Here is a 68,719-nt window from a genome sequence, read left to right as displayed (position 1 = left end):
CCCTAACCTTGCCAGGCCAGACAGGGCTGTAGACCCTGGGCAAGTGACCATCATCTGGTGATTGCCCTGTTACAACGGTTAAGAACAGGCCTGTGCTAAGAAACATCTCAAAGCCGCCCTCCCCACAAAACTCCCTGTCCACACACCCTCTTCCTCTCCCGGGCCGGGACAGGAAGCAGTCCCGGTGGAGTGTTGGCAAGCATGGCTCACCCCCACCACTGCCCTGAAGGGGAAGGTGGGAAGCAGAGGCTGGATGGGGAGGGCGCAGGGTCCCTGGTCCTTCCAGGCTCTCTGGCTGGAGGCTCGGCCCAGAGTGCTCGCAGAGACCACCGAGGTCCGACACGTGGTGTCTGGGAAGGAGCCGAGGGTCTGTGCGCTTGGCGGACACACCCCCGGGCGGGCAGACCCGGGCAGCGCGAGGGCGGGGCGCGTCGAGGCCCGTGGCCTGCTGCACGTAGGCCCGCGTCCCGGGGCGGAGTCTGGGGACAGGGACCCGGAGCCGCGGAGTTCAGGCTGGAGGCCGGTGGGGCCTCGGATCTCCAGGTCCCAAGGCGAGGGGCGGTGCGTGAGCCCGGAGGACCCCCGAGGACAGGTAGAAGCCCACGATCCGCCCGTCCACGCAGCTCCCGCCCGTCACCTTGCGCATCGCCGCCGCTGGTCAGCACGCCGATGGCCTTGCCGGCCCCCGACATCCGCAGCTTCTCCAGGTCCACGGTGGCCATGGCGGCGGCGGAGCCCCGGAGCCCCAGCTCCCCTCTCGCCGCGCTCGCCGTTCCGCGCCGCCGTCCTGCGGCCCCGCCCTGCGGCCCCGCCCCGCCCCGCCCCGCGCAGGCCCCGCCCCAGCGCAGCGTTGATGGACGAGCCCGGGAACCCGGTCCCCTGCCTGTGGCTGCCGGTGGCCCGGAGCTGCTGCTGGAACGCGACGGCCTGGAGGGCGGAGCGCGCTGCTGCCCACTCGGGCCTGCCCAGCGGTCCCCCGACCCAGGGCTTCCCAGGCGCGCATCGGATCCCCAGACGCCCAATAAGTGGGGTCACGTCCGCTCCGTAGGGGCCCCGGGCCCCGGGCCTGACTGTCCAGCTTTATGCCTGTTAAGGGAAGCCTGTAGCTAAGTCTCACGGGAGTTTTAAACCCCACTTGGCCTGGATCCTGGGCCTGCTCGGGGCGCAGGTGTGGCTGCGGGTGCGCAGCGCATTCCTCAGATGCAGACCTCTGCTTGCCGGCGCCTCGTTCCATCGGAAAAGATAGGCAAAAACTGTAGTTGAAGCTGGGAGCTCTCCAAACACTGCAGTGGACACAGTCACCCTCCCTGCACCCCACCACGACCCAAGACAAAGCTGCCGGGTATACTCCGAGGGGGAACCAAGCTGCGCGCGCGCGCGCACACACACACACGCCCCACCGCGTGTGAGGAGCTCTTGTTTGAAAGGAGGATGGCCTCTGCCTGAGCCATGGAGTGGGTACCTAGCCCCATAGGGTTGGTGAGAGGAACTTAAAGCTGGTGGGGGAGGGACATGAGAGATATCTCAGCAGTTAAAAGCACTGACTGTTCTTGCAGAAGACCCAGGTTCAAATCCTAGCACCCACGTGGCAGCTAACAACCCTTGATAACGCCAGTTCCAGGGGATCTGACATCCTCTTCTGATCGCCATGGCCACACAAGACCCAGGTGGACTTACATACATGCAGGCATAATACTCATACACATAAAATAAAAATAAATAAAAGAATTTTTTTTAAAAAACCTGGTGGGGGAGTGACTAGGTCCAGGGCTCTAAGGAAAGATGCCACAGATCAAGAACTTGGATCTGGGGTGCTGCCAGTGAGGGTGGACTGTGGGAGTTCGGGAGGAGTGAGGTTTGAATGATGATGACATGGGTGTTTTATGAAAACTTGGCCAGCTGACCCCTATGATCTGTGTTTTTCTCCTGCATGTGTTATGTTTGAATAAAAACATTTGCAGAGAATCGACCCATGTGTAAGAGGCTGCAAGGATGGGCCAGAACTAGTAGACTCTTCGTTTAATTGTAATGGGTTCAAAACACCCAGCACCCAGAAAAGAGCACACACACACTTATGCTAAGGCCACAACTGGCCCTGGCTGACGTTTTTGGTCATTATTCACTTACTTTTCTTGTAATCTTTAAAAATTTACTGTTTTTCAGGTGGGGACACACGCCACAGCACACATGTGGAGGTCAGAGGGCAACTCTCAGGAGTCATTTCTCTCCCTTCATGTGAGTCCCAGGATCGAACTCAGGTCATCAGGCTTGGCAGCAAGTGCCTTTACCTGCTGAATTATCCCGCCAGCCCTTCCCTCATAACCTTGTCATCTGTGTGTGCCTGTTATGGAGGCTTAAAAATATGATTTAAGCCCGAAGTGGTGGCACACACCTTTGATCCCAGTGCTTGGGAGGCAGAGGCAGGAGGACCTCTGTGAGTTCAAGGCCAGCCTGCTCTACACAGTGAGATCCAGGCCAGCTGGGGCTACAAGGAGCCCCTGTCTCAAAAAGACTGCTCTTGCAGAGGACCCAGGCTCGATTCCCAGCACCTACATGGTGGCTATGAACTATCCTTAACTCCAGTTCCAGAATCCGAAGCCCTCTTCTGACCTCTGCGGCATTGCACAACACAGGTACACTCACATACATGCAGGCAGTACACTCAAAAATAATAAAGAAAATATTTTTTTAAAAAATATATGATTTAGCCAGGAGATTCCACCTCACACTCATTAGGATGGGCTCTATCAATCCATAAATGACAGGCGCTGACCAGGGTGAAGGGTAGTTCCAGCCCTTAGGTGCTGCAGGAGGAGTGTGAATGATCTGGTGGGTCCTCAAAAACTTAAACAGAATTACCACCTAACGCAGGTACACAGGACAGCGCTCTGTCCCTGCTTCTCCGTGCCACTGGTACGTCAGCAGTCAGTCTCCGCCCCTTGCTGCATCCCAGACCCTTGGAGGACTGCTCTGCTGGGGTCTTTCCTCCGCCCCACTGTCCTGTGAAAGCCAGATTCTGCTTGATTTAACTTGTGTTCTGTCTCATGAACTCCGGAATCGGTAAAACCCGCAGCCTAAGGTATGGGGTACTGAAAGCTGGGCCTCCCATCCTGTGGTTGGCACAGTGACGCCTGTGCCATCTAGAATGCAGTGGGCGGCCTCCTGGGAGTTAGCAATTAGCTAACTTGCCAGCAGTCAGAATCAAGTTGCTAAACACGCAGGAGGAAAGGGATAAAATCCGCCCCTGAAGGATCCCAGAGTGGAAGCTTCTGTGCCCTGTTTCAAAACGGCCAGCAGACCTTCCTGGTTGGGGTTGGGGTGGGGGTGGGGAAATGTGCCAGGCTGTCTGGAGCTTGGGACACAGGCCAAGGTCAAAGGACCCAGTCCTGCTGCACTTTTGGCAGGGTGGCAAGGGGGCGGGGCCTGGCTGTGGTGTGCTGTAACCCTGATATCAAGCCTGTGTTTGGTCAGGGAATGAGTGCTCCATCCTCTTTCTCAACACAGGAAGGACCATCCAACTCTGAGGAGAAGGTCAAAGCCAGCCCTCAAGGGATGACCATGTCCTCACTGCTCTACAGAGCAAGGGGTGGGGGTGGGGTTTCCTCAGATAATCATGCTGGGGCAAGTCAAACACAGGTTCTTACTCCCTTCTTGACCTGGTCTAGAGTTAAGCTGGAACAATGGCAGGTCACAAGCCACCGTCAAGCAGAGTGCCATGCTACACACTGCCTTCCGTCAGGTTGCCCCAGGGCAGCCTCGCTCTCCCTGACAGATGGTACTCACTGACAGGTGGCCCTCCCTAACTGACAGGTGACCCTCCCTGACAGGTGGTTCTGACAGGTGGCCTTGCTAGCAAGTACATGGAGCCATTCTGGGATCTGCAGTGTACTGGTTAGTTTTAACCATCAACTTGGCACAACCTAGAGTCACCTGGGAAGAGGGTCTTAATGAGGAATTATCTAGACCAGACAGACTTGTGGGTAAGTCTGTGGGGGATTGTCTTGTTCATTAAGGTGGGAAGACCCACCCTAAATGTGGGTGACACCATTTCATGGGCTGGGTCCTGAACGGTGTAAGAGCAGGCAAGAAAGCTGAGCACACAGGCAAGCAGGCAGACGGTGCATTCTCTGAGCTTGACTGGATGTCATGTGACCAGCTGCTTGAGTTCCTGCCCTGACTTCTCCTCCATGGACTGTAACCTGGAATTCTGAGCCAAATAAACCCTTTCTTCCCTAAGTTGCTTTTGGTCAGGGTCTTTTATCACAGCGACAGAAATGACACTAGACCTTACAGTCATGGTCTAGGTCGCCGGCCTCCACCTTCCTGCCCTAGTCTGTATGTGTTGCATCCCAGCAGGTATTCCGAGACCCTTAACTGCTTCATTCAGATGCTTCATAGAAATGTGCTGTACACAGACTCGAGAGCTCAAGTCATTTGTCCACAGGTTTGGGAAGGCTTATGCTCAGGTCTCTTCAGTCATTCTGACCCCGAATCTTTGGCACGTGTGTTATGGAAATCAGGCAGTCGAGAAACCGAACATTCACTTGATGAGATGGAGAAGAACCTAGACCTTTTATTTACAACAGCAGTCCCAGAGGAGAGGGTACTCTAAAGTTACAGAAATCTCCATTTTTTTATAGGTCTCCGTGCATCATGTCTTAAAGGCCACAACATCAATAGATTCACATTGTAGCCTGTGTGACCACCGGCACAGAGGCTAATGTGTTCCAAGGCCACCAGGGAAAAATTCCTCTTGGAGATGTCTTGACAGAAGCAGATATTAAGGAATGTGGGATTCAAACATTCCTTACAATAAATTGTATTGCTGACACCTCATCAGGCAGGATAACTCCAGACAGATGATCTACCAGCTAACCCTGGCACTCTCCAGATAGCACTGAGGTCTTCAGTGTTCTCTGTTTTAGTAAGCAATCACAAAACCATTATAAGGTGAGCACTGTGTTCTAACGTACAAAATCGCTCCTTAACTGATAAAAACAATACCAGACTTACAAAAGTCATATTAAATACATAGGTATATTTCTTTTCCTATTCGCATGACCTAAGTCTTTCTAGAAGTCATGGACTGGCTTCTCTTGAGTGTTGTAAATCCCACTGGAAGCAGTAACAAGTGGGTCTGCTACCCACACCCTGAGTGGGCATGAAGGCCTTCCCGGCTTCACTGACTCCTTCACTGATGACTTCCTCTTGCCCTTAGCCTTTCTGGACTCCTAGTGTGTCTGTCCTGGACTTCCTGAGTCAAGATTCGGCCTCTCTTTTTACTTACTTATTTTTATTTTATGTGTTTGAGTGTTGTGCCTGCATGGATGTACTGTGCCCTGCAGTGCCTGTGGAGGACACAAGAGAGCATCAGATCCCCTGGGACTGGAGTTACAGACTGTTGTTAGCCACCATGTGGGTGCTGGGATTCAAATCCAGGTCTTCCGTAAGAGCAGCCAGTGCTCTTAACTGCTGAGCATGTCTCCAGCCCCAAGATTTGGCCTGTCTTACCACTCCTCTCCTAGCCCTGGCTCGTTGTTCCTCTGCTTTCAGAATGATGTTCCAGCCATGCATACTGGTTTCCATGGCTGCCTCATGGCTTTCCCAGTGCTGTTTCTACTATTCTCTGACTGTTCCTTTTTATTTAAGGACGAGAAGCTGTGTAGCCCAGTGAAGCCTTGAACTTACTTATGTGGCCTAATCTGCCCTTGATCTTGGGGTCCTCCTGCCTCAGCCTCCCCAGTGCTAGAATTATACTGAACATAGCATCTGTATCCAGTTACCCTTGTTACTCTCCTCAAAGTTCCTAGTGGCTGGCAGGGGGCAGGGGAGAAGAGCACCTTCACAGGGGACTTGGGCTGTCCCATGCTTTGTGGAAGCCTATGTTTATGCCTGGGGTCCTCTGGAAGACTGGAGAGGGCAGGTTGGCTTGTGTGGGGAGACCCTCTGGCCTGCTCTGGTCCTGACCTTGCCCAATTCAATCATTTTCTTGGCTGGAGCAAAGCATCCAGACGCCGTGTGTCATCTGGGTATTGCCCATGATGACCCTGTGCTCCCACAAGAAGCCTGTCTCCATGCTCTGGCTCAGATCCTGGTTTCAGGACACCTCAGAACATAGGTACTGCAATAGTGATGCCCAGCCCTGTGGAGCAGGGTTCCTGAGGAGGGCTCCCTCAGGGGAGCAGCTGTTCTTGCTGCCAGTTTTATCAGGGAAACTGACCTTGCCCCGCAACTCAGTGGAGAGCTTTCCAGGTTTTGGTTCAACCTGACTTTTATTTTGCTCTGGAGAATTTCAAGGATGGGTTAGCCAGTGATAGGATGGCCTGTGCCCTTTGGGAAGCAGCTCTGGGAATGGGCTAGGAGGGTGGGGAGGGTGGTACATGAGCAGTGCTGGCTGTTCTAGGGAAGTGATGGTACAGACGGTGGGGGGCCAGGGCTTGATGAGTGAGAGGAGCTGGATAGTTATCTAGGAGCCTGGGATGGGGAGAGTCAGGGTACCAGAGGGCCTAGTTCACACCACACAGAGGACAGGGGCCAGGGCTGGAAGTCCTTTCTCATCCCTGAACGCTCAGTCCAGAAGCCCTGTCACTCAAACAGGACTGCTGTCTCCACTTCCTCCCAGGTGTCCCCTCTAACCCTTTTTGGGAGTCATGGGAACAAGAGAGCCAGGACTAACTGCCATCTCCCCACAGACGGGGATGTGCAGATCTCACAGAGCTGTGCTGAGGTTGCCCTGCCCTGGACGGGGTGGCCACTTGGGACACCAGGCTCGGTAGACACAGTTCAGCTTCAGTGTATAGCTACATGCCGACCTGGCCACAGGCCTCTGTTGGTCATTCCTGTAAAACCATGTTTGAAGTCACCTAAAAATTAATAACAAGGTGGGCACAGTGGCTCATGCCTGCAATCCCAGCACTTGGGAGATGGAGGATCAGGAGTTCAAGATCATTTTCTGCTGCGTAGCAAGTTGAAAGCCAGCCTTGGCTACATGAGATTCTGTCTCAGATCACTCATCAAATAAAAATTTTACAAAACAAAAAATCATTCATAAACTGTGTTTTCTTCTACTGTCTTGGTAATATATTAAAATATATGTACATACGCACACGTTTTCAAAATTCTTAATTTTCATGCTAGGTGTGGTAATGCATCTGTAACCCCAGCCAGAGGATTAAGAGTTCAAGACCAGGGGCTGGAGAGATGGCTCAGCGGTTAACAGCACTGACTGCTCTTGCAGAGGACGTGGGTTCGATCCCCAGCACCCACATGGCAGCTACAAACCATCCTTAACTCCAGTTCCAGGGGAATCCAAAGCCCTCTTCTGACCTCTGAGGCATCGCACGACACAGGTGTGCTCACATACATGCAGGCAATGCACTACACAAAATAAATTTTTTTTAAAAAAGTTCAAGACCAGCCTGGGCTACGTGAGACTGTCTGAAAACAAAGAACAAACTTAGTTTCTATCTGTGTTCACCCACCAAGTGTGTCATGTCTTTATTTTTACTGACTAGATAATATCCCAGTTTGTGGCTACACCGTCCCTTCTTAGTCTCTTATTATTGATGATTAAATTTCTTTCCAACCCTCTATGTGGCAATTCTAAGTACCGACAGCTGCCCCCTGGTGGTGCTGCAACTCACTTCAAGCTGCAGCCCTATGGACCTTGAAAGGTGTCCTCCAGACACCTGAGCAAGATAAGGTGATTACTCCAGCCAGCTTTCCCTGTGGGTATGTCTTTGGGGTGAGGTCAAGGACAGCCCTCTGCTGGGCTGAGTCCTGCACACTCGTGGGAGAGTGGACTCTGCCCAGTCCACACGCAGAGCAGGGAAGCTGATGGGAATAGTGTCCATCCTAGCTCCTGGAGGCCTGAACCCAGTGCCTCTGCCTGGGCACCCCCTGCAGTACTCGCCCTACCTTCCCAGGGAACCCTGAAAAATCCTCACATCCCTGAGAATTTACAGAAGCCCATGCCTCTTCCAAAGACCTCCTCAGACGGGATCTGAGGGTTCTGGTTACAAGGCAGGGCCTACGTATGCTGTGGCTGGTCTGGTTTTCCATCCAGGGATGACTCAGAGCTGGGCCTATATCCCTGCTCTGCTATCTGGAGGGGAATGATTTCCTAAAGTGCTGACTTTGCTTCTACGCCGTGGGCTCAACACTTTTCTTTCACCTGCTTCCTCACAGTGACCTTCACTTGGTCACTGGAGTCCCACGTGGGTTCCTCAGTGAGGGCAAGAATTGCTTGTAAACTGTTGGTTCCCAATCCTGGACAGCTGAGCTCAAAGCCTAGTGTAGATCTTGTCACCCAGCTTGTGGCAGCCTCCTGCAGATGGGAGATCTGGCTTTAGTGGACGCATGGAAGACAGGCATCTACAGATCTCAGAGAAGACACCCAGACTGAGATGCTGCAGTGAGGGAGGGAGGGAGGGAGGGAGAGAGAGAGAGAGAGAGAGCGCTGATCACACTCGGGAGTAGGACTCTTCAAACTGACTCAGCAATTCTCTTGCTAAATTAGACTAAGTGGGACACAGACAGAGGCCAGGGCCAAGTTTAGAACTCACCAGAGCCTGACTAGGGTTTGGGAGAGTGTGGTATAAACATGTGTTGAAGTCCTAACCTCAATACCTCAGAATGAGACTCTGTTCAGAGACAGGGTCTGAGGTCACTTGGGGGGACTTAATCCCATCTGTCTTTTTTTTTTGGAGGGGGAGGCAGGGGAGTCTTTTTGAGACAGGGTCTCTCTGTAACCCCAGCTGGCCTGGCATTTGTTATATGGACCAGGCTGGCCTCGATCTCAACAAAGGTCCACCTGCCTCTGTTTCCCAAATGTTGGGACTAAAGGTATAAACAACACCCAGCTCCATGTGTCTTTTTAAAAAGAATTTTATTGCTTTTCTTGGGGGCCGGGGCACAGAGCGTGTCAAGGTGTGAATGCTCAGGTCAGAGGATAACTTATGGGAATTGGTTCTCTCTTTCTACCATTGGGCTCTGGGGATCAAACTCAGGGTGTTAGGCTTGGCAACAAGCACCTTTACCCGCTGAGCCATCTCACCAGCTGTCTTTTGTTTAAGATTCTTCTTATTTTTGCAATATCATTCCATATAATGGCAATAGAAATGGAAGTCTTTGTTTAGTGTTTGTTTCTGAGACTGGTCTCCTGCAACCTTGAATGCCTACCTGATCCTCCCGCCTCTGCCACTGAAGTGCTGGATTACAGGTGTGCACCCCTGACACCCAGCTTAGAAATGTAAATCTTTTAAGAAGTTTACAGTTGAATACTCTAATAGAAAATCTGTACACAGTCATTTACATCAATATGACATAGTAAATTGATCTTTTTAAGAAAATATTTCATTTTTATTATTTTTATTTTACGTGTATGAATGTATTGCCTGCATGTATGTGAGTGCACCCATGTCATGCAATGCCACAGAGGTCAGAAGAGGGCTTCAAATTCCCCTAGAACTGGAGTTAAAGAGGGTTCATAGCCGCCATGTGGGTTCTGGGAATCGAACCCAGGTCCTTTGCAAGAGCAGTCAATGCTCTTAATCGCTGAGCCATCTCTCCAGCCCCTGATCATGTTTTTTAATGTTCTAATTCCTTTCACTACTTCAACCCTTAGAGTAGGAGAGGTTAAGATCCTGCCTGCCCTGATTGTATGACATATAAAATCCAGTAATAGAAACAATGCAATTTAACTCTGTTCAGAGCTCTCTTTGAGGGAGAAATCCTACTTTGATATATTGATAAAAGATCAGAAAATGAGTTTCAACAAATCATTGGATCTGTGTGCCAGATACTTGTCAGTTATCTGTAAAGAAAGCTGACTCGGCTGGAGAAATGGCTCAGCAGTTAAGAACACTGGCCGGAGACCGACTGCTGCTGGGTGAAGGAGAGTATGCCTTACATACGGTCTCTAGATGGGCTGACTGTGCTCCAGTGGAGGAATTTACAGTGAAGGACATTTGGGTACAAATGCCTGAATGGATAAGACTTAACGTGTATGGAGGAACACGTGAGGTCCAGTGGGGGGATGGAAGAGGCGTGGATGGGGAGGGGGTCTAAATTTGATTAAGAACTGTTGTATGAAATTACAAACGCTCAATAAAAAATACTTATATATTTTAAAAAAAGGACACTTCTTGCAGAAGACTCAGATTCGAATCCCAACACCCATATGGCAGCTAACAACTGTCTGTAATTCCAGTTCCAGGGGATCCAATGGCCTCTTCTCTCTTCCTTGGGCATTGCACGACACGGTTGCACTTACATACATGCAGGCAATACATGCATACACATGAAATAAAAATAAGTAAAATATTAAAAAAAAAGAAAGTCGACTCTAGATTGGCTCCGTGAGTACATGGTTTAATCCACATCAACCCATCTGTCAAGTGGCAACTGGAGCCTCAGATTCTAGTGGCAGATTGCCTAACATACACCTGTGGTCTCACTTGGGTGGGCAAAAGACAGTAAGCCATGAAATGTTACAGACGACAGGGTTCAGTCTTCCCTGGACTGAACTCCAGTTACAACTTAAAACACATAAAACACACTTTGCATAAAAGTAAGGCAAAAATAACAATTCATCAGAGATAATGAACTCTGAAGAGAAACAGGTCCCGGAGCAAGCGTTCAGAACCCGGCTCCAGCCTCCCTGGCCAGGCGGAGGAACTGTTTCTCTGGGTGGCCACCAGGTGGCACTGAGCTCAAGAGCACTTAGTCTGGGTGTGACTGGCATGTGGCAGGTAAGCCACCATAACACATCAGTCACCCTGAGGGCCGGCCTGAGACTCAGAGCTGCCTTCTGTGAGTCCTGTTTCTCTGAGGTCTACAGGTGTTTCTTGCAGACTGCATCCTTCCTCAGCCGGGGGATTGCAGGGCTACCTTCTGGAGTTGATCCCTGGTCCCACGACCAACTGCCTATATTTCTTCGATTTGTGGGGAGCCTTGGGATGTCAATGTGGTGGTCATGGGCATCAATATTCCTTCCAAGCTGATATGCTCTGTCTTCCTATCAGGACACCTGCCTGTCTCCCTAAAAGCCAGTGCTAGAGGCAGATGACCCTGAATCAGAGCTCCGCGTGCCGTTTTTTTTGTTTGTTTTGTTTTTTGAGTTTTCTACATCGTGCAATCTCTCTGTGTTACTGTCAGTCTTCACGTTACCTTCTTCACCTGTGCCTGTCCAGACTGAACATCTAGAGTGGAATTAGGCTTTAGGGAGTGGCGACAAAGCTTTTGGGTCTGGGCTCAGTGGCCAGGCACGCGCCTTCCTCAGTGTCCTCGGCTTTTGGGAGCCTCCTACTGGCCCTGTGCTTCTGTCCAAGCTTCCATGAGGGGGAGGAGGAGATGATTAAGCTCTGAATGGTGGCACTGTCTGTAACCTCAGCACTCAGAAGGCTAAGGCAGGAAGATGGAGAGCTATAGGCTAGCCCAGGCTACATAGTGAGACCCTGCCTATAAATTAAAAAGTAAGCAGGCGCATCGATAAGGGCACAGAAAGGAGATGCCATGGGCAAGCCATGGGGAGATGCCACCTGCCCACACCTTGGTCTTAGCCTTCCAGTTCCCAGGACTGGCAGAGCCAATGTTTGTCATCTAAGCTCTGGTCAGCAATCCTTGTCACAGAAGCCCCATGACATGCAGGGGGTGCCAGGGACAGGCTTGACCGCTTTGTAGTCTGGGGCAGCTTGCATACACCAGCTACTGCACACACCTGCTGCTTGACTGGTCAGCAAACGTCGGGGCTGTCGTGGGCATCCTCGTTCTGGGTCTGGATGAAGGGGACAAACCTCCACCCACAGACAGACAGACAAGAACAGGCTTTGGCCAGGAACCAAAGAAAGTGGGGTGAGGGGCGGGATGGGCCCCACCTATAGGCAGCAGGCTGTAATTCAAAACTTTCAAGTGCCAAGGACTGGATGACAAAGCGAAGGAGGCTTATTGTGAGAAGTGGGGGACTGCCGAGATGCAGGAAGTCTCAGAGTCTACCCGCCTGTAGTGGATGGAAGAAGGTGATGGGGGACCATCTCTCTGTACCTGTTCATCCCAGGTAAGCAGGGCCTGCTTCTTGCTCACATATATGCATATATGAACACACAAGCACACACACACACACACACACGTGTGCATCTACCCAGACAGAGCCCTGTTCCTCGTGCCTGTGTTTCACAATGTGTCTTCAGAATCCACACCTCTAAGTCCTTCCTTCCTTTAAATACATCCGAGGCACTGAGCCCCCCTTGGCCTACTGTTATCCCCTGCCTCTGGCCCCAGCTGGCACAGACAGCTGCCCACTCATGTGTGTAGTATCAGTGTCCCTGCCTGTAAAATGACAGACATCCAACACTCACCCTGCTGTGGGCACTGGTCAGGCCCCAGGTACCTTCATGCTGATCTGTAGCCTTCGGGGCCTAAGAGGCTTCTGTACCCAGCAAAGAGTCATACATTTCTCTGCAGGACTGAGTCCGCCACACTGGAGGCCCAGGACGTGGCCTCTTGGTCGTCACCTCTAGCTGTAGCTCTCTGGGGGCTCTTTCGGACACACATGGGAACACCCAAGCCATGTGCCCCAGCTCAGGATACTTCCCTGGCTCTGCGCCCATGCTCATCAAGGCCTGCGGATGCTCCCTTGCCCCCGGGGCCCCTCAATATGCCACAGGGTCCCCAAAGAGGGGAGCATCTGAGGGCTCCGCCATCTCCTCTACCCTGGAGATGAGGACAGAAACCAGATGAAGACTGGTCCCCAGCAGAGTGGAGGACAGACAGGTTAGGGAAGTTCAAGCTTTGATTTTGAATAATCTGAGGCACAGCACCTTCCAGTAGCCCCCACTTTCACTGTGGCCAGCTGTGTGCCAGCCCCATGCCCAAATGTCTGCCCTACAGAGCAAGCCTTCCTCTCTGCACACCCACTCTCCTGCCCTTGCCTCTCCTCCAGCTTCCCAGTGCGATTCCTGCCCCTCTGATCCCTGCAGCTTCTGGCCTTGAAGCCCTTACTCTGCTCAAGACCCTTGTTTACAGGATGGTTCCTCCCACTAGAACATCCCTCTGGGACCCCTAAGGTCTGGGGAAGTGCTCAACAAAAGTAGATGTGCAATGCAGGCTGAATCTATGAATGAGGGAATGAATGAAGGTCACCTTGGAGGTGACAGAGGTCTCAAGCGTGAAAAGCCAGATAGATATGTGTCATCTGGGCAAGAGACTCCAAACTGCACAAGGGCCCACTCAGAGGCCCTGGGTAGGACTGAGCTTGGCTGTCTGAGGAGGGAAGGCTGTCTAGGAGGACTGAGGCAGGGGAGGTGACAACCAATTACACAGGGCCGTGAGGCTAGAAAGAGGGCCAGGGGTTCACTTTGCCAAGCACTTCCTCTCCCCATCATGGCAAACTCTTTCCAGCCTGGCCTAGCTTTAGGTGCCAGGAATACAGACCCCCTGAAATAAACATCCACGACAGAGCACCTCAAAGCTCACAGAGGTGATTTTAATTTTAGGACACAGGCAGTCTTGTGTCCCCACCAAGATCAGGACTGTCCGCAAGCTGAGCTCTGTGCTCGAACTTCCTGGTTCTCGGGCCTAACCAGCTCAGCTGCTGGGGTGACAGAGCGTGTCTCCCTCAGAACAGAGGGACTGCTGGTGTGAAGCAGCTCCGCTTCACCTGATGATGTAGGGAGGGGTCGGTGCTGTGTTGCCCACTGTCTGTGACACACTCCGGGGTCAGGAGGAGAAGGGTGGCGTCTCTGCCAGCGGTCGAGACATGCTCTGGATGGCCCACTGCAGGATGCCATCAAAGGAATGCTGGGGGAGAGTGGCAGCGGAGGCTCAGGCCGACTGGACCTCCTCAGAGCCAGTGCCCATTCCATCACGGAGTCAGAGCCCACTCTGCCATGTTCACAGGATTGCAATCATCATGACAGGAGGGTATCACCCATGCTGACCCTCTAATTCAGAGATAGGAGAACTGAGAGCCAAGGCCCACCCCAGGACATGTCAGTCGCCGATGAGGGGTGGACTCCTCATCCAGTGCTCCTTTATAGCAGCCTGTGCTTAGCACCCTGGGGCTCCTGCATGAATATGGTGGGCCACTGCTACTGGAGGAGCAGCCACGGGAACAGGGCAGCACCCATTTCCCCAGAGAGGTCTGGACGCTGCCTGATTGGGGGCAGCAGACGCCTGATTGGGAGCACAGCCCACGCCTGGTGACACGTTACCTCATTCAGAAGGGACTCCAGGTCATCCCTGCGCAGAGCAGTCTCATGACCAGTAGAGTCTTCTCCTACCTGGAACCCCAGAGAGGAATGAGTCACTCTAACCCAGCATCAGGCTGGAGTTGAGAAGCAGGGTTCTGAACTTGGAGAGGCGGCAGGCCTGTGTCCTGCCACAGAGCAGGTCTAAGACCCAAGTCTTCAGGCTGGGGGCCCAGGCAGGATGGGGCAGCCTGCCCACCTATACATTGCCTGTAGCCTTCTGGAGAGGAGTAACTGGTGGTAAAGGGGGTTCGTTCTGGATGGAGACCTGAGGCCCAGAGAGGAAAGCGCAGGGCTGAATACAAGTCAATTCTCATTCTACAGCGATATCAAGGCCACCATGAGCTCGGGCCCCAGCTGCCACCCTGGCTCATGGGCAGGAGGGAGAGATCGCACGATGATGCATCACACAAAACATGGGCATGTCGCACAAAACAAAACAGGGCATGTGCACAGCTCAGCACCAAACTCCCAGCTCTCCCACACAAGAGAGCCTGGTAAACCCAGACCAGAGGGCAGGCTGACCCTGAGTGGCTGAGGAGAGCATCTGAGGGTCTATGTGGGAAGACACCGATGGTAGAAGTCTGCTGGGAGGGGACCCAGGAAGGCAGGAAACAGGCTTGCTTGAGCCTCTGGACACAGTAGGAAGATGGGTGAGCAAGAGACACTTCTATAAGGTGGAACATGCCATTCCTGGCTGGAGCCAGCACACTGAGAGCTCTGTTGTCTATGGGCAAGAGCACAGGTCCGGGCATAGTCATGTGATCAGTAAGAACTGGCAACAGGCAGAGGGAGCTGTTGGCTACACCCTGGTCACTGTGCCTCTCTGGGGGCCCTCTACTGCAAAGTAGGGATGAGTTCTAGCTAGGTGGAAGATTGGTGGCAGATGGCTCTCGGGGACAGCCCTGGCCAGCAGCTTTGACTCTCCTCCCCAGCCTGGAGCCTCCTCATCCCCTGCCCACCAGGGCAGCAGTATGGATGCCCCAGAGTTCCAAGGGCTGGGGGCCAAGTACTTTCATAATTACTTAGGGTGTTTCTCTTTAAAATAGATCTAACTTATCAGAACATAGTCCATTTATAGAAAAATACTTTCTAAAAGTAGTGGGACACATGGTCGTGGGTATGGTCTTAGATGTTTCTCCATCCCCTTGGGATCCCACCTGGGCTGGCCATGTACTGACCTTGGCTGTCCCGGGGGCTGCCCGCACAGGGCTTGGTGCTCCCTCGCTCGGTGCTGTGGCTGGGTCCCCTGAGCAGGACTTGCAGCGCAGACTGGTCCTATCAGAGTGGGGAGAGTTTGCTCAGGTTCTGAGAGCCCTAGGGTGGGGTGGGTCATCTCCCTGCCCTGGGCCACCCACCTCACTCACCCTGGCCGGACAGCAGCCGTCACAGTTGGAAAGTGGCAGCGCCAGTGGAAGGCAGCAGCACAGTGAGAACACCGCAGTGCATCGGCACCATCTCCACAAATACTGCACCGGGCACCAGGCACTGGGCCCTGCAGGAGGGAGGCAGCAGGGTGGCCCCAGACCTACCTTGCGCCCTGCACACCATATGCCCCGACCCCTGCAGGGCCAGATGGCAAGGCCAACACCAGGAGACCCAAACATGCACAGGAATCTGCACGGTGGCAGGCCTGCAAGTTCTAGACCTTGGAGTCCAGGGAGGACAGGGGTGACCATGGCTACTGGCAGAAGTGACCTGCTGTGCTGGGCCCAGTTCATCCTCGAACTGCTCCTGCCAACTGCCCCGCCACACAGGAGGCACCTGCAGGAAATGTGGCTGCTGGAGCCCCAGAGGGGTTGGATGGTGCTGGGACTTGCAGGCATAGTCCCCTTTTGTGAGCCTGCTACCATGGATAGTGGGAGTATTGCCCAGGTAACCAAGCTAGGTTTTTCTTTTCTTCTTAAAAAACAATGTATGTTTGTTGGGGGCTGGAGAGAGGGCTTAGCGGTTAAGAGCACTGACTGCTCTTGCAGAGGACCCAGGTTCGATTCCCAGAACCCACATGGCAGCTGTGAACCATCCTTAACTCCAGTTCCAGGGGAATCCAAAGAGTCCTCCTCTGACCTCCACAGCATTGCACGACACAGGTGCACTCACATACATACAGGCAATACACTCATACACATAAAAAAAAATAATAATAAAAATATTTTAATAGGTATATTTGTGTGTGTGTGTGTGTGTGTGTGTGTAGGTCAGAGGACAACTTGCAGATTTGGTTCTCGCCCTTCCACCACAGGAGTCTCTGGGCTCCTCAGTTGTGGCAGCAAATACCTTTATCTGCTGAGCCATCTCAGGATCCAGCTGGGCTTTTCCTTTTTTGTTTTTATTTGTTTAATATTTTGTTTATTATTTTTATTATTTTATTATTTTATGTGTATGAGTGTATTGTCTGTGTGTGTGTGTAAGTGCATCCGTGTTGTGCAATGTCCACGGAGGTCAGACGAGGGGGTTGGATTCCCCTGGAACTGGAGTTAGCCGCCTTGTGTGTGCTGGGAATTGAACCTGGGTCCTCTGCAAGAGCAACCAGTGGTCTTAAACCACTGAGCTATCTCTCCAGCCCGTTTGTTTGTTTGCTTCTTTCTTTGTTTGTTTGTTTGTGACAGGGCTTCACTGTGTAGTCCTGACCGATCTGGAACCCTCTATGTAAATCAGGCTGGCCTTGAACTTATAGAGCTCTGCCTGCTTCTACCTCCGGAGTGCTGGAATTAAAGGAGGGGGCCACCATGCCCTAGATGGGTTTTTCCAGCATCAGTCTGTGGCCCTGCTGAGAACCATGCAGGAGCCCCTCCTCCACCCGTGCCTTGGTGCTCTCCTCACAGCTCCTGTGCCACCCCACATGCCTCCCTCTGACAGCCCGGCTCCTCCTGGCAGAGGCCTCCCCTGACCTAGGAACCTCCTTTCTAATTTCTACTCTGTTTCTCCCCAGCCTCAGTAGAGAATCTGGCCCCTGGCTGTCAACCAGCTGCCTTTTGGGAGGTTTACCCAATTGTCCTGTATGTCCAGCGCTCCTTGAAGGCAGCACCCACCCCAAGGGTTCCCTCACTCACCTGCTGCCCTTCAGTGCCAGCACTTAACAAGGGGCACAGAGTTGAAGGCTCTAGCAGAGGCAGGGGAGGTGCAGAAGGTGGAGCCAGCAGGTTCGCATATGTGAGAGGAGTCTCTGAACTGGCTGGGAGGTCCCTGGACAGGCCCCTAGGCTCCTCTGAAGCCGACCTCAGCCCCAGGAGGATCTGGAACTCAAGGGTCAATACTCAGGTGCCACAGGGCACTGTTCAGCACCACCAGAGAGTCAGGCCTGGGCTGCGGTGATGAGTCTGAGTTTGAAAAGTCTGGGTGTGATCCTTGGCTCTGTGGCCCTCAGCAAAATCATCCACCTTTACTGTCTTAGAAGGGGTAACCTGTGTCCTCAAGGGCCTGTCAGAGCAGACCCTGGGTTGCTAACAGTGTGGTATGCAGCTGCGAGAGAAAGTTGCCAAGGTTTTTGGAGGATGTTAGCAGTGCTGAAGGTGCACCGTGTGCCAGGCCAGAAGAGAAGAGGCTCCAGGGCAGGAGGAGACATTGTAAGGGTGGCTTTCCAGGTCCCTCAGTCACACAGGAAATTCACCAGAAGGGCTACATGGGCTGGGGCAGGAGCAGCCAGGAGGCGGGACTGTAGAAGGACAGAGGGAAGGAAAGGGGTGACCCAGAGTGGGCATACCGGGGTCTCCTTGGGTGACTCCAGGGGCCGGGACTCCTCAGCCTGGGACAGGCTTTGCTGGACTCTGCCCTGGAGGCAGCAGCTGCACCTCCAGATGCCACTGTGCACATGGTCATCCGTCGCAGGCATGCAGGACAAAGTAAAGACCATAAACCCTCAGAACTGCAAGGCAGGGACGGCTCAAGGGTTCTCTGTGTCACCATGCACATTCACAGGCGGGAACCAAGCCCAGGCAGGGAAGTGACCAGGACCACAGGGCAGTTCAACAGGATATGGGTTATTTGCCCCCTATGGGTGGTCCTGGCCAAAGGGTCAGTGTCTCTTAAGTGCTTCTCTGATGCTCTGTAAGAGTTCCCCACGCCTAACCCTCAGTGGCCTGTGCCTGCTTATCACAGACCTGACCCAGCTGTGGGCCCTCCCTCAGCTGGAGTGCTTCCATCCACAGGAAACCAATGTTTCCATAGGGATGGGCCAGCATGAGTGGTCAAGCGCAGGATGGGAGGGATGATGGGCACTGGGAGAACCGTGGTGGAGGAGGCCAGACACCTACTGATGCAAAAGGCAGAGCCCAGGACAGAACCCTGCAGACTGTCGCATCCACCAAAACAGAGCCCTGTGCAGTCATTGGTGGGGGTGGGGGCGCAGCTCTGTGGCTTCTGTTCCCCAGTCTCATCTGGGAGTGGGATTTAGTGGGGGACTTGAAAAGGCCCTGTGCCCATGCAGTTTGGACTGGGAACCTGAGCAGACAAACATAATATGACGGCCCTTGCCTTGGGCAACTGTAGTGTGGCTGCCCTTGGCCTGTTGGCCTGGGTGGGCTATGTGGAAGGGAGGGGAGGCAGGTGGCATGGGACAAGAACCCTGCGCTGCCCACAGCCAGTGCCCTACAGAGTCACCTCCTGGGGGGCCTCACTTCCCATACACAAGCCAGAGGCTTTCAGGATATATTCTTTCAAGAAGTGGGTGATATCTTCTTTTAAATGCCAGTGGGTGATAGCAGCTGTCAATCAGGGTGGCCCAGGACAGAAGGCGTACCTGGGGATCTCCCGCAGAGGTGGAGACAGGCAGGCCAGGTGGAAGGCCCGGGGGCAGCCGTCACAGCAGATGAGCTCCCCTCCGTCCCGGCACACCGCACACTCATCCTCATTCTTCTGACCAGGTGAGAGGGGCCCATGCAGACCCAGAATGGGGCACAGCGTCCACCTGAGAGCCCTGCCCTAGAAGGGCTCCTCCTGCAGTGCTCATAGCCAGGGACCTGACTCAGGTTCCCTCCCTGCTCCCTCCGGGCCCCTGCCTGACCCTCTGACCTGCCTGATGCCCGTCTATCTCCACAGCACAGACTTGCTGGGTGTCCCTCTCAGGAAGAGGTGCTGGGTATCAGGTAGCCCCACCCCCAGGTTGATCCCACCCATCTCACAGGCAGCAGATGGATGGGTCTATAGGGTCTCCAGTCAGCCCCAGGTGCCTGCGGCCCCTCCGAAAACCATTCCCTTAAGCTTTGCCTAAATGGAGGCCATTGTGGGTCTGGATACCACCAATCTAGAAGCTCCCAGACATCAGCCTGGGCTGACCCTGCACAGTGACCCACACACTCCTGGGGACACTTCCTCAGATCCCCGATAGCTAGGGCACTTTTGCAGAGTAGGGCTGGGTGAGGCAGGGCAGAGCTGGACCCTTCCACCCTTGATGTCCAGGGCCAGCAGAGTGTTGCTGAGGCCTTGGGACCTACACCCGAGCATGGCAGACACAACTACACCAATGGTGCCCAGGAAGCGAGGGTGAGCTTGACATCCCCAGGGACCCCTCACACCCTGACTTTAGCAACTCCCCACCATCCCACTCAGCTGAGAGATGCTCTCAGTTTAGCCTGGATGGAATGTGTGGTTTTAAAAGCCTGTGGGGGTGGGAAGGGGGCCCTCACCTTCTCTGACTTATTTGAAGTCTCCCAGTTGTGTATTGTCAGAAACAAACAAACAAACAACACTGCCAAGAAAGAGAGGAAGAGGGAGCAGGAGAGAGAAGGGGAGCGAGGAAGGGAGGTGCCCCTCATGAGTGGGCACTCAGGACTCTGGGTAGCTAAATGCCCAGACAGGGACAGAAGGCCCAGGCTAAATGCTGGAGGAGAGGCCAGGCTCCTGCTGTTCTCTGGGATTTACCTGGTGGATCTGGGGCTCAGTAGGGAGGGCTGCAAGGGCAGGGACCCTGCCCTGCTGGCTGGTTCTCTGCTCACCTCCTCCCTGTGAGGGAGACAGGATCATAACAAGGGAGCCAGGGTTGGGAGGACCCCATATGGCCATTAGTGCCAGGTGCCTCTGGCAGCAACCCCCAGCCCCCAGGCAGAGCTCCTGCCCTGTGTGTGGGAGGGGAGGCTGTTCCGGGCCCAGCTCTCCAGAGATGGACGAGTTGGGCAGTGCTTACAGGGACAGTGCCCTGGGCTCCCTTGGCTCGGACCACGGGCTTTAGGCTTCCACCACCTCGGGTCTTGCTCTTTGCACTCGGGTCTTCAAACTTGCTAGGAGTATAAAACTCCCCCCCAACCTGGATGCACTTCTTGGAGCCCCCTGAGAGGAGAGGGTCAGGCTCGCATTGAGGGGGCTTAGCAGACACCTGCAGCCCATCATTCCTCCTCTACCCACCACCACCTCAGCCAAGTCTGCAGCCTGGGTGCTGGGTACAACCAGAGAGTCTCTGCTGGAGACTGTACTAGGTTGAACGTGTCCACCCAGAAGCTCTGAATAGGGCCTAATTGGAAATAGAGTCTGTGGAGATATAATTGGTTAGGATGATGTCATACTGGATCCCAAATCCAGTGAGTAGTACTCTTTAAAAGAGAGGGAAAACCAGAGAGACACATGGGAGGTGCGCTCAAGAGCAAGGGTTCCAGCCAGCACTGGATTCTAGAGAAGGCAGGGAGGACCCTCCCTAGCTCCAGAGGGATGTGGCCCTGCCTATACCATCATTCTGGAATCTCACTGTAAGCCACCCAGCCTGTGGCCTCTTGTTTTAATAGCCCCAGAACAGGATTCTTGGGACCACCCTGGCAGACAGAGACCAGGGCTGACATCAGCTCCCAAGATATCCTGGCAGTCCTTGGTATCCCCGGCCAGTGTCTAAGACAGAGGAGATGCTGTGGAGCAGATGCTGCAATGACCAGTGACTGCTTCCAGCAGGTCTGGCCATGTCCTGCTCAGATGACACAAGTGTCTGCACATGGTGATCCACTGGCCCACCTGGCAAGTAGGTGGTTATGGGAGGAGCCTGGCCATAGAGTAAGGGAACTGGGTCCTCATCATTGGTGGCACCCAGCAGGAGGTGGTACAGGGAGGATATAGATACTGGGGATAGGGGCAGTGGGATATGGCAGTCCAAGAACTTTGAAGGATGCACCTGTGGAGGAGGTGGGCATCCCATGCTGGCCTGGCAGGTGTGTCCTCGGGGGGCCCTCAGCACCCTCCCCTCTGCTCCAAAGCCAACAGAGCCTGTCACGGGATGCTGGCTGCCTCCACTGCAGCTGCAGCAGGGCCGCCTCCTTCCACCCTGGGGCATGGGTGTCTTTTAAAGACCTTCAAAGCCTCTACCTGACTCAAACACCTGCTGGATGAGGATCCCCTCCACAGCCCCGCGGGCTCTTGGGACGTCCCCAGAGGACACAGTCACAGCTCTCTGAACCGAAGCCGACATGGTCTGAATTCCTGGAGAAGGCACAACCCAAGTGGATTCCATCAACTGGAAAGGTGGCTCCCAAGTCCCGACTCCACACCAGGCATAGGCAGGAGCCAGCAGGCATGGGCTGTAAAATCCTCCGTTCCTCTCAGCCAAGGCAGGCTGTGGTGGACCCAGCCCCACCATGGCCAGTCAGCCCCACAGTAAATGCAGAGGTGGGCTGCATGTGCATGACTGCATGTATGCATGACTGCGTGTGCACATGTGCATGCACACAGTACAGGTCTGTGTTGATGGCGCTAAGCACAAGTGACGTGGACTCTGTGCTGTTGCTGAGGCACAGTTTGTAGGCCAGCCTTGGGGGTGATGATCAATGAGAACAGGCCTGTGAGGAATCCTTGGGGCAGGGAGAGGGTCCAGGTTGGGTCCAGCTGAGGGATAGGAATAGTTTTCTCACAGTTGCGTATCTGGGGTAGGCTGAGATCTGGGAGGAGACACCTGGGGCAGTGTGGTCAGGGTGACCGACAACATAGAGGGACCTGAGGAGTCTCCTCTTCCTCTGACTTGGTCACCTAGCTGAGGCTAGTAGGATGAGACTTCAGATAGGCATGGCCCCAGGTCCCAGGAATGTCTCAGGAGGGCAGGCCCCTCTTATCCCTACACCCTCGTTCCCTTGGCCCTACTCACCATTCCCCACTGGGAGGCGCTGTGGCTCCAAATTACTGTCTGGCTTCTTAGGGAGCTTGGCCTTATGGTGGGAGCCTGCAAAGGGGTGGCAGAGGCAGCCTGGCTCTCCTCTCTGGAGGGGGTACTAGTGGGCCAGGAAGTGGAGTGGGGTGGGGGACAGCATCTGGTGGGGTCAGATGCTGGGGTTCCCTGACCCCCTGTGAGTTTCTCCACTGGTGGGAGCTGTTTCTTGCTTCAGTAAAAAGTCATTTACAGTAGACTGATTTTTTCAAGGTAATTTTAGCAATTTAAGAAGTATCTTGGATGGAAAGCAGGAAAAAAAAAAAAAAAAAAAAAAAAAAAAAAAAAAAGGCAGTTAAAACCACCTGCCTGCCCCACCGCCCAGGAACTCAGCCTTCAGAGCAGGGAGGCGCTGAGAGGCTGGGACTTCCCCCAGCGAGCAGGTCTGGGTGCTCAGAGGAAACTCCGCAGTCCCAACAAGCTGGCCCTGGGCTTATATCAGTGGGACAAAAGCTCCTGAGAGCCAGTGGGGAAGGGACCTGCAACCTTGGCCAGCCCCTTACCGTGAGTACCTGGGCTGGAGGTGCCCCTTGGGGTCAGGGTTGCTGGTGGTGTGGTTCGAGTTTCATCTGGTGCCTTCCTCTTGGTAGGGGGTCTGGGTGGCAGTACTGAGGTCTTGGGACCAGCGGGGGGCTTCCTCCCCTTCCGAGGGTGGCTGAGGTCCACATCTGCACCTCACAGAAGGAACAGGGTCCCTGTCTTAGAGCCTCACCCTCCAGGTGGGCTCCAGAACCAGGAGCCCTTGAGGAAGGTGGGCCAGGTCTCTGCCCTTTGGCACTTGGGATCCGAGTTCTAGGGTGTTACTCGGGGCTCTCTAAACACACCGGCGGCCCCAAGTTATCTGGGAGTCTGGGACCTGCACACCTTTGGGGAAGCCGTCCAGGATGGGCTGCAGCCGGCTGTACCGCTCCAAGTTGTAGTCCTTGAAGAGAACCCTCCAGAAGTCCAGGATGGCCCCGGTGTCCTGAGTCAGGAGCCAGGACAGCAGAGCATGGAAGGCCTGGGGGCAGCCCTCCTTCTCCTTCAGCCTCAGCGTCTCCTGCAGCGACAGCACAGGGCTGCCTGCTCACACCCCACCTCCAGCCCCGGCTGCCTCCCTGGGCCCTGGGGAGTGAAGGCGCGCGGGGTGATCAGGGTGTGAGGTCGGGGGGCTCCCCTCAAACTTGGCCTGGGGACGTACCCCGGGGATGGCATGGAGGGCTGGCGTCTGCAGAGGGTGGGGGGCTCCACTCGGGACCACGGTCAGGGACCCAGGCCCTGGCTCGGAGGGAGAGGAGGGAGGAGGCTGGGAGGCGCTGGAGGTCCGGGGCCCACCTGGAACTTGTCCTCGGGGACCACGTCGTAGTCGGCCAGAGCGTGCAGCAGCGGGAAGGCACTGTCCACGGCCACCGCAATCTCCGTGCGGTGCAGCCTCAGCAGGCGGCGCAGCATCCCGTCCGCACAGGCCATGAGCTCGGCGAGCCGCCGGCGGCGCCCCCTGCCGGCCGCACACTGGCTTCCCCGCTCCCGGCCTTGAGGCCGAGCCTGTCGCTGGTTTAATCTCAGGGTGTCCGGGCTGTGCCCAGGGAGGCACCCGCGAGCATCCCTTCTCGCCGGCTGACTTTCACCCTCACTCATCGGCTCTGATATACTCCCAACCAGGAAAGAGCAGAGGCTGCTGGTTCACTGAGGACCAATCAGGGCCCAGCTTCTCCTGGGAGCAGAGGCTGCCCTGCGGGCTGGGTACAGAAGGCTCTAACTGTGCCAGCCTCCCTTTCCTATAGACACCAGAGTTGCTGCCCTGGTCTCCCCACAGAGGGTACTGTAAGCCAGGACGGGCTAGGAAGATGACTCAGTGGGCAAAGTGTCTCCCCGACCTTAACGCCCCCTTTTAAAAAAAAAAGAAAGCTGCAGTTGCACACACCTCAATCCCACGGCTGAGGCGGCAGACGCCAAGAAATCCCTGGAGCTCACTGGCCAGCCAGCCTGCTGAATCAATGAGACACTGTGCCTGAAAAACTAAGGTGCCGCTGGGCGTGGTGGCGCGCACCTTTAATCCCAGCACTCGGGAGGCAGAGGCAGGTGGCTCTCTGTGAGTTCAAGGCCAGTTTGGGCTACATAGCGAGTTCCAGGCCAGCTGGGACTACAGGGAGACCCTGTCTCAAAAAAAAAAAAAAAAGAACTTTAAAATTTTTATGTGTAAGATGTTCTGTAATGTGTAATGTGTATGTGTGTTTTGTAACTTGTAATGTGTATGATGTATTTTATTTTATGTGTATGATGCATGTATGTATGTTCACACGTGTCGGGAAATGCCCTTGGAGGTCAGAAGACATTGTCAGATGCCCTGGAACTGGAGTCATGGGCAGTTGTTAACTGCCATGTGGGTGCTGGAAACTCAACCCCGGTCCTCCACAAGAGCAGCCAGCAAGTCTTAACCGCTGATCCATCTCTCCAGCCCCATACAACGAATTTTTAATAAAAAAGAAAGAAAGAAAGAAAGAAAGAAAGAAAGAAAAGAGCCATCCAGGATGGAATTGCATGGCCACACACACCTCTGCTGTCCAGATGTGCTGGCACCTCCGAGTAGCCACACTAAGAAATCTCTGCAAAGGGCTAGACTAGGGATCGTCCCACCTGACTGTCCCAGCCCCAGGGCTAGAGGAGCAGTAAGATGGAGCGCTCCAGTAGGACAGAGGAGACGGTCCATCCCATGTGCTGGAGGGCGGGCACCACTCTGGGCATGGATCACAGGGCTTCTGAGCTTGCTCTCCTTGCCTGCACGTTGTTCAGAACATCCTGTCCTCTGAACCTCGGTCCCCTCATGTCTATAGCGAGCACATTAAATGGGAGCCTGTGAGGTAGAGTACAACAGGAAGGGGCAAGAAGGCGTGGGGGCCCCTGGGCAGACCTAGACTGCACAAGCTCCTCTCATAGTCCACAGAGCCTTCTCAGGATTTGAGACAGAGACCGGGGCAGGGCAACCTGAAGGATGGGAGCTCCAAGGAAATCAGGGAGGTGTCCTGCAGGGCAGCTGGAGAGGGAAGCAGCGGTCTCAGGTAAACATGAGTGGACATGGTGTCCCCAGCAAGGTGCAAGCAGGAGCAAGGCCTGGGGCCTCCAGTTGGAGATGGCCCTAGAGGTGGGAAGATTTCTGATAGAAGTGCAGTGGTCAGGCCTGTGCAGAGCCCTGGCCACCGTGAGAGATGATAGACAAGTGGGTTCAAATGTAAGGAGGACCGGTTAGGGCAGCCCTAGGCTGGGGCTCTGTGGTACAGGGGAGGAGAAGCCAGGGTGGACAGGTGACTGATTTGGAGAATGGTGTCACCCTGCATTCTCACAAGGAAGGCCTTGGGGAAATCTGGGTTCAGGAAGCCATGTGTGGCCACTCCTAACCTGGACCTCTGTTGGGTTCTCCTCCTGCCTCTTAACCCAGGGTCCCCCTGAGAGTTCTGTGCATTCTAAGATCACTCTCCAGCAGGTGTCTAGGGGCGTTTGGGAGCCAGACAGGAAAGCGTGTACATGTGTGTGTGTGTGTGTGTGTGTGTGTGTGTGTGTGTGTGCATGTTAGATCAGGGATGCAAGTGGCTGAGGTGGTCAGGATGAGGCTTAGGTGCTGGGGAAAAAGGGGGGAGCTGAGTGGGGAATGGGTTGTCCCCTCAGAGCCAGGGTTTGTGTGTGTGGTTAGGAGACACAGAGGTGGAGACTATTCTAAAGGCTGTGTGTTGGGATCAGGGCCCTCGCACTTTCTTACTGTCAGTAAGCTCCAAGCCACGGCCACAGTGCCATGGGAAGTGGCCACAGAAAGCGTGGCACCTGAACTGTACCTTCTACAGATACTGAGGGAAAGCCTTGGGTGATACCAAGGTGGGCTGCCCCCTGAGAGGCACATCTGGTTTCCAACCCAGTGGGGCTGCTGCCCACTGGCCTCTTCTGCCACCTCCTCCACGTGCGTATTTATTGTAGAAGCACGGAACCATCAGTCACTTTTAAACCCAGCACTGAACGTGACTTCTACTGTCCAGAACTTGCCGAGTCACCTCACTGGCATGGTAGAGGAGATGCAGGCCCCAGGCCCTACACCTGCTCACACCTTGCCAGGATCTCACAAACACAAAGGGCACTGATGGATCCCTTGGGCCTGTGGGCTCCAGAATCCACACATCATTCACCCAAGATGCCAGAGACAGTGATGGTGACTCCTTGGCAGCTCAGCTTTGCCCCTCTCCTTGAAGAACCACAGTCCTCCTAAAGTCAATCCTGCAACTTGGGGGGGCTTCCCCCCAGGTGGGGGCTTCTTCCCCTACAGGGGGTTCCTCTGCTGGAGGTAAAGGCCAAAGCAGAACTAAAAACTACACCACAAGACCAACGCCTGCAATTTGCTTTCTTAAAAGCCTGAGCCTGTCACAGCGCACCTGCCCCTGGCTGGGTCCTGACCGCTGCGGGCAAGCGTCACCCAGCCTCTTATTCGAGAGGCTCCTGTAGAGTTTTGGACTTTCCGTCACACGTGGGGTTTTCCACGAAAGTCCACACCCGCGCAGGTGGTCTGGAGCTGTTGAGCTGAGGGGAGGTGGCCTGGGTGACCCATATGCAGCCCTGCTTCCTGTTGGATGAGTGGATGAGTGCTTGTATCGAGCTAAGTCCCAGGTCTGTTGTGGCCTGGACATGTGGGTGGCATCCATGAGCCTCCGTGTTCTCACCCTGGAGGGGATGACCACAGCATGGTGTCTGGCCCAGGCACCCACTCCATCCTGCTGAGGTACAGACAGCGAACGAGAAGGCGACCTGGGTCCGGGCTGGAAGGGGTTACGAGAGAGTGAGTGGACAGAAAGTACCGAAGCATTCCTCAGCGGAGGTGGGTGGCTGCCAGATGCCTGTAATGTGGCTACTGGCTGGGCTTCTGCCTCAGGCCTGCCAGATCTGGATACTATGTATGGTCTGAACCTTAACAACGCTCATGTATTAATTTTAACTTAAAATACGCCATGTGGGGATGGAGAGACGGCTCAGTGGTTAAGAGCACTGACTGTTCTTACAGTGGACCCAGGGTTCGATTCCCCACTCCCACATGATGGCTAACAACTATCATTAGCCCCAGTTCCAGGGGATCCAATGCCCTCTTCTGACCTCCATGGGCATTGCACGACATGGGTGTACTTAAACACATATAGGCAATACACTTGTATACATAAATAAAAATAATAAATATAATATTTAAAATAAATAATAAAATAAAATAGGCAATATAGTAGTAACTATTCATAATACCAGTCAAAATATCAAGGATCCAGGAAAAAAAAAGATAAAAAGAGGTCTTCAGCCAGGCATGGGGGCAGATGCCTTTAGTCCCAGCACTTGGGAGGCAGAGGCAGGCAGATCTCTGTGAGTTCAAGGCCAGTCTGGTCTACAAGTAAGTTCTAGGACAGCTGGAGCTACAGGGAAACCCTGTCTCAAAAAGACCAAAAAAAAAAAAAAAAAAAAAAAAAAAAAAAGAGGTCTTCAGTGCAGCCCTAGCTAGCCTGGAATTCATTATGTAGACCAGGCTGGCCTGGAACTCAGTATGTAGCCAAGGACAACCTTGAACTTCTGATCCTCCCGCCTGCACTTCCTGAGTGCTGGGATGGGCAGGCATGTATTACTGTGCCTGTTTCACTTGGTGCTGAGGGGGTGTCAAACTCAGGGCATGCAGCATCCTGGGTAAGCACTCTACCAACTAAGCTACAGCCCCAGTCCTGTTGTAGTTTGAGGTAGATTCTGTATAGTGCAAGGTAGCATTGAGCTAACTCCTGGGCTCCACTGAGGTCCCAGCCTCAGCCTCCCAAGTAGTTGGACAAGTGGTTACCTCAGAGCCTGGCTGAGAACTCACATTTTCTTTTTTTAAAAAATATTTTATTTATTTTTTATGTATATGCACATATTGCCTGCAAGTAGGTAAGTGCACCCGTGTCATGCAATGCCCTCGGAGGACAGAAGAGGCTGTGGGATCCCCTAGAACTGGAGTTAAAGACAGTTGTTAGCTGCCATGTGGGTGCTGGGATTCCAACCCGGGTCTTCTGCAAGAACAGCCGGTGTTCTTAACCGCTGAGCCATCTCTCTCCAGCCCCAAGACAGAACTCACATTTTCAAAAGAAAGTGGAAAGATATACATTACTGGATTTAGCTTATTTAAAATTCACATTTCTTAACCTAGAAATAGAATAGAATTCAAATAAAATTAGCATAGAATTTTAAAAAATTATATGTGTGTAGGTCAAAGGACAACTTGTAGGGGTCAGTTCTCTCCACCACATGATTTCTGGGGATTGAATGTGGATTATCAGACTCTGTTCATTTTTTTAGAACTTGGTTCTGTTTCTTCAGAAAGAGAAGGATCAAGAAGGGAGACAGCCTTGAAGACTGCAGTGACCGGTGTGATGCCACAGAATTCTCTACGGGCTCTCCAGACCTGGTGAGCAGCTTGGAAAACTAGTTCAGCAGGAAGACATAAATAAAAGGTTCTAAATGAAGCTGAGACCATGGTATATACTGGAATCCCAGCCCTAGGGAGGCTGAGGCACGAGCATCGTGAATTCAAGGTTATACAGCAAGACTCTGCCTAAAAATAAAAAATGTGAGCGGGCTCAGCAGGTGAAAGTGCTTGCTGTACAAGTCTGGCCACCTGAGTGTCATCCCGGGAACCCATGTAAAGGTGGAAGGAGAAACCCACTCCATAAAGTTGTCCTCTGGTTTCTACATGTATGTCATGGCACTCACACACAAGTAAATGTAACATAACTTTTTAAATGTATTTTTATTGTTTTATGTGTGTATGAGTGCTTTGCCTGCATGTAAATGCACCACAGGCTGTAATGCCTCCAGAGAACAGATTGTTAGCTGCCATGTGAGTGCTGAGAACTGAATCTGAGTCCTCTACAAGAACAGCCAGTGCTCTTAACCAACTCTCCAGCCCCAATTTAAAAAAAAAAAAAAAAATTAAGAGAATAGCAATAGAGTTGACTTAATGCAAAACATCTCGGCATAAAATATGATAAACATTAAAGTGCATTAATAATGCTGGTGTGTGATCCCAGGACCCAGGGGCAGAGGCAGGAGAACTCCGTGAGTTTGAGGTCAGCTTGTGCTGCATAGTGAGTTCCAGGACAGCTTGGGCTACAGAGTGAGACCCTGCCTCAAAAAACAAAATAGTGGTGCATGCAGCCAGGCATGGTAGTGCACGCCTTTAACCCCAGCACTTGGGAGGCAGAGGTAGATGAACTCTGTGAGTTCAAGGCCGGCCAATTTATATATATATGCGCATACCTGTAATCCCAGAACTTTGGAGGCAGGGGCAGGCAAATCTCTATGAGTTCAAGGCCACAGGAAGACCCTGTCTCAAAAAACAAAACAAACAAAAACTCCCAAACCCAAAACAAAATAATAAATAAAATTAGAAACATTAATAAGCGGGCCTAGAGAGATGGCTCAGCAGTTAAGAACACTGGTTGTTCTTGCAGAAGACCCAGGTTGGAATCCCAGCACCCACATGGCAACTACAACTGTCAGTAACTCCAGTTCCAGGGAATCTGACAGCCTCTTAACTACATGCAGGCAATACACACATACACATAAAATAAAAATAATAAATAAAATTTTTAAAAAATTAATAAGCTGAAAAAACACTTGTGGTGTGTACGTGAAAGTATGTGTTCATATCTTTAACAAAAAGGACCTTCAAATCAATAAGAAAAAACAAACGTCTGTTAAAAAAATGAAACCGAGTAAAGCTAGGCATGGGCTTTACATGCCTTTAATCCCAACACTTGGAGACTGAGGCAGGTAGATCTCTAGATCTCTGTGAGTTCAAGGCCAGTCTGGTCTACTTAGCGAGTTCCAGGTCGTCAGGGGCTACCGGGAGACTCAGTCTTAAAAAAGCCAAAAGAAAGAAAGAAAGAGAGAGAGAGAGAGAGAGAGAGAGAGAGAGAGACAGGGCTGGGGTGCAGCTCAGTTGGTAGAGAGCGCGTTTCATATTCATGAGGCCAGTGGCTTCCATTCCCAGCACTGCATAAACCGGTGTGGTGAGGTGATGTGTGTTTGTAATTCCAGCACTCCAGGTGGAGGAAGGAGAATCAGGTAAAGGTCAGCCTGGGATTCCCTGAGACTCTATCAAGAAAAGAAAAAACAAAAAGAAAAGAAAGGGTGAGAGGAGACCAACTTAGTTGTGGTTTTTCCACAGCTCATGGCTACGGGTTGGAGTCCAGCCCTGGTTCCACTTCATGACTTTGTTGAAGACTGAACTAAGGAACTATATATCCTGTGCCGGCTTCATACACAGGGTTCATCAATGTGTTGTAAAAGGGGGTGTCCTGCCAGGTGTGGGGAGCATGGCAGGTCCCTCGGCTGGTGGTTGGGCAGATGTGCTGTGGCTGAGGCTCCCAGTCCTTAACACTAAGATACAGACCAGGAGCCTGTCTGTTCCCAGCAATCCAACCAGAAGAGAGGGATGTCTGGTCACCCCTGTGGGTGGCCCTGTGCCCTGCTCTTGTGAACACTCCTGCAAGACAGCTGCCAGCCTTTGAAGGTGGACAGCCAGTCCTCATCCTGTGGTACTGTATGTCCTTGCCCAACCCAGGACCCTCTTCCTACCCCCTACCCCCCTCAGTACCCTTTGCAATTCTCACTCCAGACCTTGCTTCCTTGTCCACCCCATGTCCCCTCCACCCAATCCTGAACCCTACTTCCCAGCTCCCTAACCCTAAAATGCAGAGGCCTAGTGCCTCCCCTCCCCCACCTCCACCTCTTTGCACCCCTGAGCCCTATTCCAGTATACTCACTGAGCCCTGCCTCAGAACTCTCTCCCCCTCCCCCACCCCTGCTCGGAACCCCTCTCCCACTCAAGGGCCTCCCTAAGCCTGTCCAGCCCCGCCCAACCCTGACCCACCCCCATTCCAGCCCTGAATCCTCCTCCCACGCTCTAGACTCCTGAAGCCCGGCCCCTGAAAGCCTGCCCACACCCTCACCCCTACTCTGCCCCTGGCCGCTCACAGGCTCCAGCACTGAACTTTTAACTCTACTTGCCTTAAGGTCTCCCGTTCCCCTCCCCGTTTCTTCTTCCCCCCTCATTCCCCACCTGGCCCCAAGTACCCCTACCTGAGCGGCTTACATCTCCCTCCCATCATCCCTCACTGCTCTGCAGGTCCTGCCCTACCACATCCCTGTCTATCAAAAGGACCCTGCTGCCGGACCTCTAGAGCTCTGCAGCCATCCACCCTCCCCGGGTCTCGGATTCTTCTGCCAAACAGCACCCATGGGTTCCTGGGAGGCACTGTCCTCTTGTTCCAAGGCCCTCTCCTCCCCTGGAACATGGAACTTGGAGACTCCAGACAACTCGAGCCCTGACCCAGCCGGCCACCTGGAAGAACAGAAGCCCTGTGAGATCCCTCAGGCCCTCTCTCCTTTTATTCCTTCACTGCCTCCTGGTTCAGGGGGTCCTTGGTTAGGGCCTGGGAGACACTGGGAGGCAAAAGCCTGAGTCTCCGAAGGATCTAAAGGCAGGTGCCGAGGGAGCATGGCTGGCTGCGGTGGATGCTGGTCCCTTGGTTGGTCATGAGGAAGTGGCCCACCGGACTCCATCCACATGGTGGCTGGGGCTGGGTGGGTGAAGGAGCATGCCACAGGGCACCCTTCCCACAAGCACCTCAAAGCTGGTGCTGGCTGCAGTTTTTAGCTCTAATCCCCAGATAAGTGGGCAGGTGTCACTTTGAGGGGGCTTGGGTGGACAGACTGGTGGTTCCCCTGACCTCGGTACTGACCATGGATGGTGGACTGTTTTCCTGCATGTATCCTGTGTATTTTCCCCATGGTGACAGCACCTCCACCTCTGAAGGCCGAGAACAACATGGATGTAGTACTGGTGGACTCCAGGGAGCTGCTGTGCCCCACTTCACCCCCTCCAGGTAGAGGTGAGTTCTCACCCTCATCACTGACCCCAGGCCCAGGCAATGTGTGGAATAGTCCTATGTCATTCAGATCCCTGGGCAGGGCCAGGTGTGCAGTGCATGTGTGTGTGTGTGGAGGGGTGTCCTCTGGTCCCTGTCACCTCACGCCTGCCATGCGTGCTCCAGCAAGGAGACCAAGACCTCACTCACTTTCTCCTCCAGATCGCATCGCCTATGAAGTGACCGTCAACCACCGGAACATAGAAGGTGTGTTTGCGTGCTTGCCTGTGACTGGGCCAAATGGAGTGTCAGTCAGTCCAGAAAGGCTTGCTTGCTTCAGCCTCAGGTGGCCATCCCAGAAGGCCAGGGGCAGATCCTGGCACCCGCAAGATCCCCCTCTCCCTCACCTGTGCCCCAGCAACTTAATTTGAGGTGCATGGTTGAAAGTTTTTAGAATATTTACATCAGCCCTCACCCCAGTCTAACTTGAGAACATTTTCATCATTTGAAAAAAAACAAAAAAAAAACTTGGGCTAGGGATCTAACTCGGTAGAGTGTTTGACGGGCATGCAGAACCCTCTGGGGTCAATCCCTAGCACCTCATAAACTGGGTATGGTGACACGTACCTGTAAATCCAGTACTCAGGAGAGGAAGGCAGGAGAAGCAGAAGTTCAAAGTCATCTTTGGGTTACACAGTGAATTTGAAGCCCTCTAGGGACATATGTGATGCTGTCGTGTGACCCTGTTGGAAACGGAAAAGAGAAGAAAAGAGAACCTTGTAGCCACTAATAGTCACTCCAGAGCCCCTTCTCCAATGGTCACTTTCTTCTCTGTAGTCTTTGGATAGGATCAGCTGGCCGGGTATGCAGAAAGCCAGCAGGGCTTTTGAGACGGTCTGTCGCTCTTTGGAAAGCCTTGTTTTCCCGTTAAGTCTTCAGATCTGTGATCAGAGGACATTCTCCCTAGGTTCCCTGGCTTCTTTTAGCCGTACAGTTATCAGGGCCCCAGCCTTAAGCTGCCTTTAACCCCTCTCTGGCCTTTCCCTCTGAGGATGAAGACTTCCGTATGTTCTCTTTAGAGCTCTGCCTGTGCTGTGGAAGTCTCCAGGTGTACACACAGCACCCCCTGTTCCAGGGAGGAATGTGTGCCCCATGTAAGGTAAGCAGGGAGGCAAGTAGGACTTCTGGAGCCCACAGGAGGAAATCTCACACAGCTACCTTTACTTCCGGCACAGGACAAATTCTTGGAGACCCTCTTCCTGTATGACGATGACGGGTATCAGTGTTCCTGCTCCATCTGCTGCTCGGGGGACACGCTGTTCATCTGCGAGAGTCCAGACTGTACCCGGTGAGCCTGTGCCATCTTCCTGCTGCCCCTCCTGGGGTACAGGACGGGGCTCCTCCCATCTTTCCCAGTCTTTCCTTCCCATGGCACAGAGCCCTGGCTTGGGAAGCAGGTGATAATAGACTTCTACCTACGATGTCTCTCTTCAGCCAAGACGCCACAGTAGAGGGGTGGGTGGCTGCACTCCACCCCAGGGCTGTAGGTCGTAACAGACATGGCCCTGGTACAGGGGACACATTCACCCTCAGTCACCATCCTGAGCTCTGTAGTGATCCACAGCCCTCTGTCCTTCTGGCCATCTCTGTGTTGACAGTCACACGCCCTAGTGGCCCCTTCCTGACTTGCTGCCCCTGTATGTGGTTTTGCCCAGAGCTCTTTTTTTTTTAAATTTTTCTTTATTAGTTTTATGTGAATGTATTGCTTGCATGTGGGTAGGTGCACTCGGGTAGTACAATGCCTGCAGAGGTCAGAAGAGGGTGTCAGACCCCCTGGAACTAGAATTACAGACAGTTGTTAGCTGCCATATGAGTGCTAGGAATAGAACCCAGGTCCTCTGCAAGAGCACCCAGTGCTCTTAACCACCGAGCCATCTGTCCAGCCCCCATTGCCCAGGGCTCTTAAACTGTTTGTAGGCTCTGGAGTCGGGCTGTCATTGCCCTTAGACCCACCATAATTACATCTGCTGCTGAGTCCCCTTCCCAGCCTGCAGCCTCGCCTCGCCTCATCCCCCAGCAGAGAGAGCAGAGCTACTAATCCCTACCAAGCAAGGCTGATAGTTCCCTCCAGAGAAGTGCCAGCTGCCTTGCTGGCCTAACCTGGTCCCGTGGTGGCAGAGTCACTTGGCTTACTGTGGTTTTTGGTTTGGCTCTAGGTGCTACTGTTTTGAGTGTGTGGATGTCCTGGTGGGCCCTGGGACCTCAGAGCGAATCCACGCCATGAACTGCTGGGTGTGCTTCCTGTGCCTGCCTTTCTCTCAAAGCGGGCTGCTCCTGAGGCGGAGGAAGTGGCGCCACCGGCTGAAGGCCTTCTATGACCTCGAGGCGGTAAGGAGCTCCAGCTAAGGGTGGACCTGCCCACTGCATACTGGTCACTGGCTGTGGAATGTCCACACGCTCCACCACAGAATGAGGCCGAGCTTTGGTCATTTTATTTTGTTTTGTTGTGATGGGGTCTCTCGTTGTTTAGGCTGGCCTTAAACTCATAATGTAGCTGAGGATGGTCTTGAACTCTTGATCCTCTTACTGACTCCAATTTGGGATTGCAGGCACCCTGTTTATAATGACTGAACCCCAAGGCCTTGTGCATGCTATGCAAGCACTTTACCAACTGAGCTCCATGACTAGTCATCATTTTGCCTCTTAAAAACCTAGGAGTGAATGCTGGTCACAAGGAGGACGGGCCTCTAAGTCCAACGTGTTAGCTCCAGTCCTTGACCAACACTGGTATCTCCTTGTATAACCACAATGGCCTAGATGCTGGACTTCTGAAGGGTGGTGCCCAAAACTGGTAAACTAGGCAGGAATTGTGAGCTCATCAAAGGTGCAGGGGCTAAACTGCGCCTCCCCAGGACATTTGTCAAGGTTGGAAACTAGGGATCTGTAAACACAGTTGATTTGAAACTGGGGTCTTTGTGGCTGTAACTTTGAGTTTGAGATGAAAGTAGTCTGGATGGAGGTGGGTGCTCTGTCAAGTGGAGGGTGTCCTTGCAGGAGAGGAAAGGATTTGGGGGGTGGAGACATTCAAGAAGGCCATGTGATGTATGTAGGAGATCTGGAACAAACATGTATGTAGGAGATCTGGAACAAATCCCCTGGTGCCTCAGAGGCAGCGAGCGAGCCCCACTGTTCCCTGACTTCAGACTTCGGGCTGCTGGACTGTGAGTGTTAGCTCCCCTGAAAGAAGTCTTGGAACCTAAGATCTACAGAGCTGTTCTGTGCTAGGATCCATTAGCCTCTAACTTCAGAGAACCTCACACCCTGTTTCCCTTTGTAGAGATGTGGGGGTCAGGGAGACTCAGACCTGGGGAGTGGGTGGAGTCGGCCTTCACGGAGGGGATGGGCAGTGCTGGTTGGTTTGGCAGGTGAGTCTCAGTTGAATCCCGTTCATCCAGGGAAAGAACAGCGTAGAGACCACTACCTGTAACTCATGGGCCCTCACCGACTGGCCAGCTCACATCGTCTTTTGTATTTTTTCTCTTCTTTTTCCTTCTTTCTTTTCCTTCCTAGGCAAGCCCTCTGGAAATGTACAAAACAGTGCCTGTGTGGAAGAGAGAGGCAGTGCGGGTGCTGACCCTTTTTGAAGACATTCAGAAAGGTGAAGGAAGGCGGGGAGAGAAGAAAGGAGGGGCCCAGAGTGTCATTGCTGTCCCTGCCTGGCCTTCTGTCTTTGAATTTCTGGGATTCTGGGGGTGGGGGGAGCTAAGAGGACTGAGGGTTTTGGAAAAGGGCCTGATGGCCAGAGAAATCTCCCACCTGTGCCAAAGCAGGAGCGATGTCGGAAGGGGGATCCTAGGTAGGGACCCTGCTCCCAGGAGAAGGCAGGGTTGGGGGGAGGGGCTAGAAATCAAGCTCCCAGTGAGGAGGTGGGGTAACTGTCATCCCCTTCCCCCCACACATACCTGCCCCATACCCTCCCTGCTTCCGGGCACCCTCTTTCTGTACCTCAATCTCCCAGCTTGGTCACGCCCCCCACCACCAGGGGTCCTGCTCTGCACAAACAGAGCCTTAAAGTGCTCTGGTCTCTGACTGAACCGCATCCCACTTTGAACCAGGCGATGTTCAGTGACCACAAGGGCCTCATGCGTCACTAGGATCACTTGGCCAGGCTCTTGCTCTTAGAGTCTGAAGGAGCATGGCCTGTTCTGAAGGTCACTAGCCAGGCGGGATGACACCAGTGTGGACACTACAGACCCACTGGTTCCTAAGCTAGTGAGTGACAACAAAACCCATAAATGCCATTTTGCGACAAATTGCTTGATTTTCATAAATCACTCAGGAAGTTTGCTTGTTCAGCTAAATAGGGGATAAAGCCTTGGGGCTCTGTCACTCTTAATGATGAAGCTGCTGGCTTGGTGACAGGAAGTCCATGCTCTCAGGGAGCCCGACTCTCCTAGGGACAAAGTCCACCTCCATCCCTCTGTCTGCCCTTCTTGTCCCCCTACAGAACTAAGGAGCTTAGGCTTTTTGGAAAGTGGTTCCGGTTCTGAGAGAGGAAGACTGAAACACTTGGATGATGTCACAAACGTAGTGCGAAGAGATGTGAGTGGAGGAAGGGAGGGGTGCTCCTGGAGGCCTTGTGTGCCTGTGGGGTATTCTAGGAGACCCCAGGGGGAAGGGAAACCAGGGAGGAAGAATGGGAGGAAGGGAGCCCAGGAGGGGACCGGAGGAGCCTCCAGGATGCAGGCATTGAGGGGGAAAGAGGATGCATTTCCCGGGGGAGGGGTGGCAGTTCTACAGGCCAGCATGGGGTTCTGGGTCTGGCTGGAGCCAGCCTTTTAGATAGAGATGGGGGTGGCAAGCTCCCTGATCCCACCTGTGCATAGCCCCCAGCAGGGCAAGCAGCTGGATATTCTGAAATCCACATGGCTCATTTCAACTTCCTAAGATAGGGTAGTGGGGGAGAGTGTGGAGGGGCTCTGCCCCACTCCACCCTCTCAAAGTTGCAGTTCTTAAGCTGGGCAGCTGCTGGTTGCTTGAAAAATCCTAGAGTTTGGCTGCTGCCTTGTCCCTGTAGGGGAACCGCTCTTCCTCTCCAAAGGGGCTATGGAAAGGGGGAGGGAGGGACAGTTGCTAGCAGTTGCCAATGTTTATTCGGGCGAGAGCGGGGGTCTTAGATCCAGCACCCTGCCCCCTTCCTCTGGCAGGAACCTGAGCAGCACACCTTGGGCATATGGAGTTGGGGGCTAGTTCAGGAGTATGCTGAGAAAGTGGGGGAAGCCCACTCAGGAACTTGTTCTTAAGAGAATGCTCAGGGCTAGAGTGTCCATTGGTGAAGTAGAGGTTCTCCGGGCTCTGTAGAGGGGCCTTCGACCACTTGTGTAGACAGAAGGGTCCTTGACTGCCTGCTCAGACTGGGTGGGGACTGGCTGTTTGTCTCATCTCTTCCCCCTTAGCCGGAAAGCGACCCCATCTGGTATTAAGTGGGAATTATTTATGGCTGTCAGGGAATGTCCACCTTGCCATCTACCCCCAGCCGTCAGCTTTCAGCATGACTGCTTCCAGAGGACACACAGAATCCTGTAGGCCCCTTATGGGCAACAGTTATCCAGGAAAAATCTCAAGGTTTGGGGTCTTCTTGGACCACCACTTCTTGGACCCTGGTTTTGGGGACTCCGCCTGAGTCACCCACATGGTACATCACTGGGTGCAGAGGCCTTAATGCTGGCCATTTGGCTCTGAGCCACCACCTCCCAATAAAATAACCCTGTGTGTATCCCCTAGGTGGAGGGATGGGGCCCCTTTGACCTTGTGTATGGCTCAACACAGCCCCTGGGCTATTCCTGCAACCGTTGTCCTGGTAAGTTTGGAGAAATGGGCTGTGGTCTGTTACCAGGGAAACCCTGTCTGCAGCCCTGTTCCCTTTCCTGTCTCCTCATCCCCTTGTACCACGGCAGCTCCTCAAGCTGGGCAAAAAGCACACATGCTGCATTTTAAAACCAGCTTCCGGGGCTGGAGAGATGGCTCAGCAGTTAAAAACACTGGTGGTTCTTACAGAAGACCTAGGAATCCCAGGAATCCCAGCATCCACAAGGCAGCTAACAACTCTCCATAACTCCAGTCCCAGGGGAGCCAACACCCTCTTCTGACCTCCTTGGACATTGCACGACATGGGTGCACGCACATACATGCAGGCAATAGACGCATACACATAAAATTTAAAAATAAAATTTAAAAAAGCTGGGTATGGTGGTACACACCTTTAATCCCAGCACTTGGGAGGCAGAGGCAGGTGGATCTTTGTGAATTCGAGGCCAGCCTGGTCTACATAGTGAGTTCCAAGCCAGCTGGGGCTACAAGGAGACCCTGTCTCAAAAAGACAAAAAAAAAAAACCCAGCTTCCTTGGGTTGTAACTCACATACAAGATTGTGCAGTGTTCAGTGTGTACTTGGGTGCGTTCTGGACTAAGTGGACAAGTGTGTTCCTGTCACAGTGGGAGAGCAGAGGCACCTAGTACCTGCAAAGGTATCGTCTCATCCCTCTCTAGTGCTCCCCTTGAAGCCCTCGCCATCTAAACTGACCCTCTCCCTCCTTTGTGGTAGGCTGGTATCTGTTCCAGTTTCACCGGATCCTGCAGTATGCACGGTCACACCGGGGCAGCCAGCAACCCTTTTTCTGGATGTTTGTGGACAACTTGCTGCTGACTGAGGCTGACCAGGCCACAGCAGCCCGCTTCCTTGAGGTCTGTGGCCTGGTGTATGTCTGGGGAGGGATCAGTCTGCACTCGGCTCTGGGGTTCCCATTCCTGAGGCCTCCACTGCCTCAAGGCCATGAGGACACCAGGCACCCAAGACCAGATTTTTCAGGACACTGGTCCCTTCAGGTATAGCCTTGAAGGGTGACCTGACTTCATACACTCCTATACACTCAGGTCACAGTCACCTGCAGCCATGTCCTCCTCCTGCCCTCAGCTCTCAGCCTGCACGTGAGCACAGACACACAGCACACAGCATACACATTCCATACAAGCTCACGCCACATGCCATCATACATGCACTCATACCATGCACCCACACGTGTGTGTGCTCATCTGAGCAGCCTTTCTGTTCTTCCCTCTCACCTGAACCCTGATCAACAGTGCAGCCACCCGGGACCCAGCGGCTGTGTTTGGGCCCTCCAGGGCTGATTTGGGTCAGTGTGTCATAGATGTCCGTGGTGGGTGAGGCCAGCTCCTCCTTCCTCCCTCCCTCCCTCCCTCCCTCCCTCCTCTCTTCTTCCTTCCACTTAAAAAAAAAACTTTATTTGCTATATTTATTTTATGTGTACGATTGTACCATCCGCATGTATGTAAGTGCACCCGTGTTGTGCAGGGTCTGCAGAGGTCAGAAGGCTTTGAGTCCCCTCGGAGTTAGACGGTTGTCAGCGGCCATGTGGGTGCTGGGATTTAAACCCAGGTCCTCTGCAAGAGCAGCTAGTGCTCTTAACCACTGCACCATCCATCTCTCCAGCCCCTACTTTCTTTGTGGTTAAATAAGAAAAAAGAAGTTCTGTGCAAGCTTAGGAGGTGTGGCCAGCCTAGGTGGTGACCGTGTGCTTCATGGGGAGGAGATTGAGTCTGTGTCATACTGACCCACTGCCCTACAGATGGAGCCCATGACCCTCCAGGACATCCGAGGCAGAGTCCTGCAGAACGCGGTTCACGTGTGGAGCAACATCCCAGGGGTGAAGAGGTATCTACTCGGGTCGGGGGTCATTAAAGACTCAGGGGCAGAGTTAATGGGGCTTTCTGGTAGAGCCAGGCCTGCACAGTCTGTGCCCCATCTGGTTGTACCTGGTCAATCTTCAGGCCAGCACAACCATGGACTCAGGGTACCCCTGTGCATTATGGGACACTCCCCTATGCTCACCCCAGTGACACTGGTCTTGCCCAGGATTAGACAAGGCTTCCCTCATCCTGAGGAGAAACTCCAAACTTCTGTCAGGGCCACAGGCCTCAATCTCAGAACTATGCAAGGGGTTACTCTCAGCCTCCTGAAGCCCCCACCCCACACAGTCATGCTCACTGTTCACACACTGACACTCATCCATTCATACACCTGCATACATTCTAAAACCCACCTGCTCAAAGACATGCATGTGGCTTGACCAGCTTGGACTGTGTCTCCTGAGATTGCTAAACCATGTATGTTCCTGTCCCCAAGTAAGCTTCTGGAAACTTCTTCCCACTCACCTCCTGCATTCCAGCAGTCTCCTGGTGCCCAGCCACTGTGGCTGTCTGCCACATAGCACCAGTTCCTTTACCTGGCTGCTTCCAGGACTTGGGCTGAGGTGGAGCAGAGGCGAAGCACTTTCTCAAACATCTTTAGAAGTGTCTAAGCCCTGTCTCCTTGCCTGTAGCCCTCCCCGTGCCTGCCCTGGGCAATGGTCCTGTAGACACTGTGGACTGGCAGAGTGGGGAAAAAAAGGCATGAATTATACTCCCTACCAAAGGCCAGGCTCCACTCCTGACAGCTACAGGCCTGGCAGGTGCCGTCACACACAGGCCATCTAGTCAGCGGCAGGAAAACATGCTTCCGAAGGAACCTGGCACGGCCCAGCCCATCCTGGTACGTGTGGCTGTGTAAGAGGGACCACCCTCCTCCTGGGCCCCAGCCCCACTTTCTTTCTGATTGAGGTGCCCACAGCCCGTTAGGTCTCCCAGAGGTGTTAGGTCTCAGAACACCTGCACCCAATGCCTGGGGTGACCTGGCTCTCGGAGGGGGCTAGAGGCTGTTTGCCCGCCAGGCTCAGGGTGACTTGACTGATGTGAGGCATTCCCTCACTGAGGTAGGAACCAGCTTGCCAAGTTCATGGGCAGCTCATGCAACATCTGCCTCCAGACAGCCATCGTCATCCCTGGAGGGGCTGAAGACAGGATGGTGTAGAGAGAGTGGAGGGATAGTGCATTCTAACACACTGTTCATCACTTTGACCAGCTCCAAAGGGAAGCAAGTGATGTGCCTCAACTTCACTGGGGGCTGGGTACAAGGCTAGAGGGTGCTGAGTGCCAAGGGGGTAACACTTTCCTCAGCCTGCTCTCCTCTGTGACCTAGGGTGCAGCTCACATGCTCCAGGGACAGGGATCCCTGTTGTCCACAGGCTCACCTAAGTGTGAGTTCACTTTACTGTATTAGGACGCCTAGGAACACTGGACACAGTCCAAGGGTCTGACTGACCTTTGCACCTGAGTCTTCCCTTGCTCTCTGTGGACCACTGCGAGGGTCAGTTGACACCCACTGCTTGTGGCTTTTGGGCCTCCCTCTTCACACTGAAAGGGGGACATAGTGGGCTGGATCAAAGGTCTGGTCTTTGGAAACCCTGCCTGTCTCCAATCCTTCCAGAGGCACGTGGGAGGCAAGACCACCCTTTCTACTGTTTTGAAGATCAGACAATGGCAGAGTTTCCTGAAGCCACTAACCCCAGGGACCCCCAGCAGCCCTATGCCCCGTGGAGACCATAAGGGCCTCCTCCCACCACTGCAGAGTCTCTTACAGGTGACTCTTTCTTGCAGCAAGCACATGGCCCTGACAGCCGAGGAGGAACAGTTTCTGCAGGCCCAAGGTGATGCCCGAGCCAAGCTGGTTGCCAAGGGACTGGCCCCGCTGGTGAAGAAGTGCTTTCTCCCCCTTAGAGAGTATTTCAAGTATTTTTCTCAGAACTCACTTCCTCTTTACAAATGAATCATGATACGATGAAAAGGGAGGCTTTCCTAGAACCAAGGTGGCTTCCCTTGTACAGCGCTTTCCCCTCTGTAGATTATTCGGTGTGCTTGCCTGCCTTGAGTTTCTCCTGTTTGGTTCCCAAGATGCAGGTGCCTCTTGCCGGGCAATGTGGGGTGGATGGTACCAGCTGCTGTGGACCAGATCCCTATGGGATAGCCTGTTCTAGTTCTTGAAAATGTTTGTATTCCTGTTGTGAAGTTTAAAGTATATTTATTATAGGATTGTGACTGGTCATGTCTCGGTGCTATGTGTGTGAGTGTGCCCTTTATTCTGTACAGTGAGGGTGGTGACGTTTCGATAGACACTGTGCACGCCCACCATGGACACACATAGCACCTTCCAATTGGAAGAACACAGTTAGTGTTCCAATGAGGCTAAACCCACGGGAAAATGCAAGCTGGCCAGCTTCACTACCTGACTGTTGTTTAGTTTGATGGCTGAAGTCACCTTCCGCTTGCTCCATGTCACACCCCATTGCAGAAAGTCACATCCAATGAGCAGATCACATGACTTGGTCCTCCACGTGTGGAGGGAATTACTTGCAGAAGTGGGTCCCGACAGCTCTCAGCAGTTAGGGTTCCAATGAGGCTAAACCCACTGGAAAATGCAGGCTGGCCAGCTTTGAACCCAGTTAGCCAGAACCCCAGCCCCTCAGCCTGGACCTAGACCCCAATAGTGAAAAAGACTCAAACTGCCTGGTCACCACGGCTGGGGCTCAGGGACTCTTGGGTCGGTGCTGACACTCAGTGTTCTGTGGAAGGAAGTGGGTTAAAGGAATGTTGATCTTTAAAATATTTAAGGTAGAAGAGGAGCTGTCCTTGGGTCAATAGACAGGACACCATATAACACATGCTTAAAAAATCCTGCACTCTGGTCACATGTGTTCGGGCATAATTCAGCAGTGTTTGATGGCACCACAGCAGAGCCACAGAGCTGAGCCGTGGAAGTGAAGCACTAATGTGTGCACGGACCCTCTGAGTTAGGCCAGACTCTGCCCACCCAGCTGACCCGATAAGTCAGCAGAAGCAGCAAGCTAGAACCGATGACCACCACTGACCAGGCAAGATAGCAGGAGCCCTAGAGAGAAGCAGGTTCCAGAGGCCCCATCCAAGGTTACAGTACACTGGTCCTAAAACAGTGTATTGGTTATGGTACATTGCTTTCTTCTTTTTTTTTTTTTTTTTTTTTTTTTTTTTTTTTTTGTCTTTTTGAGAGAGGGTCTCAAAAATAGCTGTAGTCCTGGATTCACCATGGAGACCAGGCTGGCCTCGAACTCACAGAGTTCTGCCTGCCTCTGCCTCCTGAGTGCTGGAATTAAAGGCATACGCCACCACGCCCGGCTGCTTTCTTTTTCTATTTAACAAAATTACATTTATCTATTTTGTGTGTCCATTTGTATGTGCCAAGGTGCACGTGTGGAGGTCAGAGGACAACCTGTTGGAATTGACTCTTTCTTCCCTCTACCATATGTGTCCTGGGGATAGAACTCTGGTCATCAGGCTTAGTGGCAAGCACCCTTACCCTCTGAACCATCTCACCAGCCCTGTTTATAGTTTGTTTTTCTGAGACAGGGTTTCATATAATCAAGGCTGGTCTCAAACACACTGTGTAGCCAAGGATGACCTTGAACTGATTCTCACCTCCACCTCCCAAATGTGAGATGATAGGTGTGTATCACTATGCCTGGTTAATGTCCACTTTATCAGTCAGCCTCCAAGGAGAGACCAGAGCCCCCAGTGAGGGTCTTTCTGCCACTCAGAATCTGTTCGCCTCCCCATCTTCCACTCACTTTCAAACACACGCATACAGTGAGTAGTCCATACCACAAGACTCACCCCACTGTGTATTCTAATCTTGTGCACGGGCCCCATTTATGATCCCTTGTGGTCAACTGAATAAGGACACCCCTCAAGAGTACCCCCCCACCAACTGTATGGAACCTGTGAGGTCACCTAATGTGGCCAAAAGGACTGCTTATATGGTTTGACTGAGACAGGGAAGCTCTCCTGGACCATCCAGGCAGCCCTGCATGTATCACAGGTGGTCTTGCATGCACCACCACAGGCATCCTTATGAGAGGTGGACTTGACCATGTATGGAGGGGACAGCCCTGAGCCCACAGAGGCCAAAATGAAGAAGGAAAGTCTCAACCAAGGGACACCTGGAGCCCTAGAAGCTGGTGGTAAGGGGGGGGCTCTCCCCCAAATCAGGGCTATTGTTTTTAAGCTACTGTTACTGTGGGGGGAGGAGTGTGTGTGTGTGGTGATTAGCTGTAGCTAATGACTAGACTCCAAGAGAAGAGCAGTCTTTCTCTAGCCAGGAATCAACCTCAGCATCCACTGATGTCTGTGATGTTAGAGACATGCCACTGGACTGGACTCTGGGGGATAGGACCCCCAGTGTGTGGCTCACCAGTCTCTGAGCATCCGGCAGACATGGTTTCACATCTTTTACGCTTTGCTCTATTTTGCTTGGAGAATTCTGAACCCCAAGTCTGCACAAATGCAGTTCCTAGTGGTTCCCACACCTGACCTGCCACCTCCACCTCCCAAATGTGAGATGATAGGTGTGTATCACTATGCCTGGTTAATGTCCACTTTATCAGTCAGCCTCCAAGGAGAGACCAGAGCCCCCAGTGAGGGTCTTTCTGCCACTCAGAATCTGTTCGCCTCCCCATCTTCCACTCACTTTCAAACACACGCATACAGTGAGTAGTCCATACCACAAGACTCACCCCACTGTGTATTCTAATCTTGTGCACGGGCCCCATTTATGATCCCTTGTGGTCAACTGAATAAGGACACCCCTCAAGAGTACCCCCCCACCAACTGTATGGAACCTGTGAGGTCACCTAATGTGGCCAAAAGGACTGCTTATATGGTTTGACTGAGACAGGGAAGCTCTCCTGGACCATCCAGGCAGCCCTGCATGTATCACAGGTGGTCTTGCATGCACCACCACAGGCATCCTTATGAGAGGTGGACTTGACCATGTATGGAGGGGACAGCCCTGAGCCCACAGAGGCCAAAATGAAGAAGGAAAGTCTCAACCAAGGGACACCTGGAGCCCTAGAAGCTGGTGGTAAGGGGGGGCTCTCCCCCAAATCAGGGCTATTGTTTTTAAGCTACTGTTACTGTGGGGGGAGGAGTGTGTGTGTGTGGTGATTAGCTGTAGCTAATGACTAGACTCCAAGAGAAGAGCAGTCTTTCTCTAGCCAGGAATCAACCTCAGCATCCACTGATGTCTGTGATGTTAGAGACATGCCACTGGACTGGACTCTGGGGGATAGGACCCCCAGTGTGTGGCTCACCAGTCTCTGAGCATCCGGCAGACATGGTTTCACATCTTTTACGCTTTGCTCTATTTTGCTTGGAGAATTCTGAACCCCAAGTCTGCACAAATGCAGTTCCTAGTGGTTCCCACACCTGACCTGCCAGGAAAAAGTCACAGTCAAGCACAAAGCCAAGGCCATCCCCCAGCCACAAGACCCTCCCCAGAGGTCTCCTAGCTCCTGGTTTGCCTTAAAGTCCTGTGTGTAAGTTTGGCACAGTGGCACAAGCCTGGGGAGCAGAAGCAGGGGATTGAGAACTGGAGGCCAGCCTGGAATCATCCAGTCTCAACCAAACCAAACCAGAAGTCTGTGTTCGAAAACTGTGCAGCTGTAAAGTGTGCATGGACTCAGAATGGCCACTCGGTTTACAGACTTACACCATCCCTGCTCCCTGAGGAAGTGGCTGTTTGCTTCACAGCTATGCAAAGGCAGCCACTGAGGGGCTAAGTGGATGATGCACAACTCCCAGGAAGTCAAAGTGGAATCTGAACCCAGCCATGCCTTTGCCATGATCTGCCTTCATGCCCCTCCTCATAGGGGCCCTCCCCTGAAGCTGCCCGATTCTGCTCAGCGTCCCTGTCTAGCTCAGCCGCAATTCATGTCACTTCCTTGCTGTGCAGTAGGGGTGGACCTGCCACTGTGTCCTTTCCATGAGCTTACCCCAGGCCTTCCATGGGGGCCTTGGTAGGGAGGAAGCCTGTCCCTCCTGGCCCCACCTCTTCACCTCAGTGACATCTACCTGCACATTGTGGGGTAGAGGAGGAGGCAGAGAGTCAGCAGAGGGGCAGGCCCAGGAGACAGGATGGGGTGGGCGAAGGGAGCCAGCTGCCCTTAGACTCAGCCTGGCTCGACACTGGTGAACCCTTAGGCCTTTCCCAGACTAGCCTATGAACACCAAGTGGGAAACAGGATTGCCAAATTCCTCGGGCTTTAGAAGACTAAAGCTTGGATTCCCAGCCCAGGCTCCCCAGCTTTCCCAGTACAAATGTGTGGCCTAGCCAGCTCTCCAGGTCTTCCCAGCCACAAAGGTGTGGAAGCAGAGCTCGGTGGCCAGGAGGGTGCTGAGGCTGGACCTTGGTGGAGCTCCCTGCCGCTCCTGGCTCCTTCCTGCTGGCCTCCACCCAAACTCCCGCCTGCACACCTTCTGCTCATTAATTCCTAGTCGTTGGGTTCAGTTATCCATGAGCCAGAAGATGTTCCAGCTCCAGGTAGAGGAGACGGAGCGGCCAGGGACTTGGCCCAGCCCCACACCTCGGTTTTGTACCCAGGTTCGTGCTCTGCTAGACCGGGTGGGACACAGGGCTCTAGAGGAGGAATGCAGAGACCAGGCCTGGGATGTCCCGGGCAGCGTCGAAGGACAGAGGCTGAGGCCCAAGCCCTCCCCGCTCACTCCCAGGCGCGGGCCTTTCTGCAGCACCTGTGACCGCTCCTTTTGTGCCCGCCTAGGACTTCCCCGGGCACCTGCCAGGCGGGCCCACGTCCCCGCCCCGGGGGCAGACGGACCCCAACCTGCCCGCCGTCAGAACCCGCTGCTCTCAGGAGCCTGTGTAAGACCTTCCGCTCCGCGGGTCCCCGCCTCCTCCCGCCCCTCGGGCAGTCGCGGGAGGGACGGGCGGAGGGCGGGGACCTGGGCTGCACCCAGCCGGCTCCCGCAGTGCCGTCAGAGCGCAGTTACCGCCGGACTCCCGGCGCCGAGGTCCGGCGCTCCGACTTCCAGCGGCCCCGGTCTCGGCGCTCTGAGGTCTCCGCGCCCCGGCGTCTCGGCAGCTCCAGATCTCAGCACCCCAAGGTCCCCGCAGCCCCAGGGCTCCGCACCCCAAGGTCCCCGCGCCCCGACGTCCGGAGACCCGGGGTCTCCGAGCTCTGGTCTCCGCGCCCACCATGCCGCCAAGGTGAGTCCTCAGCGGGGCGCGTCCGGTGAGTGGGCGGAGAGGAGAGAACTGCGCGCTGCGGCCAGATCGCGCCCGGAGTGGGGCGGAGAGCGCCCCGACCGTAGCCCCCGGGCCCCGGGTCCCCGGCATCTGAGCGCTCGTGGGCTCACTTGGGCGGCCGCGGGAAGTGGGCGGTCACCTGTCCGGCCGTGAACGGTAGGGGGCGGCGCGGGCCGAACTGTGACACCCAGGGACCCGGCGCGCGTGGGCGGCTTGGGGGAGGCTCCCTGCAGAGGAAGGGCGAGACCCAGCCTGGAGGAGGTGCAGGAGACACGCTCAGGCACAGGCTCACCCGCCGCCTCCCTTCTTCCAGACCCTGCTGATTTCCCAGAAGGAAGGATGTGTGATACCTCAAAGGCCAGCTGGTACCCAGTCCTTGGTGACAGAGCACCTGCCCCATACACTTGCCCCCCGCCCCCCAGCAGATCCAAACTGGGCAGTGAGGGGCTGCTGGGAAGGGGAAGTGTGTGTGTGTGTGTGTGTGTGTGTGTGTGTGTGTGTGTGTGTACAGTTTTGCACTATGGCTTTTAAAAAATATATTTATTTATTATTTTTATTTTATGTGTATGGAGTGCATTGCCTGCATGTGTGTAAGTGCATCCCTGTCGGGCAGTGCCCGTGGAGATCAGAAGAGGGCATCAGATCCCCTGGAACTGGAGTTATGCTATGGAAGGTTGTTAGCAGCCATGTGGGCACTGGGAATTGAACCCAAGTCCTCTGCAGGAGCAACCAGTGTTCTTAACTGCTGAGCCGTCTCTCCAGGCCTTGCACTCTGACTTGTTATTAAAATATCCCTTCAGACACTTGTGCAGTGGACACCCTGTGCCCCTTGGTGACCTGGTGACACCCTCTGTCTGCAGGGGTGCTACCCACCAAAGTCCTCAGTCTGTAGGCGATGATGGGGCTCGTGAGTTTGTGTGTGTGTGGTCCTTAGGCCTAGGACATGCCTTCATGCATGGGGTAGGGGTGCTGCCCATTCTAAGGGCAGAGGTCCCTTTGGCTCCCCAGGGGTTTCTCTCCAAACAAATCTGAGAATTCCTGGGCTGCTCTGGAGGGAAGAGCACAAGATTTCAGGTGTTGGAGGTACATGACAACACAAAGAGGCAGCCAGGCCCCACTGCCGGGGCTTACCCCAGATGGGCTTGGGGGTAGGACAAGTCCTGACTAAAGTATCCCAAGCCACTATGGGGTAGAGTACAGATCCCCTGTCACCTGGGAGTCCTCTTGTGGCTGTTAAGAGGAGGTGGCTAGTCTGAGGCACAAGGTCTCATGTGAGGCTGACATCTTAGCTGAAGAAGGACTGGAATGTGAAGTCCCACCAGGTTTGGTTTCAGATGGCCCTGTCCTCACCTGAGCCTGCCTGCCTTGGGGCCATCAGGTGTCTTCCATCTCCGGCACCTCACTGCAGCCTCTCGCAGTCCTGTGTCCCACCCCAGGATGGTGGAGTCATGGAGAGAGGACACAGTCCTTGGCCTGGCAGTGGCTCTCGCTGCCCTTTCTCATCATGCTCATCAATTGTTTTTTAGAGTTAGGAAGCTGCCAGGCCCTGGGGACTTGCAGTGGGGAGGGCAGGGAGATGTATGGTCCCTGCTAGACTCCCTGAGTTCTGTGGAGAACCAGCAGAGGGTGCCCCTCTGGGAGGCAAGCTCTTGTTTCTAGTGGGTGCCACTGTCTCCTGCCTCTGGGAAGCAGCCCCCCAGTTTGGAGGAAGCACTGTCTCACCTGTCTTTCTGCTTGGTCTTTTCTAGTCTTTACCTGGTCTTGCTGCTGCTCAGTGGCCTGCACGCCGGTAAGTTGGGATGCTTTACACTGAGGGGTGAATACCCACTTTGAACCCCTAGCCTGCTGTACTGTGGGGATCATAGACACAGGGCATTAGGGGTGGCCCGGCCATAGCCCCTGCTGCTTTCCCAGGGGCCCTTTGGAGAAAGCTGGGTCCACACACCTAGGTTGATATGCAGGGTTGCAGGTCATAAAGGGAACACCTTCCCCAGACCCATACTGTTGCAGCTCTCTGTGCTGGGAGCTTCCTGTCTCTTCTGGTCTCTTTGCCCATCAGCGCACCACGCCATATAAACCACCACTTTTGGGAAGAGCTGGGAGCAGGACACTGCAAAAGCCAGAGAGGGTCCAAAAATGGAAGCGTGTGGCAGAGGCTGCACAAATGGAAGCTTACATCCCATACCTGGGCTGATACAGGACCCTCACTGCCCTCCTGGTGAACCTTATGGGGAAGGATAGGGTTGGTGTTTGAGTCTTGAGCCACCCTTGGGAAATAAATTGTGCTGCTTTTAAATCGTTGCAGAGAATGAAATCAAGGAAGTCCAGGCAATGGTGGGCAGCGACGTGGCGCTCAGCTGCATCCACCCCAACCAAAGCCATTTCGACTTGAATGATCTCTTCGTCTATTGGCAAATCAGTGACTTGGGCACCGTGGTGGCTTACTACCTGTCTGAGAACAAGTCTGATGCTCATGAGGCCAGCCAGTACAAGAACCGGGCCCATATGTTGCTGGACCGCATGAAGCAGGGCGACTTCTCGCTCTACCTGCAGAATGTCACCCCCCAGGACACCCAAAAGTTCGAGTGCCTGGTGTTTTGGAAGTCCACATTAACAAGGGCTTTGAAAAAGGAGGTCAGGCTGCACGTGGCGGGTAAGACCCTTGAAGCAGAAAACTGGTTTCATGCAGCCTCATACCCTGGAGAAGTTTCAGCCTGGATGCTGAACAGGGAAAGCATGCAGCTCTGAGGCTACTTCATAACCCAAGGCCACCTCCTTACCATCTTTGACTTCAGCTCTCTAACTCAACTCAAAGCAGATTTTTTTTTTTTTAATGAGTGAGTAGGGGTGGGGTGATGGCTCAGTTGACAAAGTGTTTGCTGTGCAAGCCTGAGGACCTGAGTTCAATCCCCAGCTAGGTGTGGTGGCACACATTATAATCCCAGCCCTGGAGAGCAGAGACAGGTGGATCCTTAAGGCCTGCTGGAAGCCAGCCTGGCTACTTGGTGAGCTTTAGGCCAGTGAGAGATCCCATCTCAGAAAACAAGGTGGAGAACTTCTTAGGAGTCACACCTGGGACTGTCCTCTGGCTTCTACACACACAAATCACATGCAGCCCCCACACCAACATGTACACACACACACACACACACACACACACACACACACACACAGTGACAGAGGAGTGCTGGAACACTAAATGAGGTCAGGCTTTGGGGGAAAACTTAGTCCCCCAGGGTCTCCAGGAGAACGGTAGGGAGGGAGACAAATGTGCCTCGGGGAGAAGCTCTAGATTCACACGAGGGGCTAGGAGTTGGTGTGGATACCGCCATTGCCTGCCAGGCTCGGTGGCTCCCTTGTTGGGGGTAGCAGGAGGATTAGTTACTTTTGTGCCACTATGACCAAAATATCTGATATACACGACTTAAAGGAGCAAAGATTTTCAGGGTGTGGTGGCACATACCTTTAATCCCAGCACTCAGAAGGCGGAGGCAGGCAGATCTTTGGGAGTTCTAGGCCAGCCTTGTGTATATAGTGAGACCCTGTCTCAAACAAATAGGGAGCAAACATTTATTTTGGCTGGTGGTTTCAGAGGATTTCAGTCCAGTCTGGTGTGGAAGGAATGAGGAGGCAGCCCAGCTCCTGGCAGGAGCGTGTGGCAGAGGCCGTTTAGACCACAGCAGGCCATGACCTAGAGAAAGGGTCTTACTGGGCCTTGGCTCTCTTTCCTTTTACCTCTTATTCTGTCCCGTCTCCTAGCACTTGGGATGATGTGGTCCACATTCGGAGTGCGTCCTCCTTCGGTTAACCCCCTGGAAACCCCTCACAGACATGCCTAGAGGTGTATCTTAGTCTTGTCAGGTTGGCAGTGAGGACTCGGCCATTGTGCTGGACTCGACAGGCAGCACGAGCTACTCTGACCATTTGCTCCGGGCAGCCCTCCCCCTGGGCTGAGCCTCCCTCACCACTGCCTCTCTCCCCTGCAGCAAACTTCAGCCTGCCTGTCGTCCACAGCAGTAACCCCTCCCAGGGCCAGGAGCTCACTTTCACCTGCATATCCACAAATGGCTACCCAAAGCCCAACTTGTATTGGATCAACAGGACAGACAACAGCTTGATGGATGAGGCTCTGCAGAACAGCACTGTCTCCTTGAATGAGCGAGGCCTGTATGACGTGATCAGCATCCTGAGGATCCCGTGGGCCCTCCATGTGAACGTCAGCTGCTGTGTAGAGAATGTGGTTCTCCACCAGAACCTCACCAGCATCAGCCAGGGAGGTGAGACCCAGGCTGGGGCACAGGGACTTAGGGAGCATCTAGGGTTGGGAACAGAGCCCTCCAGGTGACCAGAGAGACCCAGGGCCTTGAACAGACTCCTCCTGACAGGTAACACATATCAAAAAACCATTGGGTGATGGAGGAGAGTTAGGCGCAGTGACAAAGAGGGGTTCTTGGTTTCTGAGGGCAGGGACAGGGATCCTGCTTAGGTCCAGCACATGGTGACCTGTACTCATTGTCCAGGTTAGTGTGATTGTCACCCATAGAGGCAGTGTGTTGAGCTCTCTCTATCAGTGAAGACTGAGGCTCTGCAGAGCCTGGCAGAAGTTAGGATGGAGGCCACCCTGGGCAACTCCCCCCATTCTCTGCCTTTGAGCATGTATGTGCCCCTCAGGGAATCCAGCTGAGCCCTTGGCCTGGGGCTGAGGTTCCAGGTCTCGTAGTAGGGCAGGGGAGCCTCACCTGAAGGAGCGTCCCCTACACCAGCCTGAAATTTGGGACTTACAGTGATGTCAGGGCAGTTCTCTGAAAGCTACTTCCCTCTTCTTTCCCATGGAAAATACCCTTTCTTTAAGAGACTTTAAGTCTTGGGCCATTTTCCCACTTTCCTCTTCTCTCTCTCTCTCTGTCTCTCTCTCTCTCTCTCTGTCTCTCTCTCTCTCTCTCTCTGTCCCTTCCTTCCTTCCCTCTCTCCCTCCCTCCTTCTCTCTCCCTTTCTTCCTTCTTTCCTTCTCTCTCTCTCTCTCTCTCTCTCTCTCTCTCTTTCATTTTTACACAGAGTCTCATGTAGCCCAGGCTGGCCTCTAACTCACTATTATAGCCAAGAATGACCTTGAATTCTTGACCCCTCTGCCTCCACTTCCAGAGTGCTGGGATTACAGGTGTGTTCTACCATGCCCAGTTTCTGTGGTGCTGGATTGAAACCAGGGCTCTGTGTGCTAAGCAGGCACTCCACCAACACATCTACATCCCCAGCCCCTTTTCCTTTTCTTATAGAAACTTCCATTGGAAACAAAGACATGTTCACAGAGAACCCACAGACACGCCAGGAGGAGAAAATCATGGCCCTTTTCAGCATCCTGGCAGTTCTCTTGGTGGCAGCCGTTATTTCGGGTTGGGTTTGCAGAAGCAAGTGTCCTCACAGAAGATACACAGGTATGCACAAGGGGGGCTGATGGCTCATTGCACTGGTGTCAGCACTCTCTTCTTCCCACACTCTGCAAGGTGCATTTGAGATCCAGTTTTAAAAGCCCAAGTGTGCAGAGTGACTGTCCGAAGCCTCCCAGAAGAGGGTTAGACACTCTGCTCCGTTCCTGATAGAGCTAAGCCAGCAGGAGGCAAAGCCCCATGCTCCAGGCTCAAGGGCTGATGGAGTCTGGATTCAGAGGTGGGATGGAGTTCATTTCTGTGGAAGGCAACTGAGGTTGCTCTAAGTCACAGGCAAGGCTGTGTGCCTGGAGCTTTATGCACCCCAAGGACGGGCCCAGAAAGTGAGATGAAGTCACAAAGCCAGTGAGAAGGGTAGAAAAGCTCTTTGCATGAGCCACAGTGTGGAGCCTATGGCTAGGTAGAGGCTGGAGACCCTGGAGGACCCAGAAAGGGGGTTAGGCTAAATGGAGCCCCATGACCACTGCATGGGTCACAACCCCACTCAGCCTTTGACAGCTTCTTCCCTTTCCCATGAGCTGCACTTAGGTTCCCAGTTTATGGCCAATACTTAGCTGTATCAGAAATACTTTCTATTGCCCCTGGCCCTCTGCGGAACTGGCTGGGCTTTGTTAGGGTCCCTGACCCAGAGACACAGAACATCTTAAATGCTTTCCACATACTTGTCCCTTAAAATCCATCTCCCCTCAAAAGCAGTTTGGTCTGGGGAGCACTTCCTGGGATCCCTCCCCCCACTGAGGGATGGTGGGCAGAGGGGGGGCACTGCTGTGAGCTCGGGATCACTATCGTTTGAAGCACACACATACCCAATGCCTGGAACCTCTCTGTTTTGACCCACAGGTCCCCGGACTGTGGTGCTGGAGCACGAACTCACAGGTGAATATGCCAGTGTTGGGGGATTGGAGGGTTGGGAAGCAGGTTAGCGTGGCTGCTGCCACCTCCCACACCTTCAGAAACCCTCAGTAACCTTCAACTGTTAGATTTAAACACCTCATGAGTCCAGAAATACAGAAACCCTGTCTTGTGTCCACTGCCTAACATTTCATGGTAGAAATTCCCAGACCTTGCACAGCAGAAAGCCTGGCACAGGTCCCCAAGCCCCTTCTGCCTCTGGGTGTTAGGTTTGTGAAAAGACCAGGACCACTGGAGATCACTCTGAGGCGAGAAAAGGAGAAATTTATTGGGATGGACGGGCTGCTGGACCGCTCCCACGGGAAAAAGGAGCAGCAGTTTCTCGTCACAATAGGCTGGATTTTACAGGATTTTTCTGTTGTGGGTAAGGGGAGGTAAGACTGTAGCCGGTGCCTTGGTAGTCGGGGGATCACTTAGGTGTTTTTCAGCTTTTCGGTTGCTGCGATGGAACACTGCTGTTATGATCAGGGTGTGTCGTTAAAGCAAAGGTCAGATGGTTACTGAGAAACTAGGATGCTTTACTTTCTGTTTCCCAGAATGCTACCCACCAGGTTGTGATCGCCATGTTGCTGGTCAGTAGTGACTCCATCTTGGGGCATAGTTTGACCTGACACTGGGGCCTAGAGTAAGTGTAACTCCAGCTTCCTTGGACATGGCCTGCTCTGTCTCCAGTGGCTCAGCGTCCCTTGGGGATGTGCACCTGTGGGTTCCAGAACTGCAGGTGGCAGGCACACCTTCTGTCATCTCCAAAGGTGTGGGCTTATATCCCAATTTTGAAAAATCATGCCGGGCACGGTGGCGGACACCTTTAATCCCAGCACTTGGGAGACAGAGGCAGGGGGATCTCTGTAAGTTTGAGGCCAGCCTGGTCTGTATAGTGAGTTTCAGATAGCTGGGGCTACAGGGAGATCCTGTCTCAAAAGAGACAGGAAAAAAAAAAAAGAAAAATCACACACATGAGGTGTTGGTTGCCCACCAGGAAGTGGTCCTGGCTGTGAAGGGCTTTGCCATTTCAAACTGAACCTTGTTTTTCTCTGTCTTAGGGGTGGTAGAGTGTGTGGTCCCCACAGTATGGTGGGGCCTGCTTACCCAGGTGAGCAGGTATTGATGAACGACTGAAGGAGACATGCTCCCAGGGCTGTGCCAGCCAGTGTCAGGTCACTTTTAAGCAAACTCACTGAAGGAATCTGGGCGTCCTGGTGCTAAACCAGTCAGGTGGTTCCTGTGGCCGGCTGCTTCCAGTACTCAGTCCTTCACTCCTCACCAATATGAGTCCTGGGAAGAATCCTGTCATTGCCCCCAAAATGCAGAGGAGGGCTGGGGGTTGCTCGGTGGCGAGTGCTCACCTGGCAGGCAGGCATGAGGAGGCGGGACTTGGCTTCACCTTCCTCTCATCTTCCCACCTAGATCATGCTTGACGGGACTCTGCCCAGGATGTGGACAGGGCTTCTGTGAGATGCCACCCAGTGGACATCAGACACAACTTGAGAATGGACTCCGACAGGCCTGGTGGCAAAGGGGACACTGAGCTGTCTGCTTGTGTGCTATGATCGTGGACAGGAGCCCTAGCCTTGAGGGGCACGGAGGGTTGATCCCTGGAACCAACCAACTGGGCAGTGCTGACCGGACTAAAGGAGGCTTCTCCAGGGGAGCAGCAGCCCTGGAACATGGAGCCCCCAGTGAGTGGCTCCCCCTCAGCCTCCAGCACAGATAGGAGGAGCTTGTGGGGGATGATCCTCTCCGGAAGGAAACAGAGCACATGACTCACCCCAAGCCTGCATGGAGGACAGGAGCCTTCCTGGGGATTCCGGTTCTTTAAGACTGAAGGAAAGGCATTTGGTCCACTCTGAAAGTGCCTGAAGAATCCACGGGAGATATTTCCCTGCAAGATCTTCAGTGGGAAGAAAGCCTGACCTCACCTGGTTTGGGCCTAAGCTACTTTGACCTCCTAGGGGATGAATGGGGTTTTGTCCACAGAAAACCTGCCCCAGGGCTGATGGATGGCTCAGAGGTTTCAGGGGCCCTTGGCTTTGCAACGTAAAAGGAATTTGCCTTGGAGCAAAACATGGCTGTCTGCTGCAGACTGGCATGTCACCATAATCACCAGAGGCCCTTGAGCCCAACTGTGCCATGCATACAGAGGCCTCCTGCCAGCCACAAGCTCTTTCAGAATGAACTCCACTCATCCGTACCTGGCCTCAACCACCCATCCTGCTGAAGGTTGTCAAGAAGACCTCATCTCCTGCCCACGCCCTGGAACTACCGGCCCACCAGGTGGCTGCAGCCTCCCAGGCCTCTGTGTTGTTGGCTAGAATGGGTCCAGCAGTTTTTTGGTTCTAGGAAGTTGGCTGCCTGGTAACCCAGGTGTGCACACGCTCCAGGAAGATGTGGTGAGGTGAGGAGCATGAATTCCCCTCTGGGACAGAGCATCTGACCCTGGTTGTGGGCAAGCTCCCTCCTTATTTCCCACCCAGAAACCCCGGACAAACAGACTGCTTGGTGTGCTGCTGTCCCTCAGGGCTGACGGAGGTGTAATGTCTGTGTGTCTCAGACCCGGGCAGCACAAGAATGAGAAATGAGGCCCTTGGACAGGCTGAGGGACCAGTGCTGTTATGAGGATCTGCCCAGAGTCTTCACAAGGACTTCAGAAAGAGCATAACAAGAGGCCCACCCGACTGTCCGGGAAAGCATTAGGTGTGTGCATCTGTAAAGGAGCCATAGTCACGATGGGTCGAGTCGGCAGCTGCAGCAAAAAGAGCTCAAGAAGCTGCTGGGGTGCTTCAGGCCTGTGCGCAGCACCCGAAGTGACCCCAGATGCCTGGGCCTGTGCCTGCCGGGGACCCCTCCTCTGGGACACAGCCATGCATTACCTTCAGTTTCTGCCCCCACAGAATGTCTCTTGGCGAAGCCTCGGAACCCAGGCGGGCCACAGCGACCCAGCAGGGAGACCCAGTCCGCTTCCACTTTTCCTGTCAGATGTCAGTTCTCTTAACCCAGCACTCAGGAGGCAGAGGCAGGTAGATCTCTGAGTTCCAGGCCAGCCAGGGCTATATAGTGAGACCCTCTGTCTCAAAGAGAGGGGGGGCAGGAGCTGGCCCTGTGCCTCTGTAGCTCTCCTGCCCCGGGGCACCAGGCACACTGTTGCCACCACCCCCACCACTTACTTTGACATGGGGAACCCTCACCAACTGTGCCTCTGTGGCTCTTCCTGGACCCTGGGCTCTCCAGTCACCATACCCTGCTGACCCTGGCAGGTGGTCCTCTCTCCACCTGCTACTTCCCAAGGGCCCCTGGGAGCCTCCTCCCTCAGCACGTTAGCGTTCGTGAGACCTGCCCTGTAACCTCTGCCTCCCTCAACCCCAAACCTTGCTGCTAGCTCTTTATCTAGGTTGTAGATGGGCTGGATTCCAATGTTCTTCCAGCCCCTTCCAGAAACTTGTCAAGGGATTACAAGATGTACACTGTGCCTTGTGTCCGGTGGCTTTTGTCAGTGCAGTGAGCTGGGGCTGGCTGTTCTTGCCGCTGGTGCCTCCACATGCGCGGTTCCATCCTGAAAGGCATGTGGTCAGTCACTCTAGGAGTTTGTTATGGTTCCCGTGCAGAAGCCAGGGGTGTGGCTCAGCAGCCCACAAAGCAGCCCAGCCCTACCACAGAGGTGCTCCTCAGAGGCCATGGGGAGAGTCCCTCTGACCTGATAGGTGGGCAGGGCATGTGGCCCCAGCCTGGGCTCATCTTATCTGCCCGTTTCCCCTCTGTGAAGTGAGGCCTCTGGAGCTGGCCTCTGTCTCCTAACCTGAGCAGCCCAGGCTCCTGATGGGCCCCCGACTCTGGAGAGCAGCTGAGGTGCTAGAGAAGGCGGCTTCCCTAGGCTGCTGCCAGGCCTGGCTCTGAAGTGTGGGTGTGATGCCTCAGCCGACTTGCCCATGAGTGAGTCCCTGCAAGGGCCCAACTCCAGCTCGGCTGCCGTGTCACCTCCCAACCCAGCCTTTCAAACAGAGGTCAAGGACACAGCCAACGAGGAGGCCGCCCTTGAGGTCATCTGGAAATGATTTCAGTCTTGGCAGCCCACAGCTCACCCACAGCCCAGAGGGCACCAGGGTGCCAAGGGGGTGTAGACTTGTGTGGGCTCTGGCCACATTCTCCCTGCCTACCCTGAGGCTCTCACCAGGGTTAGAGATCCTCATGCCTGATCATCTGTAGGGAGCCCCTCCTGTTCCTGGGTCCCCAGGAATAGAGAAGCCTTCTTGCTGGCCACTTTCTGGGCAGTCCCGTTCTTGAGATCCCAGACACCCCACATCCTGCACCTCCTAGACTCTTTTCCACAGGAAGTCTTACTGGGGACGAGTGGATTGTTGGCACTTCCCTTAAGAACGCATGCAGCAGCATGAAGTCCCAGCCAGGAGCCCTTTGCCCGCTTGCCTCCCCCGCCACTCTCCTCTCATCCTCTGCAGATACCACACAGTGCTTGTCTCTACTTCCCCTGCCAAGTTGGACCTGGACTTTCCCTCCTCCCCTGCCCAGTCCTCCCTCACCCACCCCTGAGGATCAGAGTGAACTCCTGTGGGCAGGGACCAGGCTGCGGGAGCTGGTTCCTCAGAGAACTGGGGACACCCCCTACCCCAGCGCTCCGAGGCAGCTGGTGTGTTGGGGAGCTGCCAGGCTAGACATAAAGACACAAGAAGACTTGCTTTTAGCAAGTCGAAGCAGATCTCTCACACCCTGAGCTCAGAGCGTGACAGACAGCAAGAAGTCAGGAGCAAACAGCCCAGAGGGCTTCTGGACAGGACTTCTGTGGGGCTGGGCTGGGCAGCGAGTACTTCTCTAAGGTGGGCTAGTGTCTGCTGGGAGGGGCTGCAGTGAGCTGTGATAGCTATTGAGGCTGGGACTGTGAGGCAGCAAACGTCTCCCCTCATAGTCTGGAGAACTGAGGTCTAGAAGCAAGGCATGGGGGAGGGTTTTGAGGGTCCCCCGCCTGGTCCAGTCCCCAGTAGCCCAGCACCCGCACTTGTCTTACAACCTCCAGGCCTCTGTCTTCACATAGTTCCTCTTCTGTTTTGTGTCCGAGGACACCAGATTTAAGATTTCTGGTCACCTAAGCCTGTGTGGCCTCATTCTAACCTGCTAGAACCACAGAAACCCTGTTTGACAGTGAAGATTCTGAGAGTGATGAACCTGTTGGGGGCGGGGGACAGACTCGGAGAGAGGGTGGTGACGACACTGGAGCAGGGATGGGGAACAGGGCACTCAAGGCCCAACCTGGCCAAGGTCCAGACCCACATTTCGGGTTTGGACATTGCCTGAGGCACGGGAGGGCTGGAGCTGCCCCTCGCATTCTTGACCCTGTCCGATGGTCGCCATGCATACGGACCCCATGGCTTCATACCCAGCATCACTCCTAGCTGCTCTCGGTGCCGCATGCCCAGCACAGCCCAGGGGCACCACTGTCCAGTAGCTCTGCCCTCGGTCCCTCTACCTCATCCTCACCACACTGTACCTGAACCAGTCCTGAACATTGGGACGTGTGTGTGACTCCACACACACATGTTGGGTAAGACTCCCTCAGGGTGTCCAGCAGCCCCATCCGCAGGCTGAGGACTCTGGACATGGCCAGGCCCCCACAGCTGCAATGGAGGTATGGTATCTGTCCTCAGGGAGAATGGATGTCACCAAGTTTCTGGGGGAAGGCCTGGGGGACAGGAAACTCTGGTAGAGAAGTACTGACCTTGGGGGCTGCTTTGACATTTGAGGTACAACACGGAAAAGCCATGTATGTGTGGGGGGTATTATATCATGGCTGTCCAGGTCCCAAATGGAAAAGATACCAGTTAAGACTTCAAACTCCAAAACCCAAATACCCTACCACTGCGTGGTAGAATTTAGGGAAAAAGGAAAAAACAAAACAAAACAAAAAAAACCCAACTTGCACTCACTGAGTAACATCTGGGGACATTAACTTGACACAATAGGCCTTAACACAAATGACAGAATGTATGAATTCCAGTGGGGGGCTATAGGGAGGTGTCAGTGTGTCAGGGTGATTAAGACTGATTGAAGGGGAATAAAGATGATTAAGATGTTGTGTATTAAATACACAAAAATTCAATAAAAAATTTTAAAAATCAGGCATATCTTTGTGACTTCAAGGCCAGCCTGGTCTACATAGTGAGTTCTGGGACAGCTGGGGCTACAGGGAGACCCTGTCTCAAAAAAAAGCAAAAATAAATTTTATTATTTTTATTTTATGTGTCTGAGTGTTTTGCCTGCATGTATGTAAGTGCACCATGTGTGTGTAATGCCCACAGAGACCAGAAGAAGATACTGAATCCTCTTGAACTAGAATTAAAGAAGGTTGTTAGCCAGCATGTGGGTACTGGAAATTGAACCCAGGTCCTCCAGAAGACAACAAGTGTCCCTAACCACTGAGCCATCCTTCTCAGTCTTGGAAGTAAAGTGGAACTGTGCTAGGAAAGCTGGGCTGTGGGGTGTTGAAGGGCTCTAAGGGCCATGGGCAGTGAATATACTGGGGCCTCCTTACAGCATTGCTGGCTGAGAAGAGACCACTCTAGGCTTCAAGGCACCTCACACACTCTGAGAGGCTGGTAGGCTTCAGCATGTCAGCACCGGTGAATGACAGCCTGGAGACAAAGGTAAGGCCCAGGTTTTAAGGCCTGACCTGCTTCAGTCAGGAGCACCTCTGACAGGTTGGACTTCCAGTCAGGATGCCCCCCTTGAATTGAGAGCCAGATCCCCACTCCCCACCACAAGCTGCAGTGGCCATCATGAGGCTGGACCACAGTGGTGGAGGCACTGGTGGTCACAGCTCAGGAGATGCCAGGTCTGTCCGCTGCTCTCTACCTGCTGCGGAAGATGCTTGTGGTGCTGCTTGCTCAGCTGCAGCTCCAAAACCGGTATCCGAGACCCTGGGGGACTTTCCGAGCCTGCTCTTAGCCGTTGGCCAAGGGAATGTGTGTGAAGGTTCTGAGCGGCTCAGACTTTCGGAGACGTTCACTTGAGACCTAGGTTCCTGTCCTGATCCAGATGTATCGCTTTTGTTTTGACAACTGCTTTGCTTCTTCATTCATGTACTAAAAAAGAAAGAGAAAAAAAAAAAACCAAAACACTTCCTTTGAGCCTCCTGTGACCTGTTCAGGAAGGAAGAGACTTTGTGTCACAATCTTCACTTTAATTTGTGCTCTGAGGGACCAGGATGAAACGGGTCATACCAGGTGCAGGAGGGAGGGAGGGCAGCCAGCCTGGGCTCCTGCAGACTGTGAGCACACAGCGTGGGAAGGGAAGCACTGTTGGGATGCGACAGGCTGGGCATCTCTTAGCTCCCGTTATATACTAAAGGTCCCCAGAAAAACAAGGTGTATAAAACGCAGTAAGGGCCGCACTGAAGAATTGCTATGCACAGAGCCCTGTCTAGTTAACACGCAGCTGCAGGTCTAACGACAGCTGCTTTGCACTGTGGAAGGAGTTGCTTCGAACTCTTTTCTTCTTTGTGAAAAATCAGGACCAGAGATCAGAAGCAGTGAACTTGGATGTGAGAGACACCTCCCTGGGAACGTCACTGGGGGACAGCTCAGGAGTGAGCTGGGATGGTGAGTTCTTGTCTGCCCCTGTGGTCCAAAAGAGGAAGTGACACTTCAGCCAGCCCAAGAGATGCGTGGGGAAGGATCTTTCTACCGAAGTCTCAAAGCCTGCCTGGCTATCCCAGCGTCCCACTGACAGCAGGGATTACCTGAGATCCCATTTCCTGCAAAAGTTTGAGGGCAGCTCTGCATACCGCAAGGGGTTGGACTCAGGTACCTGCCAGGTGGCCCTTCCCTGAAGCGGTCTTCTGCATAGGGGCAGGTGGTACCTCTCTGGTCAGCTTGGGGGGCCCTGGGAGTGAGGGAGTGACCACATGCTCAGGATGTCTGGTTCATACAGAGCACTAATTGTGCTGGACCAGAGTTCTCTTCAGGCAGCCATGAAGAAAAGTTTAAGGCAGAGGAGGGAATGCTCCTGGGTGGGAGCAGAGAGGGGCCTACCCCAGACCCCTAGGGTGCAGCAGTTGGACTGAGACAGCCCCTACCCTGCAGCCTGGGAGGCTGGGGAAGATCTCCAGAATTCCCCTGTGGGACAATGGAACCCGTTGCCCCTGGGACCAACTCCATCTCACAGGGCTCAAGGCGCATCTCGAACAGTCGGAGGTCCTGCCTGACCGTGTGTGGTGTGTACAGAGGGATGAGCAGGGATGAGTTCTTGCCATGCGCCCTGCCTGCATCCACTAAACTCAGCCCCTCGGGCAGTAGAGAGGTGACAGAGTACCAGACCTGAAGGTGGCAATCAGGAGAGCACCCAGGCCCTCCTGGACCCTCACAGAGCCCTTCAGAGCCTGGGTGCCCAAAGGACAGCCTGTCCAGGGCATCCAGCTGTGCTCCAGGATCAGGGAACACACCACACCCCAGGGGTGCCATATCCAATATCACTCAAAAGCTGTGTCCACAAGTGAGTGTGCTGCCAGTGAGGGCCCCGGGGGAAGGGGGGAGGGGAGGGTTAGACTGGAGGCAATGACAGCAAATGAAATGTTTAAGTTATATCACAGATCCTCTTTATGTCCTTAGGTCAAATTCAGAAGAGCCTCTGCTCCAGAGTGGCTGGATCGTTGACCCCGGCTCACACAAGAGATAGAGCCACTCAGCCAAGGCAAACATTTAAGATTCTGTTCAGTTCCAGGCCTCGGGGCTTCTGTTGGCTACTTGGACTTCTGGGTGGGCCCTGCCCATCTCAATCGATGGGGCTGGGAAAGGAGGAGGGAGGACAGGCACTTCCCCCAGCTGGCTGTCCACTGGGGAGGCCTGGCCTCTGCTACTGGGGGCCCTGTGGTCACTGGCCAGTTGTTCTGTCTCTTGTGGGTGTCTCTATCCACAGCTGTCCAGACAGCCTCCTCTGTCAGCCTCCCGCCACTTCCTCTAGCTTCATGTAATGGGAGAGTCTGCAAAGTCCTCAGTCACCACTCCAATTCGCTGGTGCAGCAGGAAGAGCAAAGCTGCCCCTTCCCAGAGAAGCAGAAGTCCCACCTCACAGCACCAACAAAGGATCAGTCTACCCCACAGAATTCCATGCTTGGCTGCTGTGTCTGTGAGTCCTGCTGTGCTATGCGGCCCCTGGGTGCCCCAGCCTCTGGGTGCTCCCTGGCCTGAGAGGGTTACATTGCTGGATCAAACCCCAGGGCACCATTAGAAAGCTGAGAGTTTATAGTCCAGTTCCATCCCCTGACAGTTACAGGAGAGCTTAGGTGAGACTAGGCATTGGGAAGAAGCTCCTCGTGACTGAGTTAGATATCCTCCCAGGACCCACACCATGCTGGGCCCAGCAAGACCCCAGGGAAACACTGAGGACACCCGTATTAGAGAGAGGGGAATGAGTTGTTCTGATCCAGTTTGGAATCACAAAGGAGTATCCAGGCAGAAGCCAGCAGATCTGAGTTTCTGAAACTTGACCTTAGTACTCGGCAGTTACGCAGAATCCTTACCTAGGATGCACCTGGCAGCCACTGCCCAGAACCTGACCACAGTGCATTGCACCCTAGCTCGATGGTCCCTTACCAGGGCTGAGGAGAGGGTGATTCCAGCAAGACACCCAGGGCACAGTGTTCAGCACAACAATGCTCAGGATGCCCTGCATCCACTGGACCCATCTCTTCAGCCCATCCATGCCCAGCACCTGCGTGGGAACAGTGACGGCGAGACTTGGGATCTGGCTGACAGCTCCCAGTTGCTCCCAGGTGCCCTGCAGAGAGCTCCCTGGTCTCTTAGGCCCCGCAGGGCCCAAGATCCTCTCCCAAGTGTGCATCTGGGTCATGGCATTTCCGTGACCTTCCTGCCTATGAGGCTCTATCTGTCCGGAGTCCTCTGTAGGACTGCAGAGCACCTCCCTTAGATCACAACCCTCCAGTGGACCCATGGGTTAAGCTTATGAATGAGTTTTTTCTAACTTTTCAGTTCAAAGGCCCCACCCACCCTGAAACCTGTGCCTGTATCCCTTTCACAAGTGGCCAGGGGAAGCCCCAGAGCTGGATTGTTTGATCAGGAAACACCCCTCGGCTCTGGACATGCAAATTCTGTGGCTTGGATGCTAGCAGCTCACTAATAAAGAGAATTTCCATTGGTTTGGTTAAAAAATCTTTTTTGTTTTTGACAGTTTCTATTGACAAACTCAGCTGGGGCCCCAAGTTTGTCATTGTGAACCCAAGATCCAGGCTAGTTCCCTTTTCATGAAATTGTTCTGCTGACCCCTCTGCCTGTTCATTCATTCATTCCCCCAACACAGAAGACATTATGGTTGAACAGGAACTGTTCTGTTTCTAGGGGGTTTCTGATAGGTTACATTTCTCCAACCCGCCACCCTGTATCCTTCCTTCCTTCCTTCCTTCCCTCATCAGCTCCTCTTCTGGGGGCTGAGAACTATTAGGACCCTGACATTCACACCCCCTGCTGTGGACAGATTGCTGACTGGAGAGTTGGACACCAGAGGGCTGGCTGGGGCAGGTGGAGAAGCTGGGTGAGTGTTCCTGCACAGTGCTGGGAAGGCGTGCTGTGCTGGACAGGGCTGCCTGGGCTGAATTCTCAGCCACACAGGTAAATCCACTCCTTCAGTCATGCTCCAGGCAGGGCGTGGGGCTCTCTTGATGCTGATGGGTCCCCATAAAATGCATGCCATTCCTTACCTGATGGAGGTGCCTGCCAGATAGGACTTCCTGCCCTTCCACTGTATGTGTTCCTGATCAGGCCCGTGCTATTTTGCTGGTTCCTCAGCCATAGTGGCTCTTCCGGCTGCGGTATGATTGGGGTGATATGATGCCACATTATGGCATCACCTGAATAAAAACCAGCCTGACTCTTAGAGTTCATTAAAACCAAGGTTGGGCCCCATTTGTTCTGGGAACTTGTTCCTTCAGACTTCTCTCAGAACTGTGCTCTTAAACAAAGGCCTTGCTGTCTATTGAACAGTATACACAGCATGATGTGGGGGAAGAAATGAGGAACCTTATCAGAAGATTTTCTTTATCTGACCCCCAACTGACCCAGAACAGCACACACAACTACAAACAGACATCAATCTAATCCCATCCCCACCTATTGTTTACAATAGGATAACTCCAACAAATACCACTTTCAGTGATAGTTTCGCAGCATGTACAGATACATTATTCTGGGTCAAGGGTGAGGAAGGGTCCTGAGGGATTAAAGCTATGTGTGCATGTTACAAAAGGAACTCTAGTAACTTGTTTACATTACATCGTTACAAGCTGAGATAGTGTTAAATGATCTCAAAATATAAGATTAACTTTGGTTAGGCAAGATTTCACTTGTCCAGAAAAGTTGTTCCCACATTTGAAAGCCTTAGCTGTGGGTGTGCTGTCCCTACCTTGTCCTTTTAGTGACTGGTGGGTTCCTGTGGCTGTACCACTTACACAGGCTCCAGACTCCTGAGCTTGCTGTTATGGGCAGTATGTCCTGGAAAGGCATTGGCCAGGTGCTGGACATGCTGGAGGCAGCAGGCCCCAGGTCCCTTCTTGAAGTTACCACATTCGGCTCTTGGAAGGTCCAAAGTCTTAGTTTCTTGAAGTCTAAGCTCTACCCACTTGAGACTTAGTGGTGGGTGGTAGAGGTCTCTAAGCCAGCTACTGTTTTCCCCTGGAGAGTAGGTAGGCAGTCTAAGCTTCCAGCTCAGTAGGAGCCTGGGAATTTTCTTCCCAAATCTGCTGACTCTTGATGTTCTAAGAAGGCCTGGAAACTACCTGCTAGTGCCTCAGGCTTGAGAATGGGTGTCTGTGCAAACAGGTCTCAGTGCAAGTGCATACATGTGCAAGTGGGATCTTGCAGGTAGACATCCAAGCAGGTGGACATCCAAGCAGGTGGACATCCAAGCAGGTGGGCATCTGTGTAGGTGGAAATCTCTTAGGTGGGCGTCATGTAGATAGGCGTCCTGCAGGTGGGCATCTCTACAAGTAGGCATCCTGCAAGTGACAATCCATTAGCTGTGGCCCTTGTACGAGACATCCCTACCTTGAGAGTCCAGATTTTCTGTCTGCTACCACCACCTCCCCGGGGTGAGGTCCTCACTTCCTGCCTTTGTCCAGCCCACATCCTAAACACACAGGGCCTACTTCGCTGCAGAACAAGGCTAGCCTGTCAGGGTAGAACAGCTGATCAGTGCCCACCGCTCCCTCCCTGGCTCTCTGAGAGATTCTCTTCTCAGCCTTCCAGGTATCCCTTTGCTTGCTCTGAGACCCCCTTTCCCTCAGGGTTCCACCTAGCTCCTTCAGGCCTGAGGGTCCCTGACATGCTCAGTGTCCCTGGCAAAACTTCCCCAAAGCTCCAGCTCCCAGAGACTGAGGTGACAGAATCCCACCTGTTGGACTCAGGCCCTGCCTGAGGTCCCAGTGAGTCACCCTGACCAGGCTACCTTCAGGGCCTCAGAGGTGAGGCACAAGCTAGTACAGAATGGGCCAGCTAGCCCTACGCATGAGGTGTAGTTACGTGACGGTCTAAGGCTCGGCAGTCTGCTCCTGGAGCAAGTCTCAGCTTCTGGGAAGGATGGGAGGACGACGGGGTGGGCAGGCAACTGAACGGCTGCCGCTCTAGGGGAGGGAGAAGAGCCTAAGTCGCCCAGTCATGCTGAGGTGGTGGCCGTTCTACGAGTGGGCCAGGTGCCTCGTGTCCCCTAACCTGGATGATGTTGGGGTAAATGAATGAGCTGATGAATGAGCTGATGAATGAATGAATGAATGAATGAATGATGGTCTGTATCTGCCTGGGGCTCTTCACCCCAGAGGCCTCCCCACCCCCAACATCCTGAAGCAAAGGAGTCACTGACCGTGGAGCCCTGCAGAAGAGCCCACTTGGTGCAGGGGCCGCCAAGCATTCAAGAGGAAATAGAAAACAACCCTGGTGCACCTGTGCCCAGGCAGCCGGGCAGAGGTAGGAGCTGACCTCCCAGGGGCTGCTGGGCTGCTGGCTTGCTGCCAAAACACATGGGTATTTGAATGGCCAGTCCCTTCCTGACTAAGATGCTGGGCCAGGCTCCAGGAGGCTTAGACAAAAGGGAGTGACCTGCTCCCTGCCTCGGGTGACCTGTGTGCCCAGGGAGTAGCTGTGGGCAGAAGCGAGGAGATGCAGGAAGTTCAAAGGCCTGGAACAGAGCAAGCCTCCAGAGAAGGAGGGCCAAGTTCTGAACACTGAGCATGGGGAGCTGGCAGCAGAGGCCTGTCATGAGGACCACAGTGGGCAGGGCGTCTGCTGGTCACTGCCAGGCCCACCAGCTAACTGGGAGACCCAGACGGTGTGTGGTGAACCTGCTGGCCACCTACCTACAGAGACACAGACCTACCCTATTAATAGTGACTGTCCTTCCAAGCTGACACCTGGGCACAGCTGTCACCACTGTTTCCTGAGGTCACTCATGTGTGTCTCCTCCAAGGCCACACATCCGGGGACTTCCTCAGACCTGAACCAACTTGCTTACAGGACCATGTCCCTTTCGGTTTGAATGCTGATGTATCTCTTGGGAGCCACACCTCCTGTGAGTACTCTGGCTTCAGTCTCTTATATCATGAGTGAGTAGGTCAGGCAGGACGTTCATTCCTTTTCTTGCAGCTACAACAAAATGTCTGGAAAAAGCGGCTTAAGGAAGGAAGAGGTTACTTGGGCTTTACCGTTCAAGGTACAGTCCGTCATGACGGGGAAGGCATGGTGGGAGGAGCAGGAGGCACCGGAGGTGGCTGGTTAGCTGTATCCACAGTCAGGAAACAGAAATGAATGCTGGTGCTCAGCTCTCTTTATTCAGTCCTGACCCCACCTACCACTGGGTGTATCTTCCTATCTCATTAACTCAATCCAAACAGTACCCCACAGATACACTGAGAGGATTTTTTCCTAGGTGGGTCTAGAGCCTGTCAAGTTGACAATATTGACCATCATGTGTGGACCCAGAAGCTCCCACTTAAATAACCCTAAGTTCTTCACATTAGAAGATAACCTTTGAAAAGAGTGGGTGGCAACCGCCATACAGACAGACAAGGGATCCTTGTGTGGTAAAGAGAGTGGAAACTGGTCATAGAAAAGAAAAGGCAGAAGTTTACACGCAGTCCAAGAATGTAGGCATTGCTCCCAGCTGGGTGGAGACCGGCTTCCCTATGGACAGGCTCCTCCTCCTGCCCAGGGTCTTAGCTCTGGAAGCCTCCGATTCTCTGAGGTACTCCCACAGTGCCCTGTGCATGGGGACTGCCCCTCCCACTCTGTACCCTCCTGCAGCCACTGTTCACAACGCACTGATGGATGGGGCACCTTCCTCTAAGCCCACTCTGCCTCAGAAAGCAGACCCGGTGGCCTCAATGGCCCATTCTTACGGACCTGTGGATGAGGGTGTGTGCAGAACCCAGAGCCAGCCTCCTTCCCATGTCTGAGAGAAGGCTGGTGAATGATGAGGTGGAGGTGGCAGTGAATGGCCTGCTCCCTAGAGGTCTTTGAAATGATCCCAGGCTTGTATAACTCAGAGGGGAAGGAATTCGGTAGAGGATGGACAGGAAGTACAGTGTGGGTTGAAGAGATATCCGGGAGAAGAGACAGTGTTAGCATGAGAGAGATGGTGTAGCCACCTGGCAGATGTGGGTGGCTATGCCAGGCTGGTCATTGGCCCTGGGGCACAGTGATGCTCTATACTGATTGTCAATGTGCCAGGACCTAGAATCACCTTGTAAACAAATCTGTGGGTATGCCTGTGAGGGGGTTTCTAGATTAGGTTAACTGAGGTGGGAAGACCCACCCTAATTGTGGGTAGTACTATGCCATGGGCTTGGGCCCTGGATGTATAAAAAGGGGAAAGTGAGCTGAGCTCCAGCAGGCATCTCCCTCTGCTTCCTGACTGCGGACACAATACGACCAGCCTCCCTCAAGCTCCGGTTGCCATGTCTTCTCCACCTCTGCGACAGACTGTATTCCAAACTGCGAGCCAAACAAACCCTCCCACCTTAAGTTGCTTCCTGTCAGGTATTTTGTCACAGAATGAGAAAAGTGACTAAGGCAGGCACCCTCTATC

General features: G+C 53.7%; 4 protein-coding genes across 5 annotated transcripts in view; 2 read left to right on the top strand and 2 right to left on the bottom strand.

Moving 5' to 3' along the window:
- Pfkl (phosphofructokinase, liver type) overlaps window positions 1–806 on the bottom strand; it is a 26,080-nt gene extending 25,274 nt beyond the window's left edge. The window contains exon 1 of the mRNA XM_008827395.2: window positions 638–806. Within this exon, the coding sequence (XP_008825617.1) occupies window positions 638–722 (85 nt within the window). The 5' untranslated portion in view covers window positions 723–806. The remainder of the gene's footprint in view (window positions 1–637) is intronic.
- Window positions 807–13,483: 12,677 nt separating this feature from the next.
- On the bottom strand, window positions 13,484–23,808 carry Aire (autoimmune regulator). Of its 2 annotated transcripts, XM_008827394.2 has the most exons (14): window positions 23,674–23,808; window positions 23,224–23,398; window positions 22,872–23,027; window positions 22,300–22,374; window positions 21,528–21,641; window positions 20,368–20,510; window positions 20,106–20,186; window positions 18,985–19,100; window positions 17,950–18,049; window positions 17,300–17,482; window positions 15,614–15,741; window positions 15,428–15,524; window positions 14,211–14,279; window positions 13,484–13,797 (listed from the first exon to the last, which is right to left on the bottom strand). In XM_008827394.2, the coding sequence occupies exons 1-14, from the start codon at window positions 23,806–23,808 to the stop codon at window positions 13,717–13,719; spliced, it is 1,653 nt and encodes a 550-aa protein (XP_008825616.1). In that variant the 3' UTR covers window positions 13,484–13,716. The 2 variants fall into 2 exon arrangements, with proteins under 2 accessions (XP_008825616.1, XP_017652203.1); XM_017796714.1 differs by lacking the exon at window positions 17,300–17,482.
- A 7,813-nt stretch (window positions 23,809–31,621) lies between these two features.
- Window positions 31,622–41,972, top strand: Dnmt3l (DNA methyltransferase 3 like). Its single transcript, XM_008827421.1, has 12 exons — window positions 31,622–31,745; window positions 32,184–32,276; window positions 32,475–32,519; window positions 33,332–33,411; window positions 33,488–33,600; window positions 34,469–34,640; window positions 35,823–35,910; window positions 36,760–36,854; window positions 38,037–38,112; window positions 38,856–38,995; window positions 39,898–39,983; window positions 41,804–41,972. The coding sequence occupies exons 1-12, from the start codon at window positions 31,622–31,624 to the stop codon at window positions 41,970–41,972; spliced, it is 1,281 nt and encodes a 426-aa protein (XP_008825643.1).
- A 5,045-nt stretch (window positions 41,973–47,017) lies between these two features.
- On the top strand, window positions 47,018–59,542 carry Icoslg (inducible T cell costimulator ligand). Its single transcript, XM_017796713.2, has 7 exons — window positions 47,018–47,237; window positions 49,025–49,065; window positions 49,582–49,929; window positions 51,263–51,553; window positions 52,550–52,708; window positions 53,561–53,596; window positions 55,040–59,542. The coding sequence occupies exons 1-7, from the start codon at window positions 47,227–47,229 to the stop codon at window positions 55,048–55,050; spliced, it is 897 nt and encodes a 298-aa protein (XP_017652202.1). The 5' UTR covers window positions 47,018–47,226; the 3' UTR covers window positions 55,051–59,542.
- The last annotated feature ends 9,177 nt before the right edge of the window (window positions 59,543–68,719 follow it).

The sequence above is a fragment of the Nannospalax galili genome, unplaced genomic scaffold (genome assembly GCF_000622305.1).
Source record: "Nannospalax galili isolate Female #2095 unplaced genomic scaffold, S.galili_v1.0 scaffold652, whole genome shotgun sequence".
NCBI classification, from domain to species: domain Eukaryota; kingdom Metazoa; phylum Chordata; class Mammalia; order Rodentia; family Spalacidae; genus Nannospalax; species Nannospalax galili.
The sequence above is the reverse complement of the archived record's forward strand: the minus strand, read 5'-3'. Positions and strand labels throughout refer to the sequence as shown.

Excerpts from the sequence above, each read along its gene's own strand:
- Aire (XM_008827394.2), bottom strand. The coding sequence starts at position 23,808 with ATGGCCTGTGCGGACGGGATGCTGCGCCGCCTGCTGAGGCTGCACCGC. Across the intron at positions 22,375-22,871 it reads AAGGGGCACCTCCAGCCCAG|GCTCCCACCATAAGGCCAAG; the intron begins GTACTCACGGTA and ends ACCCCTTTGCAG. Across the intron at positions 14,280-15,427 it reads CAGCCCCCGGGACAGCCAAG|GTAGGAGAAGACTCTACTGG; the intron begins GTCAGTACATGG and ends CTGGGGTTCCAG.
- Dnmt3l (XM_008827421.1), top strand. The coding sequence starts at position 31,622 with ATGGGTTCCTGGGAGGCACTGTCCTCTTGTTCCAAGGCCCTCTCCTCC. Across the intron at positions 31,746-32,183 it reads CCTGGAAGAACAGAAGCCCT|CACCTCCACCTCTGAAGGCC; the intron begins GTGAGATCCCTC and ends CCATGGTGACAG. Across the intron at positions 33,601-34,468 it reads GAGAGTCCAGACTGTACCCG|GTGCTACTGTTTTGAGTGTG; the intron begins GTGAGCCTGTGC and ends GTTTGGCTCTAG.
- Icoslg (XM_017796713.2), top strand. Across the intron at positions 49,066-49,581 it reads GCTCAGTGGCCTGCACGCCG|AGAATGAAATCAAGGAAGTC; the intron begins GTAAGTTGGGAT and ends AAATCGTTGCAG. Across the intron at positions 49,930-51,262 it reads GGTCAGGCTGCACGTGGCGG|CAAACTTCAGCCTGCCTGTC; the intron begins GTAAGACCCTTG and ends TCTCCCCTGCAG.